General features: G+C 36.9%; 1 protein-coding gene across 1 annotated transcript; it reads right to left on the reverse strand.

Moving 5' to 3' along the window:
• Positions 1 to 9,199: 9,199 nt before the first annotated feature.
• On the reverse strand, positions 9,200 to 12,294 carry LOC149837590 (cytochrome P450 724B1-like). Its single transcript, XM_090008070.1, has 9 exons — positions 12,080 to 12,294; positions 11,341 to 11,665; positions 11,067 to 11,219; positions 10,695 to 10,940; positions 10,473 to 10,559; positions 10,290 to 10,368; positions 10,040 to 10,146; positions 9,754 to 9,872; positions 9,200 to 9,296 (listed from the first exon to the last, which is right to left on the reverse strand). The coding sequence occupies exons 1-9, from the start codon at positions 12,292 to 12,294 to the stop codon at positions 9,200 to 9,202; spliced, it is 1,428 nt and encodes a 475-aa protein (XP_089864196.1).
• Positions 12,295 to 72,089: the final 59,795 nt, after the last annotated feature.

The raw sequence follows: 72,089 nt of genomic DNA on the forward strand, positions 1-72,089 counted from the left end.
GGCTTTTGGCCATGTCTGAAGAACTTAACCAATTTACTAGGAATAATGTATGAGATCTAGTTGATAGACCAAAGGATCATCTAGTAATTGGAACAAGATGAGTCTTCCAAAATAAGCTGGATGAAAATAGCGAAGTCATTCGAAACAAAGCAAGGCTAGTAGCACAAGGCTATAATCAAGAAGAAAGCATAGATTTTGATGAAACCTATGCACCAGTGACTCGATTGAAGTCAATTCGAATGATGTTTGCTTTTGCTAGTTACATGAATTTTAAGTTATATCAAATTGATGTTAAGAGTGCATTCTTAAATGGACACATCAATGAAGAAGTTTATGTAGAGCAACCTCCAAGCTTTGAAAATGAGAAATATCCAGAAAAAGTATACAAATTAAAAAGATAGAACTTGCATGAGAAAATATGAGAAATTAAGACAAAAGGATAGATCTTAATTGAGAAAAAGATAAAACTTTGCATGAGACAAAGACACTCTTCTGATCTTTGTTTACTATCCTTACTGAACTTTGATACTTTATGGGTTGTAATATTTTGAACTTGAACTTACATTTTGCTTATGCTATGTCTGCCCCTCTTTTTTATTATGACAAAGGGGGAGAAAAAGATAGAACTTGCATGAGAAAATATGAGAAATTAAGAGAAAAAGATAGATCTTAATTAAGAAAAAGATAGAACTTTGCAAGAGACAAAGACACATGCATGGAAATTGCATATTGCATCATGTGAAAGCATTGAAAATTGCATTTATGAAAAAGTCTTAAAAATGCATGAAGTAATGATGGAAATGCAAACCAATCAATATGTGATATATGTGCTTTGATTGTACTAACTTCTAAAGTTTTGCAGCATATTGATAGGGGGAGTAAAATCTCCATCTATGCATCTAAATGCTTCATCTTTGATTAGTTTGTCATCATCAAAAAGGGGGAGATTGTTACGACAATGAAGTCATACATGATACTTCAAGTATAAGATTTTGATGATAAACAAGTGAATCACCTGCATTTCAGCTAAGGCAATGAAGAAATATGACAAGCATTGAAGAACTCGATGAAGAATCTTTGAAGACTTGTGTGCAAATGTTAAATTTATTTAATGTCTTAGATTCTTTTAAGAGCCTTACTTAGAGTGCATATTTCAGTTGCATTTCACCTAAAAAGTCTTTAGAAAATCTTTTTAGAAAACTCTTTATTTAAATTTTCGTGTTTATTAGTCGACCAATAGACTCACCAGTCGACTAATTCTTTCATGCCAAATTTTCTAAACAAAATGTCATTTTTATCAAATTAGTCGACCGAAGACTTTATCAGTCGACCCGATAGAATGTCTGTTTTCTGGAAATTTAGCAGCAGTCGACTAATGATTTTATCAGTCGACCGGACAAAACATGTATTTTCAGAAAAGTTTAGCAGCAGTCGACTGAAAGGTTTCTCAATCTACTGATGATATTATCAGTCAACTATTTTTTTTTTAGTCAACTAAGTTTCAAATCTTCAGATTTTTAAACGGCTCGATAAACACATCAGTCGACCAACGATAACTGTCAGTCTACTAATGACTAATTATCAATCGACTAACTATTGTTCCAGTCGACTAATTTTGTCATTTTTCTTGAAACTTTTAAAAGGCGTATCTTTTCATTTTTCAAGCGTTTTGATCATTCAAAATAGACTGTTTTGACACCCTTTCATACCCTCAACATATGAAATCTTTCAACTATAAATATGAGTGCATTTCACACTCAAAAGCAATCAATTTGAATGAAATCCAATTGAATTACTTCTTGCTTTTCACTCTTATTCATTCAAGTATTTGTTTTCTCACTCACTTGATATTTTCACTTCAGTTTTTCACTCAAATTCCTTTGAGAGACAGTGAATTCGTGAGTTGAGTATTTCAACAACCTCAAAAGTCAATTGCATCTCATTTGCATTCATAAGAAGGGCTTGTAGGTTGTTTTGTAAGTTGTTACTTATTTCAATTTTTTGTAAAAGGAAGGACTCCTTGGTTTAAAGGAGTTGTTTGCTTTTAGTAGGTGTGTTACTGGAAGTGGGACCGGATTTGGTCTGTGTATGATCTTGTAGTTACACAAGGTTGATAATGAAAATCTCAAACTGGTTTTGCTTGGGGACTGGATGTAGGTCGGGAAAGACCGAACCAGGATAAATTATTGTGTTCTTTGTGTGTTTGCTTTGCGAATTGCAAAATCTGTCAAAATTCCGCAGACAATTTTTAAAAGCACTATTCACCCCCCCTCTAGTGCTCGTTGCCTCGATCCTACTGCACTTTCACTACGTAGGTAGAGAAATGGTGGACAACACCGATAGCACTGAGTGCTCCCACAATCGGGTAGGCATGGGGCTTCTGCATGCAAGGTAGAGATAACCTGAAACAACAGTCGAGCACCTACGTTGGTCAGACCCTTCCAAAAGTGTCTAGGCTAAACTAGACTTTGAATTCAGACTTGGTACAGGTTGAAAAAATTCAGCCACATGACTATAAAGCCATCGAGAATGTCGCCTAGCTCTTTGTTTAAGAAAAATGAATTGGGGGTTGTAGATCAAGCCGAATCCTCAAGATTCAGGTTGGATCAACGTTGGATCTGACTTAATGTTACACAAGAATTTAATTTGACGCTACTAAATTAAATACAACTAGAAATTAAATAATACCATCTATTTGAACCTGAACAAAAACCTAGAAGGGCTTGGGCTCTTGCTGCATCATCCAGTGCAGGGACAGCTGGTTGGCATGGCTCCCAAGAATCCACTTTGATACCACTATCAGGATCCAAACTCTAAGTGGACGGTCCTATAAAATTTGGGTAGTGTGGGACATGAGGCATAGCACAACATAGAGAGACACACAACAAAGAGGAGAGATAGAGTCGTCTTTCATGGCCGATTGCTTGGGGGCATGACATGGAGAGTTCGACGACATGGGGAGGGAGAAATGACATTCCATTTGGGCTGGTGACTTGCAGGAAAGAGAAAGAGGTGAGGGTGAAATACATTCCCTCAGGAGTCAAAATTTGGAACCAGAACAAAGATTAGAGAAAGCTCTTAATAAGCTTCATTGAAAATTATCTAAGCTTTGCACACATATTTATAGATTTACAAAAGGAAAATCATGTAAAAATACAAGGGGGACATCCAAGCCTAGACAAAACTATAGGTTGGATGTTTCTTACAGTCCAGCCCAGTCAGACATCTCCCATAACTCCAACCTAGATGGAACTATAGGCTAGGCATCCTCCATAGTCCTAACCTAGGTAGGATTCTAGGTTGGGCGGTTCCTCTAGATCGGATCTTGGGGTGATATTTCTGGATCGGATCTAGGGTGATCCGTAATACTAGCCGAAGTGTTGCCGAAGTTTTTTACGCTCATCACTAACATAGGAAAGAGATACCTGAGCCCGAGGTAAGATTTGACTTTTTTTTTTATCAAAATATAACTCCCTAACCTTCACATATTTTTTGTGTTTTCTACATTTGACTGCAGTAAAATAAATATTGTGATATATTATTGATAACAAATTATAATCTTTTATATATGGGACCATATATCTCTCTTCCGGGATATATAGATATAGATTGGCTAAGTTATCTAGACAAGTTTTTTCACTTAAAGTTACATTTTCATATATGGTGGTGGTGCTATCTCTTGGTGCTTAAAGAAGCAATCCGGTATTGCAATATTACTATGGAGACAAAATTTCATGTAGTTGTGAAAGCAGTTAAAGAAGCCATATAGATAAAAAATCTCATGATTAGCATGGGAATATATAGTGACATACATATGATTGTCATCATCTTTTGTGATAATCAGTCTCCTATTGCATTGTTGAAAGATCCCAAATTCCATGGCAAATCTAATCACATAGTTGGTCGATATTCATTAACCGAAGATGAAGTTAAAAAGGGATAGTTTGTCATATGATATTTACCTACTTAAGAAAACAAAACATTAAACTCAGGAACTTTTGTAAAGGATGTTTTTGATATAAGTGTAACTTTTACTCTCCCAAAAAAATATTTAGGTGAAGTGGGAGATGTTGGACTTTCCTATGGCCTTGCATAAATTTTCAATGAAATCAATGGATATTTAAATGAATAAATTGAGTTTTTTTTCATGAACAATTTTATATTATTGCATGAAATTATGACTTGTACAAGATTTTATTATGGTACTAATTGGTTGCTTACTGGATGAATTCATTTAAAAATTAAATGAGAATTATATTAATTTAACATAAAAAATCCTAGCCTCAAGATTTTAGATACATTGTCTTTGATGTCTCACATATGAAGTTAGGTGTAAATCTTGAGTGAGTTGGGGTGATGCAATGAGTTTTCTGAAGACGAGGCTTTTAGAAGACGCACCTAATCACAATGCTAGTATGGGAAAATTACTTGAGGATCCTGCAGAATACCATGGAGAATGCTGGACATATGCTTGCAGGAGACCCTCATTATCTCTCTATATCGGTTAGACATTTCAGTGTGTGAAATGCAGATAACCCTTTGGAGAGATGATGATTAGTAACTACACTCATTGGTGGCCTTCGAGTTTGAATTGGCTAAGCAGACTTTGGTCTTGGACAATTAACATACCAATTATTGGTCTATATGTTCATGTACTAGGTAAGCTCGTCATGGTACCCAACATGAGAACACCATACAAGTCTGATCACTAGTACATTTTTCAATGTGATTTATGTTAATATATAATAATAATTACACATGTTGAGTCAAAATTGTTTTTTACCAAACTGGTTTTTTATAAATTATGTTTTTAGGTTATGTTTGTAAAAAATATGATTGTTGGACTTTATTTTTGGTATCTTTAAAATCTTTGTAATTTGTAGAAAAATTTATTTTAATTAATTATTATTTTTAATAGTCTGTCTTAGATTAGAAAGTTTGGTTGAAGATAAGGCCAACTAGGACTCTCTGTCTTAATGTTAGAAGAGATCTCAACACTATAAATAGGGGTATCACCCATGTGGGTAAGCATTAACATTCTTCTAGGTAGCCTAGTATAATTGAGCCAAGAAGTAAGCCCAAGGTCCGGCCTATTCAGTTTGCTATCAAACCAAGGATGCTCACAAAAACCTAGAAATCGGTTCAATCAATAATTCTTGATGATTGCTTTAGAAAAAAAGTAGGTTGATCACTCCTTTTCTTGTTTGTTTTTTTCCCTTGAATGCGAAGAGGTCTCGGTCTTATCTCTTGTTTTAACATATTAGAATAGAGGCTGATGTATATCTTGAGCACTAAATCATTTTAGGTACGACAATAGTCTCATACGTAGTCATGGTGGGACGATATATTAAGTTCATGACATGTATTAGCATGCATTGTTTTCTTAAGTGACTGATCCCATTATTGTTATATGTTCAAGTCATAGCTTCATGATTGTTAAAATAATTTTTTACTTAATGATGAATATGAGTTTTGTTTGTTTCTTCTACAGGTAACTTACACCGAGGTGGTATCCCATGTGCTAAGCGAGGTCAGCTGAAGGCCCAGGATCGAATCCCTCTGCCACATGAGGCGGCTGTTGTTTTCGGTAGGAGTCCGCCTAACCCCAGCTAGACTTTAGAAAAAAAAAACTTACATAAAGCACTTAGGGTTTGATGATAGTGCATGTTAACTGTGTCATGTGCATATGTGAATCAACCATATGATTGTCCCTATGGTAAATCGGCTGGCTCGTTAAAATTTCAACGTCTTCTTATATGTTTTGTTGATGGGTAGAATAACATTATCAATATGTTAATTATTTATTTAAAGTATAATATGCTCATGACTAATTATTAGATTTGTCTTATTAGCATGTGAATATGAACTATGTTTCATGTGTGCATGTGTTGCCAATTAAAATAATAACAATAATAAGTTTTTCATTGTCAAAATTTTCAGCCTTACGTGGCTGTTTATAGTTTTTTTTAATGTCTAGCATGATCATCCCATGCATGAGATACAATCATCATGTTGTTATTAAGCATTAATATAACATCAAGAGGAGGGTATGTGTTTTATTTGTCTCATATATTGTTTGAAACCGAATAATCGGTTCCATGGAACGATTATTTGACTAAATTTTTTTCCGTTGTCTATATTAAGAATAATCATGCCCTATGTCAATATGTGGGCTATACATCATCGCATGATAGGAATGTGATATTTAGATGTGTTGTATTTCATTGAGATTAAATCATTGATCTTATGCGTAATAAATCATGATTAAGATTATATTCAATAATAAAATAGCTATTGATTTAGCTATATTACCACATTTAATTAGTAAGATTTATAGGTTATTATAGATTCTGACCTACCACGTTTTCCAACATAAAGATCTCTCAAAAATAGATTTAAGAGGGCTTTTAGATGTATAAACTCATTTTGGTTTTATTAGTTAAAGATAAATATCAGTTTTATCATGAATTTAGATGTTTTATTACCGTGTCAAGTGTAGAGAATTCAAAGGTAATCTTAATATCTACATGAATATGTAGTGGTAGTATGGTCATCATAAAAGTTTAAAGATATAGCTAAATTTGTATGTAGTAGGTATGCATAAACCCAATTTCGATGTAGTAAGAATGGTAGAATCATGCATGCATATAGTGGGAACAAGCAGAATCATATATACATGCATATAGTGAACAAAAGTGTCTTTACGTCTGCAGTATATGAACTTATGAAGTGCCATGCATGTCTTAAATAGGTCATTGACCTTAAAACCAAATCATGCAAATTTGTATTAGTATTAGGTCCAAGAAAAGAAAACCAAAAGACAGTACAATTGCATTACGAGTGGATAGAGAGGTCTGGACATAATAATATATACAGATTGAGAATGTAAGTTGTCCTTATTTGATCTCGGGTTTAGAATTTTTTCTTTTTTTAACTTAAGAGTGTTGTTTCTAATGGTTAGATCCAGTCCACAATTCTTAAGTCAATGCAACAGCAGAAACTGGTTAATTAGCTATAAGTTTGTGACAACTTGAAAGAGTTGACCAAGACGTTTGAAATCTTTAGCTAGTTAAAGTCTACAATAAGCGGGCACAGTAGATTGGTTGTAGTTTTATGAGGAAATCTCAAATAAGTATTTGCTACTGTCTATTGTATGTACTATCTAGTTGGAAAATCATAGGTGCAAGTCGTATCCTCAATATGACCTAATGGATGTATTCAACATGGTTTGCTTGCTAGGGATCACACTTTGAATCTTCTTTTTTTTATGTAAAAGTATGTTTTTATTAGTCATACAATCTTCGTACATTGTGGCCCGTTGATTTTTGTAGATTGGAAAAGCAACTTAGATGTTGCAAAAGTATGACCCAAATTAAGCCTGTTTTACACTAAAGAAACTAAGTAGATCACATCTATGAGATTAAATCTACCAAAAAAGTAAAAGAAAATGAAAATTTTAGTGTTTTCTGCTGGATTACATGTACAAACGACTGTTGCAAATTTATATCCTTCTCAAACACCTAACAATCTTTTTATCGAGTTCTAGCCGTACCATAGTTTTTATATTCTTCAAATGGATCTCAAACTTTCACTGACTTTAGACAACTCTCCCCACTTCTCTTCTGCCCTTAGCTATAGGGTAAAACCCACCAACGGGAGCTCTGCTTGTGTGGTAGGAGCAGCTAGTGCACGTCACCTTGTATTGGGACGTTACAAGTTCAAAACCCTAGCTTGCCTTTAAAAAGAAAACTATAGGGATAAACTCAGCGCTTTACCCCTGTGGAAAAAGGTATACAATTTCTTCTTACTCTCGATTAGGGATGGCAGTGGGGCGGGGCGGAGCTAGGGACAAGGTCTCCACCCCCGCCCCGCCTCAAGATTTTATCCTCCACCCCCGCCTCCATACCCGGCGGGGAATGGATTTTATCCTCCATCCCCGCCTTCATCCCCGTTTCATGTCCTCCATCCCCGGTTCAAACGGGGATGAGGCGGGGCGGGGATATTGCGGGGAAAAGTGGTCGGGGCAGGGATGAGGCGGGGATCGTGGCGGGGACGGGGCGGGGAAAAGTGCACCTCCATCCCCGCCTCCACCCCCGGATGGGGATGGATTTTAACCTTCGTCCCTGCCTCCATCCCCGTTTCATACTACCCTTCATCCCCGGTCCAAACGGGGCGAGGCGAGGCGGGTCCCCACTTTCCCCCGGTCCACTGCCATCCCTACTCTCGATGTAGATTTTTTCTTTTTAACCATTATGCTCGGTATAGGTTTGTTCTTTTTAAACCTTTACACATGACAGATCACTCAAGCACTAAGACTTTTAGTTGTCAATCAATTTCTTTTTAATCTGATCCTCACTCGAAATTGAAGGCATTAACACCAAAATGGCATGGCTACCCATGTATTTTCATGGAAACCACCCATTTTCCACTTGAGAAAATGCTTTCCTATAGTCTTAGTCTTAGTCAAAGACTTAGGCTTGAGATAGGAAAGGGTGAAAACACAAAGTCAAGCCAAGTTATGCTTGGTCTACCAATTTTCAAGCTTTTAAGTAGTCTTTCAAAAGCATGATCAGTCGAGCAAGTTAAAGAACAAGTGCACCGGACCACTGGGTGTGATCCCATCATTTGACGTAGGATGAGTTTCATCCTGCATTCAATCCTAAGCATTCAATCAGTAGCTAGAATTGATACACATTTTCACCTGGATGTGAACTGATCCTAGCCATCGCGATGCTTCATCTGGCGGCTAGGATCGACATGAGATGAAACCATCCTATGTAAAAGGATGAGATCTTTTTGCTGGGCATAGGCCGGTTAGAGCAGAATCTCGAGTCATTGACCGAGAGTTACTTTTGCCGATGAGAATTGACCGAGGGAGAGTGTCGTTCCCACACCTTTGTACATCCCAAGATCTTGAAAATCTAAGAAAGATCCTGTTCACTTTTTTAAGAAGGCACCAAGTCTTGCTATTTCCTGAAAAAGGGCTAGAACCCACGTGCCGTGCTGACAGGCAAGGGACAACACGTGTCAAATGTCTATTCACACGTACGAACTACACGTGCACGCTGCTGCATGCAGGCACTGCAGCATCTTATCAGCCAGGTACATTCATGAGATATATATCTCCACACATTCTTCTCTCTCTCCCCCCCCCCCCTCTTAATTGTGGGGTAGCCCTTGGACACTTGTGCAAGCAACGCTAGCAACAAGAAATTCTCTCTACTTGTATGGTCAACCCCCGCTGGAACTCCACGTAAGGATACGCTATGGGTCCATCTGCATCATGTGCCCTCCATCTGCAACACATCGCGTAGAAGACTAAAGAGAATGAGACAATATTTGCAAGTCGACCATCAAAACATAAAGCCACCAAACCCTAAACGGCATGAACATGCAACCTTGCACTAAATGCTGTTATCTTAGATGTTCATGGCATTTCATATATATATTGTGTATGGACATGAAGGGAGACAGAACCCTTGCCGAAGCAAAGAAAACCTCAGGTGAGGGCCTCATGACCACCCTGCTTTACATGACCCACATCTGAAAGCTATAGAGGTACCAACAGAATTTGATCCAACATCTTTATCTCAACACCTTTACAACCACCCCGCTGGCCGTGCGGGCGATATGCATATATACAAATTAATCAAGTACTCATGCTTCATGCCTCTATAAATGTATGTTACCAAATGCTTATTCTGTTGAAATAAAATTAGTTGACGAAAATTTGCACACCATATGTTATTTTACCTGAAATTTAGTAGTAGGTGGTGGAGGAAGAAAGCAGTTTCTACTTTTGCAAGATCAGTCCCAGGGCAAAACCTTGGTCCTCCGCCGAAGGGTGTAAACTTCTTGCTTGATGTGTGTCCCTGCGCAGAAATTATTCACAAAATACATAAAAAAGTAATATATATATATATATATATATATATATATATATAGAGAGAGAGAGAGAGAGAGAGAGATGTGAAAGTTACAGATCATTTATATCTCAGACTGCCCCAGATCCTCTTAGAGAGAGAGAGAGAGTATGTACCTTCCATCTCCATGGACGAAATTGATGTGCGTTTTGACGAAGAGATGGATCAAGATGTACAGCACTGAAAACGGGGAGCACCTTCCATCCTGAGGGAATAAAATAATCTGCCAAAATTTCAATAACCCATTATCTTAACATAAGAACATGCCTAACCCCAACTTCATCATTAAAAAAAAAAAAGAGTGCTTTATTTCTTAAAAAAAAAACCTCATGATTATTATTTTTTTTTCACACCAATTAAAGTCACCTTTATATCTGACGTCCTTGAGTGCCTTCCTGTGCAAAAATTTCACTACGTTCCCACATCTTAGAGCTTCATTGATCACCTGAAGTTCCAGAAAAAATAATTTTTTTCAGATAGTACCTCACACCCCCTCTTCCAAAACATCTTAGAGACCACCTAAAAATGGCAAAAGAAAAGAAAGCCTACGTGTTGCGTGCATTCCATGCTCTTGTAGTCCTCCCAGTTTAAATATTCATCCTTTTGCTTTCCTTTACGTATTTTTATATGTTCTTCCTGCCAAACAAACAAAACGTACAAAGGAAAAGAAATAGGCCGGTTGTTTTCTATGATCAATGCAAAATAGATCTAGGAAGTAGCATTGAAAAAATAAACCTGTAAAAAGGAAGAAAACAATATATTTTTTCTTACCTTTAGTTGTTTCAGAGTAGATGATGAGCGACCAACAAAATAGACGACCATAGCCATCAACAAGGAGGTGGTCTCGTGGCCCCCTAATAAAAGGTCTAACACAAGACTAACTTTTTCATCCATACATAGGTCATTGTTTGACAAGAGTATGTCAAGAAAATCTCCCTTGTTGTTACTAAACTTTTGCCTGCTGCTGCTCCTTTCTTCAAGAATAGCCCTCACTATAGTGCATATCCTACCTCTAGCCTGCATAAATAACAAATTAAGAGAAAATCAAAGTGTGGAAAGTTGTGCTGGAAATTCATATTAAACAACTAATAGCAGATGATGATGATCATAAGAGTCTTGTAACTGAAAGAAAGTGAAAAGTACCTGAACAGCTCTTGCATAATGTGTTCCAGGGACATAGAGTGGAAAAGAGACCAACCCCTTCATAAAAGTAAGGAAACTCTCCAATATTCTTCTGGTTCTTGGGTCATATGGCGTCAAGCTAAGGATTTGCTTAACTATCACATCAAATGTGAACTATGGGGCTCAAAAAAAAAAGAGAGAGAGAGAGAGAAAATAATCAAATGTTATTTCAAGTATGGTAAATGTGAAATCCACTATTTATATATGATAAGGTCACTGTATATGTAGTTTATACCTTCTTAGCTTCTGCGGAAAAGACAACTTCATCCATGTCTTTCCATGACTCCATGACCAAGATTGCAGTTCTTTCAATGTCATTGAGATATTCAGGCTTTGATTTAGTTGCATGTACTAAAGTGAGAGCCAGGCTTCTTAGCTTTTTGTGTCTATCTCCAACCACAACAAGCATTGATGAACTCCCTAATATCCCATGGATAGACTTGGGATAGCTGCACTCAAAGAGCCTCTCTTCGTTTTGAAGGATGAAGGCGTTCAGCTCATGATCACAAGAGACTATAGTGGGTGAACCGAACAGATGAGACTTGAAAACTTTTCCATACCTGCAAAGAGATGAAATCGATCAACTCTTTAGGATTTCTTTTACAATTTTCTCATATAAACCACATAAGGCACTTGTAAATGACAGACTCAAAAGACTGTGCAAACCATATATAAAGATGAACTAGCTAGTTGATTCTGCCAATTTAGAACCTAAATCTGTAGATATGGTTTACAAGAAGGTTTTTTTAAAAATTAAGTTGGAATCTCTTTTTCTCTAGACAATAATGGTATTGCCCACAGAAGGAAAAAGAAAAATGAAACCCATGATGCAGAGTTGCACTCAAATATGCACACACTATTTTCTATACAGAAATTTCTACTCTTCAAGTGTTGAAAAGCATGAAGGCGGGTTTTTAACTAAAGAAGCAGTAGCTGAATATGACATTAGTTTCTATCAGGTGAAGATGTGTCACCTAGAGCAGTGGCCATCTAGGAATTCCCCAAGTGCGTTTGATGAATGAGGTTTCAGAAAACTGAGAGTTTCACCAAGTAAAGGCCACCCGAAGCTCCCTGCAGGAGGTGCAAGCCTGTGCGTTGGGATCAATAGTGGCAAGAAATGATGCAAGGTCAAGCTCAAAGCCAGTGTAAACAAGCCGGCTAGAATCAATGGAACGATGAGTTCAACCATGTTCCTTCAACAACCTTGGCATCAACTTCCCTCACATCTCCATGGCTCTCAAATCAGAACCCTCTCTTTATAAATGAGGTGGAGGGTGAGGAAGGAACAGGCTTTTTGCAGTTTATACGGTGGATAAATTAACTTTATCAGAAGCCTACGAAATCTACCTAGGGCCTAAAGGCTGAGATGAGAAGTAGACCCTACAAACCCATGTATAACCCTAGTGGCGTGCCATTACTTGGCTAGCACCATGACACCTCAAATTCCAGGAGGCATCACCACTACCTTTAAAAAACATGACAACTCAACAAAAATACCTAAATTGCTAAATCAACATCTGAATTTTGCCATTTATAGCTTAGTCATATATATATATATATATATATATATATATATATATATATATATATAGAGAGAGAGAGAGAGAGAGAGAGGTACCCTAACTTAACGTAAAAGTCTCTCAAGCAACTAAAGTAAACAAGATGGGTGATATCTTCCATAACTTTTGATGGATTTTATTGACAAGAAATTTTTTTCCTAGAATTTTGCTTTCAGTAGGTAATATTGACGGCCAGCATATTGCATTCTCACCGGGAAAAGAAAAGCATTTAATAGTTCAAAGGTTAATTACCAAAGCATGCATAAAGATTGGGCTAAATAACATCTTTACTGAGGGTGAGGGTCCTAGCCCTGGCGTTTTGCACAGCCGACGATGTCTCCAGTTTCGGATGCGATTTGGCCAAGCAAAAATATTAAAAAGAAAAATAACATCCTTAGGTCTTCAACATCTACAAAAATCAACATGATTCCATTGTCAAACAGCTCTACTGTTACCAAAATGCAGTTTTCTTGGTAACAAATTACCCAGATTAATATTACATATATTTTATAAAATACACAAGAAACCTTAAAATATGAAAGAAATGAAAAAAAGAGCTCAGCAAGAGTTAAGGGGAGTACCGGTTCGTACAACTTGTCCACTTAACTTAATTATGCTAGTTATATGCACTCGTGCGCCCATGTTAAATGGCATCCTTTCAGAGTTAAGGACTTCAGGGGTAAGGCTGGTAAATTAAGGAACCTAGCAACTCGTGACTTAGATCGGTTCCGTTCGACTCGTCACGAACTTGTTTGTGATAGTTCAGCATAAGTGAGTCGAGCCTGAACATAAGGTGTTCAGCTCGGCTTGGCTCGAGATAGCTTATATAGATAAAATATATATTTTTATGTATAATATATATTTTAAGTATAATAAATAAAAAGAAGAATACATAATATATATATAAAACAAGGAAGAATGAAAAATATATATAAAATCTGAACTATTAATTATAATATATAAATAACATGTTTTTTTAAAGTATATATATATATATATATATATATTTCAGGTATAAATAACCCGAAATGTTTTTACAAGAGCCGCTCTTATTCAGTTCATCTCATACAAAGACGAGCCGAGCAGCTCGGCTCGGCTGAACACGAACTGAGCCACGAGCTCAATCTATTGGTAGACCAGCCTAGCCCGAACATGCCCTGTTCGGTTGGTTAGGCTGGTTAGCCCGAACATATTAACGATTCACTTTTTCGTGAGTGAGAGTAGTCCACGCTTCTTGAGAGAAGGTTTCTCTTTTGCTTCATCGATTCAGATGCTTCTGACGTCATAAGACGGCAGAATCAGTTTTCTATTTGTATGTTCTTCCCAAAGATCTTGTTCACGTGAGCCCATCGTGCGGGCATGACAGACTCAACTTCAAAACACAATAAATTATTAATCACAACAATATATTTTTTCATTGATTGTATATATTATAATTAACAAAATATATGATTGGTCCTTATTTATCCTTGATCATTTTGATTATGGTCAACCTCATCCAAAGTTTCAGTATCACTAAGAACTTCGGCGCCTTTTAGGGAAAACTTGTGAACGTGACCAAGCTGACCGAATGTCATAAGTTCAAAATCCACGAGTAGCGTCCCTTGTCACAAGGTCAAAGCTAGGTGTAAGTCTCATTAGGCATAAAGGACCTCAAAAGTTTTACCAATAAGTAGGATGGCAGTGGTCCAGAAGGAAATGGGCTCCCGCCCTGCCTCGTCCAGACGGGACGAAGAACATGAAACCGGGATGGAGGCGGGGATGAAGGTTAAAATGGACGGTGGTTGGTCTATGTTCAATGATCTAATATGGACGGTGGAAAAAAAATGAGAGTGATTGGGCTTTTATGCATTGAGGCCTTTAACTACTTTCCAAATGGATGATAGAGGCGTGTCAAATTTGTCTTTCCTCTTAAGGACTACTGTGTCAATCCGAACCAAAAGTCCACCTTTAATGATTTGGGATGACATAATGTTAAAGATCAAGACTGAAAAAGTTATGGTTGAAGTGTGATTGAACATCACATCAAATTCGGCAGAACACCAACGTGAGTAGCGTTTCACATTATCGCTACAAATGCCCCTTGACTAGCAAGCGTTCTCAATTCCAAGAACTCTCAAAATGTAGCAGAAAATGTTGAGATTCATGAACTCAGGTCAATTCAGTTGCATTCATCTCCAGTACTTTAGTGTATCACAGGAAACAAATTAAGTTGAATTTATCACTAGAGATAATTATCAAAGGCACCCTAATGATAAAAAGTCTACACCATCCAACCATCTCCATTTTCCCCATACTAGGCGGTTTTCATGTATCTTTATTGCATAGGATGGAGCACTTTGATCAACAGTTAAAGGTAGCTAAGCTAACTAGGATATAAGGATAACATGACCAACCTAGACCTAACAAGGTAACTGCCTTCATAAGTAGGGATGTAAACAGTTCAGATTGGGATCGGATGCGTCCAACACCCAATCCGCTTAATCCCATGTTGCCTAAACAAATTCAGACTCAGATAGTCAGATGGTGAAAAGCTCATACACGTTTACATGTAATCTGTTCATATATATATCCATCAAATCTTGATTCCTATATATCGGGTTTAGTAGTCAACAACCAAAACCATATTTGCATCCGATTATAGTTAGATATCGTTTAGGCTTACCAAATCTGACTAAATGAAGTTGGATTTGATCGGATATCAGATAAAATCTGATTCATTGACATCCAACTTCTAAGTCTAATACTTGGCATTCTACCGGGTACATTTCTTCTCTTAGGCATCTGGTGAATAGGACTTTGTATTATACGAAACTCGCATACAAGCATAAACATGACCAAAGGACTAGGCCTAACAAGGTTAGTGATTTCTTTCGAGTCCAAAAACTTACAGTTGGGATATTTCTGTCTTTACTAAAAAATCAAAAGTGTTTTTGGGTCTTCTGGTAAGAGTCCAGGCAGATTGGTGCAATCAGATCGATCCAAAACTGCAATGGGAAGCCCACTGAGGGGCAACACGCGCTTGGGGCCGCACGTGCGACTTATCCCATGGGAATCAACAAAAGTCACAAACTTCAAAAAGTTCAAAGATAAATTTATATAATTTGTAAATAAGACAAGGAAGAAAGGCCAAGAAGCAAAAGAAAACCAACAAAATTACCAAATGTAGAAATTACTTTTTCACAACCTTTTGGGAATTGGACAAGTTTATAAATATAAATAGAACAGTCTCAACCTGTTCTCCCCTTTGACCATCCTTTCTTAAAATTAGGAACCGAGTTCCATTTCTTTCCCAAAGTCACAAGTTATGATGCTTGTGGGTAGATCAATGGCTACCAGTTCCAATGATGCATGCTTTTCCTAAGACATCATATGAGAAAAAGTTAAAAAATTTGTGACAGTAGCATGGCAACTGGCACATGGAATCTTTTTATGTTGGGATATCATGATTCAATTTATTGAACATCATTGTTATGGTTTTTCTTCTTTTTCATATCAATGATGCTGTTGTTATTAAAAAAAAAATCCTAAGTGAATCATGTTATGATTATTATCTCCATTGGCATTACCATTGTCGTGGGCATGGTCGCCCCCCTCATTCATTTTGGCATTGTCACTTCTAGGGCAGTCAAAGGGGCTGAAAGAGACGAACTTGAAGTGTTCAAGCTTTTGGCTCATTCCTGTGGTGAGTCGAGTTCGAGCTCATAATCAGTCGAGTTAAACTAGCTGAATTCGAGCTAGTTTGTTTATAGAAAAAATGCATTGTTTTAGATATAAAAAAATAAGATTATAAATATATATATATATATATATATATATATATATATATATAATATATCTAAAACATATTATTCATTTTCAGTTTGCCGAGCTTATTTTACAAGTTTGAAGCCAAACACGAACTGAGTCACGAGCAGATCAGCATGTTTCCCAGCACCGTAGTGATTTCCACACAATGTAAGGTTGTATGGGATATAGTTCATCAATGTCAGGTGTTCCATGAAATCATGTTTCTCCAATTTCTCCATACACAGCTCAATCGTTCAGTGTGTGTTAGGCATCATCATATAAGACAAGATCAAGTTCTCGAACTCCAATAAGTTGGTCATTGTTTGTATAATGCCAAAACTCTTCTAATCTAAAGTTTAATGCTCATGTCTTATTAGACAAGAGGTAAAAAAAAAATTATTTAAGGGCCTTCATGTCCCACGAGGAAATCAAAACCTAAGTTGTGCGACTTTATTTAATGGTACCCTTCATTTTCTTCGACTATGAAAAGCACGAATACCTAGCCTAGGTGCCTATAAATGGCCTGTGCAGGTCCTACACCAAAAAAGTAGAAAACATTTTTGTGTCAACCAAATTATCTACGAAGGCTCCGTTTGGTAGCGTTAGTCGAGAGCGGTGATTGAGGATTCATGAAATCCTCATAATCTCCTTGATTGGGAACACGGTTTTGGAAGGAGAGATGTTGAGAACTGCGTTGGAAAGGGAGACCGCATTCTAAATCAGCTGATTTCAACATCTTTGCAAAGATGTTGCTAAATCCACAGATTTGGTGTCATCACCCCTCCCAACAACGGTTCCCAAATAGAGCATAATCCTTCACAGGACTACTGCTACTCGTACTAGTACTGCTTACTACTATAATAATAATAATAATAATAATAATAATAATAATAATAATATATAACAGCAACAAAAACAAAGGTGGTTGTAACTCGTTAGATCCCAAGTGCTTACTCTTGCAACCATTTATTGCAAAAGTCCATTAACACTTTAGTGCAAAACTAGGAAAAATTTAGGCAGCATGGAAAGGATAAGTCGAATGAACTCTTAGATGGTTACATACAGAACTGGCTTTTAGACAATATTACCTTAATTAGCTTCCTTTAACCCTAGTCCTTAGAAGCTATTCTTTGTAGGGATATTTGCCACCCTGATGGGTAAGGAACCCAAGTTGTTGTTTGGACCAAATCTGACCTCATGCTTGTAGTCAAAATAGTAGGAATGGACCTTTGGATAATATTGGGGCTTGCCTACCCGTCCCCTTTAACCTGTACCATTGACGTGAAAAATTATTTTTTTGATGTTTGAAAATTTGATACATGGTAGTTTGTTGAATGCCAGAAAAACATCATCCAATGGTCAGTTTCTACTAAACTTAGTCGGGAAGGTTAGACATGAAAAAAAACTGAAAAAAATAAAAATATTACAAATTTTCACTAGAGAATTCCTTACCCACCAGTGTATCAAACATTATCCCAATTCTTTGTTTGTCTTAAAACTTAAAACCCTTATTAAATATGAACAATTTTGATCGGACCATTAAATTGAATTAGATAGTTTTTCTTTTCTCTTTTCTACGTTTCATTGTCAACGACGGTTGTTGACATAATATCGACTATATATATCAGCCATAAATTTTTTTATGTTAGATATGCTTTTGACAAATCAGACCCTATATATGTGATCTCCATAGTTGAAAACATATGATTAGACTCTTAAATAAAAAAAAAATTGATGTGGAGAAAAGTTTTTATAATATATAAAATTTCATAAATTTTAGAACCGTTGATTAGTGGATCCTCGTAAAATCCTATATACACAAAAAAAGTTTGATCCAAGAGTCTATTAATATGTTTTCAACTATGAAGACCATATTTATATATTTATATGGTTAGATTTGCCAAAAAACATAGCTAACATACACATTTTTTAAAGATTTGCCAAACCCGGGTGGACTATCCCCTTTAATATATATATATATATATATATATATATATATATATATATATATATATATATATATATATATATATATATATATATATATATATATATATAGTAATGCGTTCCTTCAGCCCACCTTCTCGTTCTGCCCTGTTCTACCCCCTCAAAAATCATCTTTTTTGACATTTTTTTCACATCTAACTCCATAGATGTGATCTATAGGTTTTGTTTAGTGGGAATCGGTTTTTGGATCATCATAATTTGACTTGTATATAGTTTTTTCCGGTGATCCAAAATCAATGGCTATGAAGGTACCAATTTTTTCCGACTCATAAAAATATGTTTTTCATAAAAAAAATGATCCAAGAGTTGATTCCCACTAACAGTTAATATCTATCATAAAATACTTCAAACTATGGGGCAGAACAAGAAATGAGACCTAACATGTTCAGTTCTCATATATATGCCTTTAGTGGTGATCTTTTCCACACTAAAGGCCCTACAATTATATATGTTACCTTTAGCGGCCAAAAAGATCACTACTAAAGGCCGTTTGAGTGGATGTATGGCGCACAACTACGAGTGTCCGACAATATTTTGTGCCCTTATATATACATACATACACGTGTGTGTATGTTATAGTTATGTCAAAAATTGACCATACCATTTTTGTAAAATGGTGCAATCTCTAAAATGCATCAATTTGCTGAAATCCTCCCCATGTTCAAAATTTTGATTCCCAACTTTTTAAGGATATTTTTAACCTTTGCGCAAGCAAACCTACTAATGTTTGTGCTATAGATACGTATGCTAACCAAAGGTCGCAACATCTCAATAAAAAGAAGATTTGCATGAACATTTAATTGACCAGATGAAATTCATATAAAAAATTTGTGAACCAAGCTAAGTTGAATGCTAATAAAGGAGTTGTGTATATCAAATGCATGCATCTTCTAAGGTTCACAAACCCTATGTGAACATTCTAGAATTGAAAAGTTCTAACTTGATAGGTTTGCTCCATACATTTGCTGCAGTTTTGGCATTGACGCATACGTCATGCAAACCACCTTTAAATAAAAACTCACTTAAATTCGGGACAATATATTAAAAAATATATGACCCACTATTGTGTTCTGGGTGGGCCTAGGTTAGGTTTGGGGCTTAGGTTGCCTCGATTAAGTCTAGATTTAGTAAAAGTCAAAATCAGGTAAGTAGGGTAGGTTGGTTTTCACAGGTTTCAGTAGAAAAATTGGTATGCCCAAATGGTATAGAGGAAAAACACCAAAATTGGAGAAAATATTTTAGATACCATAGTGAAAGTACAAACCGATTTTTAGGGTTAAACGATACAAGCATAGGTCAGTGCAATTTCTGGAATGGGACAAATAGGCATGACATAACATGGTTAGACTGAGTTTGGGGACAAAATACCTTGTTTGTAAATTCGATATCTCAGAACTAAGATATGATAAAATCATAATTTTTGAAGGGTTCAAACTAGATATCCTAAGTAAGCTTGGGTCTAAATTTTAGACCCAAGGGGTTCACGGTTTGGGTTGGGTGATTTTTTTATGCTAATTTCATAGTTTATTAGTTTTTCAGGTCTAGACAGGATTGGGTCATGTGGATTCTGAGAAAGATTACGCTCCAAATATGAAAGTCTTGGTCTAGGGGTTGTTGGGTTACATAAGGACATGTGTCAGACTTTGATATAGGTTATAGGTCCTGGGGTTATGAGTCTGGGACATGAAAAAGGCCGGAGAGTGGAATGAGCCAAAATACATTTTTTACCAAATTGGTAGGGTGTAGTTTTAGTGTTTTGGGTCTCAGATGGTTTAGGCGGCTTTAGAAAAGGTTAGAAACTAGTTCTTAAGTATAATAGAGGTTCAGAGTATGGTATAAATACTTGAGACACATTTGTAAAGAAGCTGATCAGCAGAACCATGACTGACAAGTCTCCTATGATGAATTTCAAGGTAGGGATTACTCTACAACGAATATATGAATACATGAAAGACTTAAGCCCTTGGAATGGATGAAGGATCAGCCTAGGGAGACCTAGTATCATGTGTATCACAGAGAGGAGAGGAAGAAATGTGTGTAAGAGAGAAGAGGTAGAGAGCTTGAGAAACTTCAATATATTTTCATGTATAAAAGAGAAACTACAACCATCTATTTATAAAGTGGAGGACTGAAGTTTAGTCATAATGGCTTCATAAAGAATCCTACCAAGGATAAGAAACTTAGTAAGAGAGAGGCTCCTAGATGCTAATCTCTATCACAACTTTTACATTAATTAAAACTCCTAAATAATTAAGAAAAAAAATAATTAAGAATCTAGCTAATTAATAACTAATTAATTTCAAGAAGGGCCCAGGATACTTCTAGAAGTAGGGAAAGTCCCATGTTGGTCTCCTAGTTCACGCCACCTATATGGGCCCCACCAAGTGGCCTCCTTGGTTCTAATGCATGCATGTGTAAGACTTATAAATTTTTTATAATTATTTAAATCAATAAAGGAGAATTTTATTATAATTTTTAGATTTTAAATTTTATTAAATTTAATCAGAAACAAATGAGAATTTGAAATGAAAATTCAAACAAATTTAAAGGTTTTGAGGAATTTTACTTGAAATTGAATTCTACGAGAAATTAGAATTTGAAGATAATTTTAAAATTAATTCAATGTGGATTTGGAACCAAATAAATTAAGTTAGATATGGTATTTGGATCTAGATCTCAGATAGAATCTGAAATCCATTCTGGGATTGGATATGGATTTATATTTAATTCTAACAGAATTGGATTCAATATGGATTCAGGATGAAAAAGAAAATCTAGATTAGCATTTTTATTAGAATTTTGAATAACTAAATTAATTATAGTAGATAGGGTGGCTCACCCTCCTTTTTGGGTCCACCTACCATGATAAAACTTATCCAAAAATTAAATAAAATAACTATTGAATATATTTCCTAAAATAAAAAATAGGTTTAATAACTTACCTAAAGACAAACCTAAGATACAAGGGAAACTAAATCGAAGGAATAAGGCAAGTGAGGGGCAACCCCTGGTGGGCACCTCTTAGCAAAAGAAAAATGGGTTTCTCCTTTTTGGGATTCTCAAACAAATGAGGAAGGGAGGATCAACCCCCCTTTCTCTCTATGGAAGTAAAACTAAAACAAACAAAAAAAGGTAAGACAAAAAATATATATAAAAAGAATCAAGGTTTTACAATACTTACCTTAAGAGGAGCACCAGAAAGGAAAGGGGGTGCACACCTCTCTCCATATTTCTTGTGAGGCACTACATAATAGGGAGCCTCACACATTCTCCTCTTTCTATATATCTCTCTCAATCTCTCTCATACCTCCATACTACTGACATGTAGGGACTCCATTAACAGAGTTTGGTTTGTTTGTAGAAGGGTGCACACATCCGAGGCTCGACCAAAACCACATTCGATCTTTGCCAATTCAACCAACTTGAGAGGTACAGTCATTGGCCATCATGTGTGAGTAATAGGCCAACATGTAGGATCATGCTGAGACACATTTTGATATGTGCATCGATCCACCTTATTCAGTGATATCAATGGCATATCATATGTGATCGAACCACACTAATATGCGTGTGGATAGGTTGTATAAAAGAAAGAAACCCAAAATTATAATATATATATATATATATTTGAAACTCATTTAAATCATCATCAAATCATGAAATATGAGCAGAGCATGTACCTTATATGCTAACTCATATATATATATATATATATATATATAATATGATAGATGTTAGATCTACGTACCTTATGTCATGGATTAGTATATCATGTTTAAACAATGAGTTTATGTTTAGATATCCGTGCATGATGATGTCATTCCATAGTTGAATAAAAAAGAAAAAGACATATCTATGCATGATTTTCGATCCACGTAGTGCATGCATTGTTTCGATCATTAGTACATATCATGCATGCTTCAGAAAGGTTCTTGTATTAGTTGTTCAAAAATATATAGTTATGCATGGATTGAGAATGCTTAGTTAATTTCTATCATGATAAAAAAAAAGTGTGCATGTGAGGTGTGGGGTATTTGGGGATGGGCAGGGGTTTGTTCGACCCCAACCCATCTTCTTTGTGTCCTTGGGGTACTTCCAGTTAGACCAGACCTGTCTGGTCGGTCTGACCCGGCATGACCAGGGCCTATCAACCTTGATTAGGGCATGGCGGGGGGCAGCAGGGCGTGCCGCAACCAACTGTGCACTGCACCCCGAACAAGGCACAATCAGCTGGGGTCAATCGACTCTCAACCTGACTGCCTTTACGGTGTACAACACAATGATGCTCCCTGCTAAACGTAGCAGGTCAGGGTCTGAACGACCCCCAGCCTATTGTGTTTAGTAGTGCACAACAGCTGCTGCACCCATATGGGTGTAGCAGGCTGGGGTCAGCCCGACCCCAACTCACCTTCCTAACCAGGTGACCAGCAGGGTAAGCCACCCTATTGGTGTGCCATAGCCATGACAATGGTGGGCTGGCCTACCAAAGGTCTGCCACAGCCTGGCTACAGTACAAAAAAAAAAGGAATCAGTAACGTGCATAACTCCATTACAAGTTAGATGGGTGCACGATAGGACAAGTAGTGGTCCACCGCAGCCCAGTCAATGTTTATATATATATATATATACATATATATATATATATATATATATGATACTTATTTCAATCACAAGATGTTTGTAGAAAAATATATAAAATAATATATTTGATTGCAAATATGGTTTGGTTGCATGATTGTATTCTCAAATGTTTTGTCGTGCAGTCAACCACGTGGTTGTTCCACTTGAAAATCCGGTAAAATGATAAATGAATGGTTACTTTATTATTCTAGTCATTATGGTATTTAAATGAGAGTGCATGTAAAGGTTTTCTCAAAAATGCAAATTTTATCACATGAAAAGAATGTTATATTTTTATTGAGATTTGTGCAAAACATTAAATATCAACCATGCTATTTGTTTCACATGTAAATATGGTATATGATTCGCTATAAATGTCATGACTATGTGATGCAGAGCATCCAGAGACAAGCGGATTTGGATCCCAATCCAAATATTCAAACCTGTTCCGGACATCGCTACCCAAGGCAATCCACACGCTTGCAGGACATCCCTGATTCTAGTGGATCTCCCAGTTAGTCGATGCTCGTCGTGCTCTTTTTATTGTATTGATTCTATTGTAGAATCATATTTTTGGATATTGTTTCAACAATAGTTATTTCATGTAATCTTGTTTTTTTTTTTTAGGAGTCGGATTCTACGGATCCGAATAGTTCTGGTACCCTGTAGGATTTTTTTGTGGTATTAGAGGGTGTATGGGGTCCAAGGGTAGTTTTTATTTTTTTGCAAATTCGCTTCTCTTTTGTGTTGATACAGGATCCAGTTCGCAGCCTATTTGGATTTGGATCATGATCCTTCTCCATATGAGGGGGTCCTAGGTGGCGCCACCTTGGTTTGGTCCATCTTGGACCTCATTCAAGATTTGTTGACTAGTCCAGAGTTAAAAGTGGGTTGTTGGAGGTTTAATAGCCCTTGGCAAAAATGAGGCCCATGCAAGCTCGTTTTTGGCGCAAAGCATGAGAAAGCCCATTGCCTCTTTAATGTGGCCCTTCCCATGCACCAAGGCCTTTAATTAGGAGAAGTCGACCAAGGCAATGGAGGTTGCTTCCTCTTTGAAAAAATTGTGAATCTCTTTGGTGGCTGGTTGGTGCTTTGTGAGAATTTTTTGAGAGTGGTTGCTTGAAGAAAGACTTCCTTGTGTGAAAGAAGAATCATGTATCAACTTGTGAAAGGTTTCATTCGTGGTGGTTGTTAGTCCATCCCTATTGTTCATGGTTCATCTTGTGGCGTCGGTTGCTTCCCAACGACGACCATTATCGATTTCAGCCCGGATATCACCATTGGTTCTTCGTTCTAGTCCTTTGTTACTCTTATTTGCATTTGTGTTGCGATTGTTTTTTATTTATCATTGCTAAACTGTATGAATCATTAGAGAGTTGCAAATACATGCTTAGAAGAGTTTTATGTTAAAAGTTATCTCATTTGACCTTAAGTTATTTCGGGTTATTGATGTGTGTGAATGAACTCGGATTCTTTCAAAAAGACCAAAACACTATTACGTGATAACAGAGACATCCCTGATAAAACATCTGTGTCAGACTCATTTCTGAACGGATTTTTGCATTCTTTAGCATTTCGAAAAGCTAAGACGATTGTCTCTAACTTTGTAGTGGAGACATTTTTGAGATTCGTCTGTTTGAACCTATGAAATTCACTGTCAAGACGTCGGACTGACAAAAGTCCATTGTCTCTTTTTTGTTACAGAACTGTCATAGTTATGTTCAGTATTTTTTCGTTATCAGAAGATTCCCTCATGAAATTTAGATTTTTTTCATTCTGTGAAAATCTAAGATATAAACCTACATCTTTTATGTTTGAAGATTTCATTGAATCATTGTCTTTGTTCTCTAAAAATATCATTTTTTGCTACTATTGTTTCACTTGGAGATTTTGTTTCATGCTCATTAGATATTATCATTCTATAACTTCAAAAAATTATAGCAGGTTGTAGGAATATCAGAAAATTGCGATCTTTAGTGCTCTGGAAAGGTCTAAATCTGACCTTCATTTTGTTAGTTGTGACTTTTCATAAACTCCAACGTTTGAGAGGTTAAAAATTCCATTGAACCGTCTGTCCATGAAATTCAATAGTCTGTGTTGGACTTATTTAATAGTCCTAGTTCTGAGTCCGTGGAACAGACATTCTTGCTCTGAATCTGGTGTTTTTGGATTCTTTAGAAAGTTGTGCAAGTTGTGCACAACTTTGATTTGGATTATTTCTGTCAAAGTTCAGTGCTCGGGTCCCGAAAACCCGTTTCTTAGAGTTCTATTAAGAATCTCTATCATTTAAGCTTATGTGTGCGTTTGGATCCGTTTGGATCCTGGATCATGGATTGGTGTGTACTGAGACCACATCGTACCATTGCATCATTTTGGTATCAGAGCCAGGTTGTTGGATTTTTCAATCCAGCATAATTCCTGGTGTTGTGGGGAGTCCAAATATTTTTTTTAGGTATCATTCAGCATGGCGGGTTGAATGGGCGGTCGAGGTCAAAATAATTTTAATAGAGGAAACGATGATCGTGACCACTGATATGAGGTGCGAGATCTGCAAAGACAACTCACTGAGGCTAATGGCCGAAAATGTTAGATTTAACTGTAATGCCCCTAGAATCCCAGCTTGGAAAATCCTTTAGATTTTTAGAGATTTTTTTTTTTTGAAAACATTGCACAAAGCAAAAAAATATAAGGGAAAATCAGTTGAAAGTTCTAAGCAGATTACAGAGTGAACAACAAGAAGAAACATTTTATTATCACTGTTTTACAAAATGATATGGGAGAAATAAACATCATTGCCCTTTTACAAGACAACTGCCAAGATCTCAGGTTCTAGAGTGTGGATTCAGTCCTTCGCCGCACATCGAGCTTCATCGCACCACGAGAAGCAAAATACCTGTATCCCCATAAAATGGGGTCAGTACTCTTGCGAGCTGGTAAGATGAACCATCACAATCTACCAATTTAAAAGGAAGAGAGAGAATGAAAACAAAGCTATCATGAAACCCATATCATTATCATTCAGTCACAATGATTGCACAGGTATAACTATAAGCCAGTAAGAAGCAGAAAGCAGAGTGAATGTTGAGCGATAAGTGATAACAACAAGTAATAGCATGCTTTTGGGACCATAAATCAATGCAATTAAGTGAATTATGCAAGTGAACAATAGAAAGCTACGTGCATCGTAGAGAGACAGTTAAAAACACTCAACCAAATAAGTCACGTCCTAAAACTTATAACCTGATCTGTGCTAAGAGGGAAAGTACGTGTAACTATGCATCTCCAACATAAGTGAGCTCAACTCACAAGGTGGTTTCATCGCCCACAACATGACTCGTCACGGAATTCCAACATTCAAGAAGTCTCAAAAGACTATTATAACCTCACCACGTGCCTTAAGTCCCCTTTGTACTCATGCGACGCATCAAGTGTCAAAGTGGTTTGTGTGTCCATAGTAAACAAATATGAAAATATGCTAGCATTCATTCGTATACTTGCTTTCGTGCTTGAATGTGCGACAGTGCACATGCCTTGAGTTAATTCATCGTAACACTATGACACTTAAACCCATGATGGTATGCTTTAATAAGTAATTTAAGACGTGCCAAGGTGCGATAAAAATAACGCTACATTTGCATCAATTCGCACAAGATGTTACAATTCAACAACGCGATAAGCTTCTTATTCATGCAATAATCTTTTATCATTCTTCTACACACTTGCTAAGGTGTCATTCGCAAAAACTATGTATAGTGCATACATTCTATCTCGCAAAGATGGAAATGTGCGCAAGAGTGTGAAACCACACTACGTGAATATACATGTTACCCTCCATTTATATATATTTTACTTTGATATCCGTGCACCTCATTCCATAATGCTACAAGTCAACATTAATAGGATTCGATGGGGCAACAAAAATCCGTTGCCTAAGCTCACATGAAGCCTTTTGGCCAGCTGACATGGCAAGAAACCATGCACAAAATGGTTCCCACGAGTGGGGAAACCTAGCGGAGTGAGTGCAGGTCTGGTCCAAACCCTACCCACCTGCTCATGAGCCACGGCGCCATGGGGCACCACACAAAGCAGGGCCCGGTTAGGCGACCCTGCTGAACCAAAGATGGTGCAGCAGGTCTAGTTGTCGGGCGACTGCAACCGACTGTTGTAGGGACCTGAACCACCTGGACCGAGTGGCCTTGGTCTAGGGGAAAACCATTGGAGCGGGTCACAACAACAAAGATAGCCTAGGTCTGGACCGACTGGTCCAAACCTATGTTGGACTTGCTTAGACCTTGAGCAAGGTCTGGATCGAGTGTCCAGACCCGGGTGTGACCCAGCCACAACGAAAAGAGATGCAGGCCTGCGACCTGCACTGGGACACAACCCACTAGCCGCAACCCAGTTGCAGCAGGCTACCAGACACCAGCCTCCACACGGCTGAAGGGCAGGATGCCTCTGCCCGAACCCAGCTCGACCCAAGAGACCCCTTTGACAGGTTTGGACCAGATATGGTCCAGACCGTGTCAGACCAAAGAACCAAGGCCCACAGCCACCCGAGTTGGGGGCGCTGTTGTGGGATGCGCAAGACAAAAAGGGAGAGAGAGTTATTATCATCGCAAAATTTTCCCCTCTCTTGCGAGAGAGAAACGAATTTCGCGAGTCAAACTCAACCAAAGTTTTGAAAAATGGTTTTTGAAAATTACTCGCCTCCGTTTTGAAAATTTGCGGGAAAATTCCGTGGAATGAGATCCGCCTGTCGGTACGAGGTTCAACCGTTCCTGGTGCCTTTACCAGGGGTAATTGAACCAATGATCAATTATGTGCTTTAACTTGACTCAAATATCTAAACTATGCTCTATTTTTCCTAGAATGCACAAAGAATCAGGCTTGTGCTATGAAATTCTGAAAAGATGCAAGTTTTGAAAGGATGAAGTTTGCTTGGAAAGTTGAAATATGCTTGGAAAATGATTGGAAAAGTGCTTAAAATGGAATTCTTGGGAAAATCATTGAATTTCATTGGAAATCAGAAAATGGATTGGAAAATGAATTCTCAGAAAACCTGAATCTTGGGAAAATCAATTTTTGAGATTTGGAATTTGCTTTTCTAAGAAAATGGATTTCAGAATTCTGAGAAAATCAAGAAAATTCATTGGAAAATAATTTTGTGAAATGGAAAATGGATTCTCAGGAAATTGGATCTTTGAGAAAATCGATTTCTGAAAACTTGGGACTTTGAAATTTGAGAATTTTAAAACATTGGAAAATCTTGATTTGAACTTAGGAAATGCTTTGAAATGTCATTTGAAAACTTAGGATTTTGAGAAAATCCAATCCTCAGAAAGACTTGGTAAATCCTTGAGAAAATTGATTTTTCTGAAATTGAAATTGGAAAATGAATTTGAAAATAATGCAATTTGAATGATATGAATGAATGAATATGAATTTGAAAGGGAATTTCAATTGAGAAATTGGGAAATCCTTTTGAAACTTTGAGAAATACAGTGCATTTTTGAAGTTAGCCTAAGAGTGTAGGCTGAATGTGGCTAATATGAAGATCATAAATCTTGGTTTTCTTCGTATTCTGACTATGGCCATAAATACGAATCCCACCGAGTTTATAAACTCCATAAGAGCTTGTGCATGTGTCATTCGTGTCAACCATTGTGAATTTGGAAAAATATGCATGAATGATACATCAAATATTGAAATTTGCAGAAATTAAACTATATGCAATGCAGTCATATTCTAAGCAGAAAATGTAACTCTTATTCCAAATTATTAAATTTGATATTACATTGAATTTGAAATGAAATAAGAAAATAAAATCTTTTTCTTGAATGTTCCTTGGATTAGCTCGGGTTGGTTGGAGGTATTGTGCTTGCTTGAGGTGGCTGGAAGATGGAAGTGGCTGGGGTAGCTGAGGTAACCCGATCTCGCTGTGGAGATGCCGGAAGAGCCCTTGGAGGTTGAAGCTAGGTGTTGATGATGAAGCAAGGTGCTGCCGGCTGGACTCTTGATGAAGGTGGAGATGGCTGCAAAGAGGTGGTTGAAACCACTGCTAAGGAGGAAGGTAAGGCTTGCTACAGGGGTGAAAGAGAGAGAGAGGAGGCTGAAAAAGGGGCAGCCATGAGAGCCCTTTTCTTTTTTTTAACTTAGGTTTTAATTGCCCTCTACCTAAGGTTTAATGAGACAACGAAAGAGGGAGAGAACTTTTTACGTGAATGGCTGGGCAAGAGGGAAAGGAAGAAAGGGAAGAAAAGAAAGGAAAGAAAGAAGAAAAAGAAAAGGAAAGAAAGGAAGAAGAAAGGGAAAGAGAAAGGGAAAAAGAAAAAGGGAAGAAAGGAAGGGAGAGGGGGCTGTAGGTTTGGGCAGCCACCTTGTGGGTCCCACCTCCTCTCAAAGAAAATAAAATAATAAAAAAAATAACAAACAAATTAAAAAAAATAAAACGAAAGAAAAGGAAAAAATTAAACATTTTTTTTAAATAGAAATGAAGGAGCCATCTCAGAGCGGGCTCTCTTTCCAAATTTGAAATTTATTTTGATAATCATAGGGGTAAAATGGTCTTTTTAGAAAATTTCTGAACGAAACGAGCTATTTTTGACAGTTTTTGAAACGAGCTCGGATTTTGAAGTTCAATACCCCGTTGCGAAGCAAATCTAGTGTAGAATTTAAAATTTTGAGTTTGAAATAAATCCAAATTATTTTTCTCGAGAAAATATTTCTAAATTTAGACTCTCGGGAGTAAAAATGTCAATTTTGGAAATCTAGGGTTTGAAATTGATTTCTGAAAACTTTAAAAACTCAATCTGGATTGAAATTTATAAAACTAGAGTTCTGGACTTCGAAAATGAAATGAAATGCTGAGAAATGATATGAAATGATGAGAAATGACATGCAAAATGCAGACCCTAAATGAAGAAATTTAGAGATTAGACCCCGATTGGTAGTTGTACCAGTTCAAAAGTGTTAAAATTGATAAAATTTGTAAAATGGTTTAAGAAATGGTTTTTGGACTCTACTAGGTTAGAGTGACACTGAAAATTAGGGTCTAATCTGAATTGAACTGAAATGAGTTGGATTGAGCTGGGTTTTAGAGTTTCAAAACTCAAATGAACTGATCAGACACTGACTCAACTGACCTTTCTGACTAAATTTTCAAGAAAAGCTGCCATTTTTAGAGAAATAGTACGGAATGGTCACTGGAGTAAAGTGAATTACAAATTTGAGCTGAGTTTGAGTTAGAACAAAGGTCAGTAATACTGACATGAACTAAAATCAAAGCTCGAACACTAGCTCAATTGACTGAACTCAACTCAATTTCAGTTGAAAGAGCTGAAACAGGCTAAAATAGGCTCCTGGACACTTGGAAATGGTTTTGAACTGAAACTGGAGCACTTGAACTCCTGGTGAGTTCAGACTAGACTCAGGGAAACATGATTGACTGTAAATGACTGACTCAAAGACAATTGGCTTAGATTTGAGTGAGAAATGAGCTTATTTCTGAAGAAATGGTCCCATTTTGGCAAGAATGGTCAGAAATGAAAATGATTTGTTCATTGTGAGCTCAGATGAGCTTGAAATGACTGATATTCTGACTGTTCTGAACTGACCAATAAGCTTGGTTGACTCCGACTGACTGGGGTCCAGGATGACCTAGGGGTAAAATGGTAATTTTCTTAATGAAAATGGGTAAAGTGGTGATTTTCTGAAACAGACTCGGGGTTTGACTCCTACACTGACCTAACAGGGTTGGCACTGCACGAGAAGGGTTGTCTGAAATGAGTGTGGAAAATTTGGGGTGTTTACAGATGCCCCTCTTTGCTACTAAGCCGGCTTGAAGACGAGCTTAGTGGCAAAGAAAAACATATCAAATTTGGGCTATAAAAATGCCCCAGTTAGAAGGATCTGACTGGGTATGAAAAAAAAATTAGCCCTGATGAAAATGGCAGATATGAAATAGAGAATAAAGAAGAAAAAATTACTTCAAAAGAAGTAAGATTCAGGTTTTGCCCTTAACCTGGATGGGATGGGAAATACCTCGTGTAGAAACGAAGCTCAGGTTTGACCCTTAACCTAACCAAAAAATGAAATACCTCATCAAAATGAGGCTCAGATTTAACCCTTAGCCTGACCGGGAAATGAATTACCTCATCAGAATAAGGCTTACGTTTAATCCCTAAACCTGACTGGGAATGAAATACCTCATCAAAATGAGGCTCAGGTTTAATCCCTTAACCTGACTGGGAATGAAATACCTCATCAAAATGAGGCTCAGGTTTAATCCCTTAACCTGACCGGGAAGATAGAAAATGGTAAGTTGGACGGTGAATAAGACATTTTTTTTTAAAGAAGAATAAGGCAACTCTTTCGACAACGCGAAAGATGAATTCTTTCGACAACGCGAAAGACAAATTCTTTCGACAACGCGAAAGATGACAAAGGCGATCCAAAGGAGCAAGGTGATTCTTTTGGCAACACAAAAGATGAATTCTTTCGACAACGCGAAAGATGGCAAAGGCGATCCAAAGGAACAAGGCGATTCTTTTGACAACGCAAAAGATGAATTCTTTCGACAACGTGAAAGATGAATTCTTTCGACAACGTGAAAGATGAATTCTTTCGACAACGCGAAAGATGACAAAAGTGATCCAAAGGAACAAGGTGATTCTTTCAACAACGTGAAAGATGACAAGGTGATCCAAAGGAGCAAGGCGATTCTTTTGACAACGCAAAAGATGAATTCTTTCGACAACACGAAAGATAACAAAGGCGATCTAAAGGAACAAGGCGATTCTTTCAACAACGCGAAAGATGACAAGGCGATCTAAAGGAGCAAGGGGATTCTTTTGACAATGCAAAAGATGAATTCTTTCGACAACGCAAAAGATGAATTCTTTCGACAACGCGAAAGATGACAAAGGCAATCCAAAGGAACAAGGCAATTCTTTCAACAACACGAAAGATGACAAGGCGATCCAAAGGAGCAAGGCGATTCTTTTGTCAATGCAAAAGATGGATTCTTTCGACAATGTGAAAGATAGCAAAAGCGATCCAAAGGAACAAGGCAATTCTTTCAACAACGTGAAAGATGATAAAGGCTATTCCTTCAAAGAAAAGGCTAATCCTTTAACAACGCAAAAGACGATAAAGGTTACTCTCTCAAGGAGGTAAAAGATGATGCCAGGATGTGTCAAGATGGACATCGAGCTCTTCACTTCATGCCAAGATAGTAAGAAAGTATTGTCAAGATGTTAAAAATTGTTTGTTGATTCAAAATGCTTGAAATTGATGTATATTGGTATGAAAATCTTTCCTCTTTTCTACCCAGAGTATTACCCCCAATTGGGCTAACTCTGTAGAATCAAGATTCAAATTCAAATTGCTTGCGATTGACTTTCTTTCAATGAAGCTATCAATTTCCTTGATATGAGCAGAAAAGAAGATATTCTTGATATTGTGAAAGCAATTGGTGAAAGAATATTGATAATAGAATTTCACAAAATTTAAAGAAGATTCTTGGTAGATTTGGCAGTCTGATATTCTAGGATTCTTTTCTTATGATGATCTTTCTGCACTTTTTTTTTGACAGAATTGGAGCTCTCTTGGGTTTTGGGGAAATTTATTACATCATCCTTCATTTTGGAGATATCCTCACTTTTCTCTCTCTTTTTTTTGGAAGGGTACATCACAAACTCCTTCATCTTGGAGATGCTTCGATCATTCTTTTCTCTCAGGGATTATATTGACGGTTATTGGCTCTTTGGTTGGAAATCTCTTGATGATAGCAAAAATTAAATATCCTTTAGGGTTTGTCGGGAGGCTCATCGCAGTCGCCTTCATCTTGACGGTGTTCTGAACTTTTCCTGGAAGGATCCGTCACAAACTCCTTCAACTCGGAGACGATCCAAATCTTCTTTGGCCCCGTGGATCTAACTCACATAATTCGTCTTCATCTTGACGACAATTGAGAGATCCCTTTTGCAGATATTTAATTGCAGCTTAAACGATTGAGGAGATATGAAAATTGAATGGATTTTTCTGTATCACCCAAGATATTTCGACTGACTTATTTTCCAAGAAAGATCTTTAAAAATGTGCCATTGACTACGATCAATATCAATCACTTATGGCTTTGCGACAATATTGAATTTCCTTTGCTGGCCATATCGAGGATTTATTCTTTATCCTTTTGGTTGGCCAATTGAAATATTCTGAATTTTGAATCCTTTTTCACGAAAGCTTTGTCCTTTCGAAAGTAATACTGAAGGTCTTCTGAGGTAATGCTTTGTGCAATAAAGATTTTGAAATCAACAAATATTTAATGACAAATTGGCAAAATGTTCTTGAAATCCTTGATGAAAGAAATTGTTTGAGGTTTAATTGACACATCCCTGACTAAATTGAGTCCTGAAAAGACTCAGTAAAAGATTAACTCAAAAGTTGGGTTTTGTTTTGACTAACCAGCTCGAAAGCAGGATTTGTTGACCGACCAGCTCGAAAGCAGGATTTGTTGACCGACCAGCACGAAAGCATAATTTGTTGATCGACTAGCTCGAAAGCAGGATTTGATTGAAAGATTGAATTTGATGATTTGAAATTGATTGACATTGATGAAGTTGTAACCCGAAGGCTTGGAAAGTGATAGATATTGATAGAGTTGAAACCCGAAGGCAGGAAATTGACTGATGTTGGTAAGATTGTAACCTGAAGGCTTGAATTTGGAAATTGATTGACCAGAAGGTTGAAATTTGAAATTAGTTTACTGAGAACGACATGGGTTCAATAGGAATTCAGCCTAAGAACAACATTGGTTCAGTTGAGAATGACATTGGTTCACTGGGAACGACATGAGTTCAATAGGGATTCAGCCTATGAACTATCAATTCCATATGAATTTAACCTAGGGACCACATCGGTTCAATAGAGATTCAACCTACAAACGATTAATTCCATAGAAATTTAACCTAAGGACCATAGTTTAAGAAGGAAGGATTCAACTTGTGAGCTTTGAATGGACCAGATGCTAAACTGGGTTTTGATAGAAGATTTGAATCAGAATTCAAATCTTTAAGGACAAACTAAATGAATTGGGTTTTGAAAGAAAATTCGAGTCAGAACTTGGATCTTCTAGACCAATTACTAAATTGCAGAAAAGTTTGAGTAGGAGTTCAAACCTTTAAAGGGAAGCTAAACAAATCGGATCTGGGAGAAAATTCAAGTTGGAACTCTAATTTTCTAGACCGATTATAGACATTTGAATTGGATTTAGAAGAAAATTCGAGTCGAAACTCTAATTTTCTAGACCAATTTAGAAGAAAAAGAAAACTCGAGTCGGAACTCAAATCTTCGAAGGAAAACTAGATCCATTGTGAAAGAAAAAGAAATTCAAGTCGGAACTCGAATCCTGAAGGAAAAGTAGATCAATGAGGAAGGAAAAGAAATTCGAGTCAGAACTCGAATCCTGAAGAAAAAGTAGATCAATGAGGAAGGAAAAGAAATTCGAGTCGGAACTCGAATCCTGAAGGAAAAATAGATCAATTTGGAAGGAAAAGAAATTCGAGTCGAAACTCGAATCTTGAAGGAAAAATAGATCAATTTTGAAGGAAAAGAAATTCGAGTTGGAACTCAAATTCTGAAGAAAAAATAGATCAATTTGAAAGGAAAAGAAATTTGAGCCGAAACTCGAATCCTGAAGGAAAACTAGATCAATTGGAATGAAAGAAAATTCGAATCGGAACTCAAATTCCGAAGGAAAACTAGACCAATGTGAACACTGAATTTTAAAGTGTACCAGTGTGAACACCTGATTTTGAAAATGTACCAGTACACACATTATGTTTTAAAAAATTACCAACACGAACACTGGGTTTTGGAGAATTACCAGCACGAACACTGGGTTTTTGACAAATTACCAGCACGAATACTAGGTTTTGGAAAACTACCAGCACGAACACTAGGTTTTGAAGAATTACCACCACGAACACTGTGTTTTTTTTTTAAAAAATTACCAGCACGAACACTGGGTTTTTGAAAAATTACCAGCACAAACACTGGTTTTTAGAAATTTTACCAGCACGAACACTGGATTTTTGAAAAATTACCAGCACGAACATTGGGTTTTTTGAAAAATTACCAGCATGAACACTGGGTTTTGGAAATTTACCAGCATGAATACTGGGTTTTTTTGAAAAATTACCAGCACGAACACTGGGTTTTTGAAAAATTACCAGCACGAACACTGGAGTTTTTAAAAAATTACCAGCACGAACACTAGGTTTTGAAAATTTACCAGCACGAACATTGGATTTTTGAAAAATTACCAATTGATTCTGATAGAAGATTTTCAGTCTTCACCCTCACGACGACTTGGAAAACTATCGAGGTCTCAGGATTTATCCCTTATCCTGAATGGGCAATCTTAGGTTTATCCCTTAACCTGAAGGGGAAATGAATTTGATGCAAATGAATGCAAATGAGTGCATGTAAATGCAAATGAATGCAAATGTATGTAAAATGATGTAAATGAATGCACACTCATGCAAAATGAGAGATTTGTTTGATCCTGCCTGCATACAGGATGTTTTGAAGACAATTTTTTAAAATAATGCCCCAGTGTAATAGGGGAAAGAAATTTTAGATAAAAGAAAGATAATTGATGTTCGAAGAATGCTCTCTGAAGGTAACAAAATAACTGAATTTTGATTGATTCAGGAGAGACTCTAAAGAATATCACTCCTTGCGGAAGAACATGGTGCAGAGAAGGAGAATAAGAGGTGACATCAAGTTTATGAGGAAAATTGATAATTTTATTAATGTATTGAAGGAAAGATGACAAATCAAGGAAAGACAAATGAGATTGCATTATTCCTTCGAAATAATAAAAGCAAAATGAGAAATGGGAAAATGGTAGCATTGTCAGTTTTTTGAGTAATCGAGGAAAAATGGCTAGTCCTCTTTTTCATCTTCAACGAGGAGATTTTTATCAATGCAGTCTTGAACGATATTCTTGAAGATGAAACAATGCTCGGTATCCTGACCCATTGTTCGATGAAACTTGCAGAATTGATCTTTAAACCTTCCCATGGTCACAAGAGGATCCGCTATCTTGAGGAATCTAACCATCTCTTTGGCTATCATGTATTCTAGAAATTGCTCGAGCGACTGTTCTAAGGGAGTAAAATTACGGTCGTATCCCCAACCATCATGCTTTGGTCTCCCTTGGGGTTTTAATTCTAGTTGGATGCTCGAGAGAGGGTTGTCATTCTGCTTGTTGATTATGTCCTCTTGTCCTGCATGATCATCTTTGCTGGAATTTAGACTCTCTGATCTTCCGGTGTGGTTCTTTCTGCCACCCCTTTTGCTTTTGCCATTGCTGTTGCCGGGGGGCATTCACGGAGAATGTGAAGTTTGACTTCTTTTTGGTATCTGAATTGCTCTTTGAGAGTGTGAGGCTCTTATATACTCCATTCTCTATTCCCATGTCGAGCCATTCAGCTCGCTCTATCAATTTGATGAAAGATCGTGCTGGGGAAGTAGAGATCAGACCTCTCAAAGGTTGGGAGAAATTATTCAGAATGACCGACAACACATGTTCTTTTGATATCGGATCCTTCATTTGATTGCAGGTGGATCGCCATCTGTGGATAAAATCTCTTGTCTTTTCATCCTCTTTCTGCTTCAGATTCTGGAGATGATTGAGGGTGAGCAGCACCTCGGTATTGAACAAGAAACACTCAATGAAAAGATTAACCACCTTGTCGAATTCCTTCAACTCAATGGGATTGATGTGCTCTGAATACCATTTGGCAGCAGTGCTCTCTAAACTGCGAGAAAAACATCTAAGCAAAGCACGATTGTCTTTCTTGAATCTATTGCATTTTGCAAAGAACATAGCCAGTGAGCCTTGGGATTGCCAGTCCCATCAAATTTGACAAATTTGCGAGGGAGATCTTCTAGGCTATCATCTCCTTCCAGACCATCATAGAAATCTTCGCTTGTGAAAATCCTTTTGCCCTTGTCGCGGGCCTGCAGATCTCGAACTATCCTGACCATATCTCTGGATTGTGGTTGGTCAGAATCACTGATAGACTGATCTTTGAATTTATGGGCTGACCCCTGCCCCTTAGTAGACTTGTGGAGTATCTGCTGAGTCTCAATTTCTTCATTTGTGTCTCCCACTGATTCCTCTTCATCAGATGTATCTTCATGTTGGACATGCTTTTTAGATATCTTTACCTGCTTCTTGACTGTGTGACCCTCAGCCTTTTGCTTGACCTGGGTTTGCTCTATACTGACTTCAGCTTGCTATGCTAGCACCTTGTTCATCATCTTTTTGAACATGGCATACATCTAAGGATTGATGCCATCATCTGCTTGTTGTCCCTAACTTCTGACTAATCGGGGTGAGTCCATTTCTTCTTCTGAAGCTGTTGAATATGTGATGCCTTCAATTGGTGCATTTTTCTTTCCAGACCTTATCTGAACCATTGAATGTAACGAATGCTCTCTGCAAGGCAAAATTGATGGTTAGGCTTTTGAAAGAGATTTTGATTGGAAGAAAATAGTTGCTGAGAATTTTGGTAGACAATTGAAAGAGTATCTCATTACTAGGGATTGAGTCGTCACTGGGATTACGACAATTGCGTTATCAATCCTTTGCAAAGAAAATAAACAACTGAAAATTATGCCTTGTTACCTAGGCGAGGTCGTCAAACGAAGAATTGAAGAATTTACAAGATTTTTATTTATTAAAAGGAAAATAGGATTGCATCAATAATAAACTTGGGAAAGAGGGGGCAGACAGACAATTTGCCACCACTCTTTATAATCAGTAGAGACACGAGGACCGGGGAAAAGAGTGAGAATGATGAATGAATCTCAGCCATATCTGGCAGAATGGTATGTTTCAGACCACTGCGCTGATGCAAGGTTGAGCTCTGGCATAACCCCTGATAGTAGCCGAGCTTCTACCCGCTTCTGTCTTTGAAAAAATTGTCTGACGCATCGCTCTGGATAGTAGTAGGTACATAAAAATGGGCCAAGTAGCTTGAACTGCTTGCCATACACATATGTATATCTGGAAAGAAAGCGAGCCCTTCAGTGCATACGACTATCACATACTGAATTCTTTCTCGAGCTGTTATGGATAATGAGTTGACTTCTGTAAATGCCCCATACTGTTGATAGATATCGATCAGTTTCACATATTCATTTCCATTTTCCTCAATTAGTGGCCAAGACTTACGCTCTGTCATGCGAGCTAAAGCATCTTTGGGGTCCAGACCCTTGACATTGATAAAAAATTGTTGCTTCAATGGATCTCCAGGCTGACCAGCTGGCTTGGGAAATTCCATGATCTCTGCAAACTCATCCATCAGCATGGTCATCTCGCCCCACGGGAACCAGAATGTGCAAGTGCACGGATTCCACCGCTCTGTCAGTGCATGGATCAGATTGTCGTTAACTATCAACTTTCCCACTGCGGATGCTAGTTCCAACCCGCAATCGCTCAAGTGGTCCGAAAACATACGAGTGAAGTTCTTGAATCAAGTATAGTACCACCGAAGAAAGAAGGGTCCGGTGCTAAGAGCTCGATGCTTAGAAAGACTTTGTCGCACCTCATAGAAGATGTGACCCTCAGGAAAGACAAAGTCGAGCTGACTGAATGCCATTGGACTAAAAGATATGAAGATTGGAATTAGACTTTGGAAAAATAGAAGAATTTTGAAAATTGCAGGCAGGATAAAGTGAAATGCTGAAAATTCGAAGTCTAGAGGAACGAAAGAATGAAAAATCACCTGGAGTTTTGAAGAAAAGGTGGATAATTTAGAAAAATCGTCTAGGGTTTACAAAGAAATGCTTCATAAATGGGAAAATGAAGTATTTTAAAAAATTATCCAGTATTTTGGAAAAACTGCAAAAAAATATGGGAAAATAAGATGGAAATGAATATCATACATTCAATCATAAACAATTATGCACATACAACAATCCCTAAGAAGCTGACTCTAAATATATTGATTTTGAAAGAGCTTTAGGACCCTAATCCTGACTCTAGGCTTAGATCAATTGTGTTCAATCATGCTATGCTGATATACTCGAGCCGAGGCTCGATGTACGTGGCATAAAAATTTATCTCTGGTTCTAGGCTTGTGTTTTCTCAACATCCTTGAGCACCTGCCGATATACGTTGAACTATGACCCTTGGTACATGGCAAGGGGGCATTAGCCCAAATAAGTGGCTCAGTTGTGAGGCTCTGTCCCAAACTATGATTCTGGAAGAGAGCACAACAACGTGAAGACCAGGTAGACATAGGTGGGGTGGTTTTTGAAAAAATGAGCACATGCAAGCAAACAGAGGGCTCTAAAACCTAAAGAGATAGAGATTTTGAAATTTTTTGAAGAAGCAAACATTGTTTTCATACAAGTCCTAGATTGAGGAGTGTTGTATTTCAGACCTAATGTCTAAGTGAGCATGCATAATTCTCCTCAATATGATCCTACCAAACCATGCCTAGTCTACATGCAATCCATGTCAGCTGGGTTCAAGACTAGGCTCCTAGGTTCACATGATATCAGAAAATAAAAGCTGACATTCCATAGAACACGATTTTGATAATTGAGCTAAGTCAAAGTACAAAATTGATCAGACGAAGACTGGTCCCATCACGGTCGTTGTAAACACCCTAAATTTTCCTTATCCATTCTCAAACAATCTTCCTCGTGCAGTGCCAACCCTGTTAAGTTAGTGTAGGAGTCAAACCCTGAGTTTGTGTCAGAAAATCACCATTTTAGCAACTTTTATTAGGAAAATTACCATTTTACCCCTAGGTCAAACCGGACCTCAGTCAATCGGAGTCAAACAAGCTCATTGGTCAGTTTAGGACAGTCAGAATATCAATCATTTCAAGTTCATTTGAAATCACAGTGAGAAAGCCATTTTCATTTCTGACCATTCATGCCAAAATAGGCTCATTTCTTCAGAAATGAGCTCATTCCTCACTCAAATCTAAGCCAATTGTCTCCGAGTCAGTCATTAACAGTCAGTCGTATTCTCCAGAGTCTAGCCTGAACTCACCAGGAGTTTAAGTGCTCCAGTTTCAGTTCAAAATCATTTTAGTGTCCAGGAGCCTATTTTAGCATGTTTCAGCTCTTTCAACTGAAATTGAGCTGAGTTCAGTCAATTGAGCTAGTGTTCGAGCTTCGATTTTATTTCATGTCAGTATTACTGACCTTTGTTATAGCTCAAACCCAACTCAAATTCGTAATTCACTTCACTCTAGTGACCATTCCGTACCATTTCTTTAAAAATGACAACTTTTCTTGAAAATTTAGTCGAAAAGGTCAGTTGAGTCAGTGTCTGGTCAGTTCATTTCAGTTTTGAAACTCTAAAACCCAGCTCAATTTAGCTCAGACCCTAATTTTCAGTGTCACTCTAGCTCAGTAGGGCCTGAAAACCATTTCTTCAACCATTTTGCAAATTTTATCAATTTTAATGCTTTTTAAAGTAGTACAACTGCCAATCAGCGTTTAAAATCCAAAATTCTTCATTCAGGGTCTGCATTTTGCATGTCATTTCTCATCATTTCATATCATTTCTGAACATTTCATAACATTTTCTCAAATTTCATTTCATTTTCGAAGTTCAGAACTCCAGTTTTATAAATTTCAATCCAGATCGAATTTTCAAAGCTTTCAGAAATCAATTTCAAACCCTGGGTTTTCAAAACTAACATTTTTACCCCTGAGATTCTAAATTTGGAAATATTTTCTCAAGAAAAAACAATCTGGATTTCTTTCAAAATTAAATTTTCAAATTCTATACTGGATTTGCTTCGCAACGGGGTATTGAACTTCAAAATCCGAGCTCGTTTAAAAAACTGCCAAAAATAGTTCATTTCGTCTGGAAATTTTCTGAAAAGACTATTTTACCCCTCTAATCGTCAAAATGAATTTCAAAAATGAAATTTGGACCCGCTTTGAGATGGCCCATTCATTTACGTTTCTATTTTATTAAAAAAAAGGATGTTTCTTTTTATTTGTTTGTTTTTGTTTTTTATTTATTTATTTATTTATTTTATTTTAGGGAGGTGGGACCCACAAGGTGGTCTCCCAAACCACCAGCCCCTCTATTTCTTCTTTCCTTTTCTTCCTTCCTCTCCTATTTTCTTCTTTCTTCTCCTTCCTTCTTTTCCTTCTTTTTCTTTCTTTTCTTCCTTCTTTCTTTCCTTTTCTTTTTTCCTTTATCTTCCCTTTCTTTCCTTCCCTTTCTTTCCATCTTCCCTTCCTTCCTTCCTTCCTTCCTTCCTCTCCCTCTTGTCCAGCCCATTTCACGTAAATCCTCCTTTCCATTTTTATTAAATCCAATCCCATTAAGAAACTTAAGAGAAAAAGATTATTAGGCCCTAAGTCTAACACCAAAAAAAAAAAAAGGAGAAGGGGACGGCTGAAGGCATTCACGTATGCCATAGCCCTCTCTCTCTCTCTCTCCCCCTTCTCATCAAGGTTATCTCTCCATGAAAACTTAGGAAAATCATTATTTTTCCTAAGTTTTCAACCAAAAAGAAACTCACGGCTGGGCTATTTTTTATTCTTCACGTCTCTCTTTCTCTCTCCAACTCCCATACTCTCTCTTCTCTCCAGCTCTCTTTCTCTCCACTTTCCCTAGCAGCCTATTCCAGCCATTGAGGCCACCAAGCTTCCACCTTCAGCCTTCTACTGCAGCACAGCAGCAGCCCTTGCTGCAACTTCCAGCAGCAAGCAACCCCCAGCCTCTTCACCAACCTTCAGCCGACGTCACCTCTTCCAATGCTTTTCCAGCCACTTTGTAGCATCCCAACTCTCTCCTTGGTCCAGCCAGCAGGTACCAGCCACGCTGTGGTAGCAGCTGGTGCTACCTCAACTTCCAACCACCGGTCCAGCTCCCCTTGCAGCCATAGCTGCCACAAGCATATCCAGCTTCGGTCCAGCCACCACCAACCGTGATGACAACCACTACGGTACCTACTTCCAGCCATCATCTTCAATCTTCTTCAACTCCCAGCAAGCTGCAGCTACGTCTCCAAACGTGCACCACGATCCCAAGGTAAGGCCCCTATTATCATCATTTTATGCTAAATCTATAGTTTAATGTTTTGATTGTCTCATGTTATGGGGCTATATCGAGGAAAAGGATCCGTCCGGTCTATGGACCGGATCCTTTCTCATCAATAACCTACATCAAATCAATTTCATACCTCCCTCTTTTCTTTTCTTTTCTTTTTTCATTTTATTTTAAAAATCATTTTCGTGAAAATCACATGTCTTAGGTATTTTATTTAAATAGTTTTATCATTTTGATAGTTTCATTAGCACTTGCCTAGGAATCTACAGGTTCTGATATTACTTGTCAAGTCCAGTCATCATTTATTGTTTAACATTTTGTTAATAAATTCTTGAAATTTTAATACTGTTAGGTTTATATGTTCTATATTTCCTGTAAAAAAATTGGTTTCATTTGAGTTTTGTAACCCCATGAAAAAAATCAAACCCTAAATCGGGTTTTCTGTTTCTCTAAACTTCCAATTTCTGCTTTAGCAGACAAAAACCTCCGGCACCACCCTTGTGGGAGATCTGGATTGTCCTTCAAAAATCACAGTGGATTCATAATTGAATTTACTAATGATCTGGAAATTTTGAGGTTTTTCCAATTAATTTTGACCTCTGTAAAAAATCAGATTTTCCACCACCTGGGAAAATCTCGATTTTCCTTTGTCAGGGTATAGACAGACCTCAATGCATCGAGTCCGCCCAATCCGTAGCCCTCCTACAAAAATTTTAAACACAAAAGTTATTCCTAACATTTTTTCCTATCATTTTCCAAAATTTGAGAATTTTTAGAACTGGATCAGTATTTTTCGCGAAAATTTATTTTCTGTCTGACAGATTCCAATATCCAAAAAAACTAGAGATTTGGGTCTCTGATAATAGTGTGCGTATTTCCAAACCGTAACCCAAATCCCAGTTCTGTAAAAATATCAAATTTTCCCCTGTATGACAGGGACATTTTCTTACAGTTTCAGCCTTTTCCCCTTTTGTCTGATATTTTTCCTACATTTTCTACCGAAACCTGTCTGTTTCCTTCAAATCCTAGAGTCGCTGGATTCCGATCCAACTTGCCGGAGTGGTACAGCTCCGACCATAGGTCAAAACCAGAAGGTATAAAAGAAAAAAATCTTTGTCTTACAGTCCTCTGTCACCCCATATAATTTGGGAAACTTTTATGGAAGTTTGATATCCGAAATCTTCTTTACAATCAACATTTTAGGCAAAATTTTGATTTTCTTAGGATTTTAGTTATTTTTCATATTAAGAAAATACAAAAAAAATAGATTTTCGAGCTCCATTCTGTTTCTAGGATTATTTTAGGTGTTCATGCCAAATTTGGCTTAATTCCAAGTTTATTTGCTCCATGTGTTAGTTTATCTTTAAATTCAGAAGCGAAAATCAGGCGAAAATCAAGTTAAAATTGATATTTTATGATATTTTTGCCATTTTAAGGTTTTTATCATGTACATGAGCATGTATAATCATATTAGGGTTAATTTCAATGTCATTTTCATTTCACATTTTCCATTTTTGCAAAATTTATTTCAGAAAACCCAGATTTCAAGGCCATAGTCTTGTTATCGGGGGTATTTTTGTCATTTTGACCATAATTTCGAAATTTCAATTTCTCAATTCATAAATTTTCATGCATATCATCATATTTCATCATATTGTATTTGATTTATTTTATTTGATTTTCAAAATTTCCAAAATTTCTTTTAGAAAATCTTGATTTCAAGGTCATCATGGTCATTTTGGTCATTTTGACCCCAATTTCGAATTTCCAAGTTTATTTTCGAAATTTATTCATTATTTATCATGTTTATATCAAAGGGGGTATGAATTTGGGTTTATATCTGAATAATATTCGATAATTTCCCATATTTTCGGATAAATTCAGAAAAACCTATATTTTTGTGATAACGTTGTTTTCCAGTTTTGCAGGAACATTCAAGAAGAAGGCTTAGTTATTTTATTTCTTTATTTTATTCAATTCAATGCAAAAAGCAATGTAATATTTGGAATAAGAATTTACATTTCCTGCATAGAATAGGACTGCATTGCATATAGTTTAATTTCTGCAAATTCTGATATTTGATGTATCATTCATGCACATTATTTCAAATTCACTATGGTTGACACAAATGGCACGTGCACAAGCTTTTATGGAGTTTATAAACTCTGTGGGATTCGTATTTATGGCCATAGTCAGAATACGAAGAAAACCAAGATTTATGATCTTCGTATTAGCCACATTCAGCCTACACTCTTAGGCTAACTTAAAAAATGCACTGCATTTCTCAAAGTTTCAAAAGGATTTCTCAATTCCTCAATTGAAATTCTCTTTCAAATTCATATTCATTCATTCATATTATTCAAATTGCATTGTTTTTAAATTCATTCTTCAACTTCAATTTTAAAAAAATCAATTTTCTCAAGGATTTACCAAGTTTCTTAGGATTGGATTTTCTCAAAATTCTAAATTTTCAAATGAGATTTCAAGGCATTTTCCAAGTTCAAATCAAGATTTTCTAATGTTAACATTCTCAAATTTCAAAATCCCAAGTTTTCAGAAATCGATTTTCTCAGATTTTCGACTTTTTCTGAGAATCCATTTTCCATCTAAAAAAATCATTTTCCTATGAATTTCCTGATTTTCGTAGAATTTCTCAAATCCATTTCCTCAGAAAAGTAACCCAAAACTCAAAATCAATTTTCCAAAGTTCAAGTTTTCCTGAGAAATCACTTTCCAATGCAAATTTCTGATTTCTAATGAAATTCAATAATTTTCCCAGGAATTCCATTTTCAATCATTTTCCAGTCATTTTCCAATTGCATTTCAATTTTCCAAAGCAAACATCATGTTTTTCAAAACTTGCATTATTTTCAAAATTCCATAGCACAAGCCTGATTCTTTGTGCATTCTAAGAAAAACAGAGCATATTTTAGATATTTGAGTCAAGTTAGAGCGCATAAATGATCCTTGGTTCAATTATCCCTGGTAAAGGTGCCAGGAACGGTTGAACCTCATACCGACAGGCGGATCTCATTCCACGGAATTTTCCCACAAATTTTTAAAACGGAGGCGAGTAATTTTCAAAACCAATTTTCAAAACTTTGGTCGAGTTTGACTCACGAAATTCGTTTCACTCTCGCAAGGGAGGGAGAAAAAAATTTGCGATGATAACAGGTTTGGCGACCGTGATGGGACACGTCTTCGTCTGATCAATTATGTGTTTTGACTTAGCTCAATTATCAAAATCGTGCTCTACAAAATGTCAGCTTTATTTTCTGATTTCATGTGAACCTAGAAGCCTAGATTTGAACCCAGCTGACATGAACTGCATGTAGACTAGGCATGGTTTGGTAGGACCATATTGAGGAGAATTATTCATGCTCACTTAGACTTAGGTCTGAAATACAACACTCCTCAATCTAGAAATTGTATGAAAACAATGCTTGCTTCTTCAAAAAAAATTAAAATCTCTAGCTCTTTATGTTTTAGAGCCCTCTGTTTGCCTGCATGTGCTCATATTTCAAAAACCACCCCACCTATGTCTACCCGGTCTTCATGTTGCTAGGTTATCTTCCAGAACCATAGTTCGGGACAAAGCCTCACAACTGGGCCACTTATTTGGGCTAACGCCCCCCTGCCACGTACCAAGAGCATAATTCAACGTATGTCAGCAGGCGCTCAAGGATGTTGGGAAAACACAAGCCTAGAATCGGAGATAAATTTTATGCCACGTACATCGAGCCTCAGCTCGAGTATATCAGCATAGCATGATTGGACACAGTTGATTTGAGCCTAGAGTCAGGATTAGGGTCCTAAAGCTCTTTCAAAATTGATGCATTTAGAGTCAGCTTCTTAGGGATTGCTGTATGTGCATAATTGTTTGTGATTGAATGTATGATTTTTCGTCTTATTTTCTCATATTTCTCCAAATTTTTCCAAAATATCAGACAATTTTTCAAAATACCTCATTTTTCATTTTTTGTGAAACATCTCCTTTTTCTCAAAAACCCTGGACAATTTTTCCAAATTATCCACCTTTTCTTCAAAACTCCAGGTGATTTTTCATTCTTTCGTTCCTCTGGACTTCGAATTTCCAGCTTTTATCCTGTCTGCAATTTTCAAAATTCTTGTATTTTTTCAAAGTCTAATTCCAATTTTCCTATCCTTCAGTCCAATGGCATACAGTCAGCTTGATTATGTTTTTCCTGAGGGTCACATCTCCTACGAGATGCGACAAAGTCTTTCCAAGCATTGAGCTCTCAGCACCGGACCTTTCTTTCCCCGGTGGTACTATACTTGGTTCAAAAACTTCTCTCGTATGTTTTCGGACCACTTGAGCGACTGTGGGTTTGAACTGGCATCTGTAGTGGGAATGTTGACAGTCAACGACAATCTGATCCATGCACTGGCAGAGCAGTGGAATCCGCGCACCTGCATGTTCTGGTTCCCGTGGGGCGAGATGATCCCGTTGATGGACGAGTTTTCAGAGATTATAGGACTGCCTGAGCCAGCCGGTCAGCCGGGAGATCCATTAAAGCAGCAATTTCTGATCAATATCAAGGGTCTGGACCCTAAAGATGTTGTGGCTTGCATGACAGGGCGCAAGTCTTGGCCACTGATTGAAGAAAATGGGAATGAGTACGTGAGCCTGATCGAGATCTACCGACAATATGGAGAATTCACAGAAGTCAGCACGCTATCCAGAAGAGCTCGCGAAAGAATACATCATGCGATGGTTCTGTGCACTAAAGGGCTCGCCTTCTTCCCAAATATACATATGTGTATGGCAAACAGTTCAAGCTACTTGGCCCATTTTTTTGTACCTACTACTATTCAGAGTGATGCGTCAGGCAATTTTCTCAGAGATAGAAGCGCGTAGAAGCTTGGCTACTATCAGAGGTTATGCTAGAGTTTAACCTTGCATCAGCGCAGTGGTCCAGAACATACCATTCTGCCAAATATGGCTGAGATTCTTTCATCATTCTCACTCTTTTCTCCAGTCCTCGTGTCTCTGCTGATCATAAAGAGTGGTGGCAAATTGTCTGTCCGCCCCCTCTTTCTCAAGTTTATTATTAATGCAATTATGTTTTCCCTTCAATGAATAAAAATCTTTCAAATTCTTCATTCTTGGTTTGACGACCTCGCCTAGGTAATGAGGCATAATTTTCGGTTATTTATTTTCTTTGCGAAGGAATGACAATGCAATTATCATAATCCTAGCGGTGACCCAATCCCTAGTAATGGGATGTCTTTCAATTATCTACCAAATTCTCATCAAATATTTTTCCTATATTCATCTCTATCCTGAATCTTCATCATCGAAATTTAATCATCCATCTCATTCTGTAGAGAGCATTAGTATTCTCAAGTGATTCAGATCAGGTCAAGCAAGAAGACACCACTGTGTCAGTGCATCAATGATTTTAGAAGCAGACAAGAAGAAATGAATTCTCCAAGAACTGTTAGAAGACAGAGTCTGAATGATAGGGATGACCTTGATCCTACTGCATATCAGATGTTCAAGAAAATGATAATTAGGATGATGTCTGAGCAAGCTGAAGACAGTCTCAGAAAGGCTCCTCATCAAGGAGAAGACATCTATCTCTTTCCCTCAGAATATCACTGGCAAGGGCAACAAGTGATTCGGCGCGTGTCTGCCCAATATTTTATTCTCGCCGATGTCCTCTATCATCGTGGATTCAGTTCTGAATATGCCAGATGCCTAGATGAAGATGAAGCCAAAGAAGTCGTGCGGGAGGTACACGAAGGCATTTGCGGTGATCACGTCGGCTACCAAAGTCTTATCAAGCAAATCATCCAGGCAAGATATTATCGGAAGACTATGCAGCAAAATTGCTACCATTTTGTGAAGAAGTGAGCTTTATGCCAGATACATGCACCTTCTATTCATTTGCCAGCAACTTATTTGCAAACCGCCATCTCTCCATGGCTATCTTCTATGTGGGGCCTTTGATGTTGTGGGCCCCATCACTCCTGCTTCAAATGGCTACAAATATTTTATTGCCGCAACAGAATATTTCACTAAATGGGTTGAAACTATCAATTTGCGTACAATAGAAGGTCGACACATGGTCTCATTCATCCACAAGAATATCCTTTGTTGTTTCGGCATACCGCACAATATTGTGTCGGACAATGACAATCATTTCAAGAATAAGAGAATGAGGACATTTGGCTCAAAGTTCAGAATTCAGCATCGTTTCTCCGCTCCCTATTATCCTCAAAGGAATGGTCAGGCAGAGGCCACCAATAAAATTCTGATTAGAATCCTGGAGCGAACTTTGGAAACAGACTGTGACTGGCATGAGAAGATCCATGATGCATTGTGAGCATACAAAACCACCACTCGGACTCCAACTAATGCTACTCCGTTAGAACTTGTCTATGAAACTGAAGTAGTACTGCCTCTACATATTCATAAACCTGCCTTGAAGTTCGCATCACTGCTGGAGTTATCGCTTGATCAGTATCAACAGCAGCGACTGGTACAACTTGATTTTCTCAATGAAAAAAGGCTCTAAGCAGCAAAGCACGCTCAATCATATCGGCAGAGGGTAGTCAGACAATATGCAAAATTTGTCATTGAAAGAAAATTCTGAGTCAATGATTTAGTGCTCAGATCAACGGCCTATCTCAAGCACCGCCCAGGTGGCAAATGGTCGCTGAATTGAGAAGGCCTCTATGTTGTCGAGGAAGCATTACCCCACAATTCATATCTGCTCATCAATGCTGATGGTGTGGAATTATCAGACCCTATCAATGCTCAACATTGGAAAAAATTCTATACTTAAATCCTCTATTCCATCCTTTGTAATTCCTTAATATATTTTCTTCAATAATGGTCAAATTATTCTTTCCCAGTTACACTAGGGCATTATTTTGAAAATTATCTTCAAAATGTCCTGTATGCAGGCAGGATCACACAAATCTCTCATTTTACATGCATGTGCACCCATTTACATCATTTGCATTTACATGCATTCATTCACATTCATCTGCATTCATATGCATCAATTTGCATTTGCATCAAACTTCCCCTTCAAGTTAAGGGATAAACCTGAACTGCCCATTCAGGATAAGGGACAAATCCTGAGGCCCCGACAGTTGTCCAACTAGTCATGAGGGTGAAGACTAAAAATCTTCTATCAAAATCAATTGATAATTTTTCAAAAAATCCAGTGTTCGTGCTGGTAAATTTCAAAAAATCAGTGTTCGTGTTGGTAAATTTTCAAAACCCAGTGTTCGTGCTGGTAATTTTTCAAAAATCCAGTGTTCGTGCTGGTTTAATTTCAAAACCCAGTGGTCGTGCTGGTAATTTTCCAAAACCCAGTATTCGTACTAGTAATTTTTCAAAACATAATGGTTATACTAGTTCATTTTCAAAATCTGGTATTCATAGTGGTACACTTTAAAATTCAGTGTCCACATTGGTGTAGTTTTCCTTCAGGATTCGAGTTCCGACTCGAATCTCCTTTCCTTCTTTTGTCTAGTTTTCCTTCGAGATTCGAGTTCTGACTCGAATCTTCTTTCCTTCTTTTTGTCTAGTTTTCCTCCGGGATTCGAGTTCCGACTCGAATCTCCTTTCCTTCTTTTGTCTAGTTTTTTTTCGGGATTCGAGTTCCAACTCGAATCTTCTTTCCTTCTTTTTGTCTAGTTTTCCTTCGAGATTCGAGTTTCGACTCGAATCTCCTTTCCTTCTTTTGTCTAGTTTTCCTTCGGGATTCGAGTTCCAACTCGAATCTTCTTTCCTTCTTTTTGTCTAGTTTTCCTTCAAAATTCGAGTTCCGACTCGAATCTCCTTTCCTTCTTTTGTCTAGTTTTCCTTTGGGATTTGAGTTCCGACTCGAATCTTCTTTCCTTCTTTTTGTCTAGTTTTCCTTCGGGATTCGAGTTCCGACTCGAATTACTTTCTTTCTAACCGGTCTAGTTTTCCTTCAAGATTCGAGTTCCGACTTAAATTTTCTTTCTTTCTAATTAGTCTAGTTTTCCTTTGGAATTCGAGTTCCGACTCGAATTTCCTTTTCTTCTAACCGGTCTAGTTTTCCTTCGAGATTCGAGTTCCGACTTGAACTTTCTTTCCTTCTAATTAGTCTAGTTTTCCTTCAGGATTCGAGTTCTCACTCGAATTTCCTTTCCTTCTAACCGGTCTAATTTTCCTTCGGGATTCGAGTTCCGAATCAAATTTTATTTCCTTCTAATTAGTCTAGTTTTCCTTCGAGATTCAAGTTCCAACTCAAATTTTCTTTCCTTCTAACCGGTCTAGTTTTTCTTCGAGATTCGAGTTCCGACTCGAATTTTCTTTTCTTCTAATTAGTCTAGTTTTCCTTCGGGATTTGAGTTTCGACTCGAAGTTCCTTTCCGTCTAACCGATCTAGTTTTCCTTCGGGATTCGAGTTCCGACTCAAATTTCTTTTCCTTCCAAATTGATTTACTTCTCCTTTAGGATTCGAGTTCCGACTCGAATTTCTTTTTCTTTCACAATGGATCTAGTTTTTCTTCGAATATTCAAGTTCCGCCCCGAGTTTTCTTTTCCTTCTGAATTGGTCTAGAAAATTAGAGTTCCGACTCGAATTTTCTTCCAAATCCAATTCAAGTGTTTAGAATCGGTCTAGAAAATTAGAGTTATGACTCAAATTTTCTCCCAAATCCGATTTGCTTAGCTTTCCTTTAAAGGTTTGAACTCCTACTCAAACTTTTATGCAATTTAGTAATTGGTCTAGAAGATCCAAGTTCCGACTCGAATTTTCTTTCAAAACCCAATTCATTTAGTTTTCCTTGAAGATTTAAATTTTGAATTGAATCTTCTCTCAAAACCCAGTTTAGCACCTGGTCTATTCAAATCTCACAAGTTGAATCCTTCCTTCTTAAACTGTAGTCCTTAGATTAAATCCCTATGGAATGGATAGTTCGTGGGTCGAACTTTTGCAGAACCAATGCGGTCCTTAGGTTAAATCCCTATGGAATTGATAGTTCGTAGGTCGAACTCCTGCAGAACCAATGTGGTGCTTAGGTTAAATCCCTATGGAATTGATAGTTCGTAGGTCGAACTCCTGCGGAACCGATGTGATCCTTAGGTTAAATCCCTATGGAATCGATAGTTTGTAGGTCGAACTCCTGCGGAACCGATGTGGTCCTTAGGTTAAATCCCTATGAAATTGATAGTTCGTAGGCCGAACTTCTGCGGAACCAATGTGATCCTTAAGTTAAATCCCTATGGAATTGATAGTTCGTAGGTCGAACCCCTGCGGAACTGATATGATCCTTAGGTTAAATCCCTATAGAACTAATAGTTTATAGGTTGAACCCCTGCTGAACCAGATCTTTAGGTTGAACCCCTACTGATCTGCAATCTTAGGTTGAACTCCTACGGATCCGCAGTCCTTAGGTTGAACCCCTTTAGGACCCTTTCCTTCAGTCGGTCTTTGGGTTAAACCCCTACTGATCCGTGATCTTTAGGTTGAATTTCTACTGATCTCCAATTCTTAGGTTGAACCCCTTCGAAACTAATCCCACTACCAAAAATTTGATCTGTAGGTTGAAGTCCTCCTGATCCAATATTCTTTACAGTCCTTAGGTCGAACTCCTTTTGGATTGGTATTTTTCAGAAATGTGATTTGTAGGTTGAAGTCCTCCTGATCCACGTTCTTAGGCTGAATTCCTATTGAACCCATGTTGTTCTCAGTGAACCAATGTCGTTCTCAATTGAACCAGTGTCATTCTTAGGCTGAATTCCTATTGAACCCATGTTGTTCCCAGTAAACTAATTTTCAATTTCGGCCTTCGGGTCAATCAATTTCAAAATTTCTAATTTTTAATTTCTAAATTCAAAATTCCAATTTTCAATTTCAATTTCAGCCCTTGGGCCACCCAATTACCAATTTCAGACCTCCGGGTCAATCAATTTCTAAATTTCTAATTTTGACCTCCGGGTCAACCAATTGTCAAATTTTCAAATTCGACCTTTGGGTCAATCAATTCCAATTTCGGCCTTCGGGTCAATCAATTTCCAATTTCCAATTTCCAATTTCCAATTTCCAATTTCCAATTTCCAATTTCCAATTTCCAATTTCCAATTTCAAATATCAAATTTCAAGATTTCAAAATTTCAATTTCCATATTCGACCCTTTTGGTCACCCAATACCAATTTCAGTCATTTCCTCTTGCGAGAGACCCTTTTTACACGGAGAGTTCAAGGGAGCTCGTTCTTTTTGCATGCTATCCTTTGTTCACCTAGCCTCTTTTCAGGGAGAGTTTGAAGGGACTCGTGTCTTTGTGAACCGTTTGCAAAACAAATTTCTAATTTCATACAAGGAACCTTTAGTTCAGGGAGAGCTTCGACGGAAGTTCGCTTTCCTTGTGACCACAAGTTCATACTAGGCCATTTCATCATGAAGGACCCTCTTTTCGGGGAGAGTGTGATGGACTCGCTCCTTTATGACCAATTCACCGACCTCACCATTACCGGTCCTCTTTCCATAAGAGAGCCTAATGTTAGGAAGTTTTGACGAAAGCTTAATTTATCTTCGAAAGTTCGTTTTGCAAACACCTCCTTTTCAGGGAAGAGAGGAGTAATTTATATTTCCAGTTTCTGAATCTTCTCCTTTGGGGAAAGGAGAAGAAAATTTCTGTCATGGATGCGTTGCGTTGTGCTTCAAATGCTCGTTGTCACAAAGAATTTCAAGAAAATTTTGCCAATTTGTCATTAAATACTTATTGATTTCAAAAATCTTTATTGCACAAAAACATTACCTCAGAATACCTTCAGTATTACTTCCGAAAAGACAAAGCTTTCGCGAAAAAGGATTCAAAATTTAAAATCTTTCAATTGGCCAACCAAAAGGATGAAGAATAAATTCTCGATATGGCCAACAAAGAAAATTCAATGTTGTCGCAAAGCCATAAGTGATCGGTATTGATCGCAGTCAATGGCACATTTTTAAAGATCATTATTGAAAAATAAAGCAGTCGAAATATCCTGGGTGATACAGAAAAATCCATTCAATTTTCATACCTCCTCAATCACCTAAGCTGCAATTAAATATTTGCAAAAGGGATCTCTCGATTGTCGTCAAGATGAAGATGAATTATGCGAGTTAGATCCTCGGGGCCAAAGAAGATCTGGATCATCTTTGAGATGAAAGAGTTTGTGACAGATCCTTCCAGAGAAAGTTCAGAGCACCGTCAAGATGAAGGCGACTGCGATGAGCCTCCTGACAAACCCTAAAGGATATTTAATTTCTGCTATCACCAAGAAATTTCCAACCAAAGAGCCAATAACTGTCAATATAATCCCTGAGAGAAAAAAAGGATCTGAGCATCTCTGAGATGAAGGAGTTTGTGACGTACCCTTTAAAAAAAAAGAGAGAGAGAAAAGTCAGGACATCTCCAAAATGAGGGATGATGTAATCCTCAAAAACCCAAGAGAGCTATAATTCTGCCAAAAAGAAAAAAAAAGGAGTGCAGAAAGATCATCATGAGAAAAGAATCCCAAGATATTAGACTGTCGAATCTGCCAAGAATCTTCTTTAACTTTGTGAAATTCTATTATCAATATTCTTTCACCAATTGCTTTCACAATATCAAGAATACTCTCTTTTCTGTTCATATCAAGGGAATTGATAGCTTCCTTGAAAGAAAATCAACTGCAAGCAATTTGAATTCGAATCTTGATTCTACGGTGTTAAGCCCAGTCAGAGGTAATACTTCAGGTAGAAAAGAGGGAATATTTTTAAAATGATGTGCATCATTTCAATTATTTTGAATCAACAATAATTTTCAACATTTTGACAACATTTTCTAGTTATCCTGGCATGAATCGAGAGCTTGAGGTTCATCTTTGGCGCATCCTGACATCAGTTGTTATCCCTTTTAAGGACTTGATAACGGGAGTTTTCAAGGTTCCTTCCCTTCTGTTGGTATAATCTGAGCGCCCGGGCTCTCAGATTCGCACACTTCTATGTGTCCCCACTGTCCCACCATAGAGAGTCCAATTTCGGCTTGAGGTTAAGCCACCAATCATTTCCTCTCAAAAGGTCACCAATTTCAAAAGTTATTTAGTCTCAGCAATGAGGCGTCCAAAATCAAACCCCTTTTCAAGCTTTAGGGACCCCAATTTCATCCTTTTGCAAAAACCCTATCGGATTCATTGTGCGGAAGTTCGAAGGTTCCATCATGGGTTCTTCTTTCGAGAATCCCATCATTTTCATTCCTGGTCAGGTTAAGGGTTAAACCTGAGCCTCATTCTGATGAGGTATTTTATTTCCCGATCAGGTTAAGGGTTAAACCTGAGCCTCATTCTGATGAGGTATTTCATTTCCCGGTCAGGTTAAGGGTTAAAACCTGAGCTTCATTTTGATGAGGTATTTCATCTCCCAGTCAGGTTAAGGGTCAAACCTGAGCCTCATTTTTACACGAGGTATTCTCCGCCCCATCCAGGTTAAGGGCAAAAACCTGAATCTCACTTCTCTGAAGTAAATTCTTTCTTCTTTATTCTCCATTTCATATCTACAATTTTTATCAGGGTTAATATTTTCATATCCAATCAGATCCTTCTAACTGGGGCATTTTTATAGCCCAAATTTGGTGTGTTTTTCTTTGCCACTAAGCTCGCCTTCAAACCGGCTTAGTAACAAAGAGGGGCATCTGTAAACACCCCAAATTTTCCTCATCCATTCTCAAACAATCTTCTTCGTGCAGTGCCAACCCTATTAGGTCAGTGTAGGAGTCAAACCTCGAGTTTGTGTCAGAAAATCACCATTTTACCAACTTTCATTAGGAAAATTATCATTTTACCCCTAGGTCATCCTGGACCTCAGTCAATCGGAGTCAACCAAGCTCATTGGTCAGTTCAGGACAGTCAGAATATCAATCATTTCAAGTTCATTTGAAATCACATTGAGAAAGCCATTTTCATTTCTGACCATTCCTACCAAAATAGGCTCATTTCTTCAGAAATGAGCTCATTCCTCACTCAAATCCAAGTCAATTGTCTCTGAGTCAGTCATTCACAGTCAGACGTATTCTCTAGAGTCTAACTTGAGCTCACCAAGAGTTCAAGCGCTCCAGTTTCAGTTCAAAACCATTTCCAAGTGTCTAGGAGCCCATTTTAGTCTATTTCAGCTCTTTCAGCTGAAACTGAGCTGAGTTCAGTCAGTTGAGTTAGTGTTTGAGCTTTGATTTTAGTTTATGTCAGTATTACTGACTTTGTTTTAGCTTAAAGCCAGCTCAGGTTCGTAATTCACTTCACTCCAGTGACTATTTCGGACCATTTCTTTAAAAATGACAACTTTTCTTGAAAATTTAGTCGAAAAGGTCAGTTGAGTCAGTGTCTGGTCAGTTCATTTGAGTTCTGAAACTCTAAAACCTAGTTCAATTCAGTTCAATTCAGCTCAGACCCTAATTTTCAGTGTCACTCTAGCTCGGTAGGGCCTGAAAACCATTTCTTCAACCATTTTGCAAATTTTATCAATTTTAATGCTTTTTAAATTGGTACAACTGTCAATCAGGGTTTAAAATCCAAAATTCTTCATTCAGGGTCTGCATTTCGCATGTTATTTCTCATCATTTCATATCATTTCTCAGCATTTCATAACATTTCATCACATTTCATTTCAAATTCGAAGTCCAGAACTCCAGTTTTATAAATTTCAATCCAGATCGAGTTTTAAAAGCTTTCAGAAATCAATTTCAAACCCCGGGTTTTCAAAATTGACATTTTTACCTCCGAGATTCTAAATTTGAAAATATTTTCTCGAGAAAAACAATCTGAATTTCTTTCAAAATTAAATTTTTAAATTCTATACTGGATTTGCTTCGCAACGGGGTATTGAACTTCGAAATCCGAGCTCGTTTAAAAAACTGGCAAAAATAGCTCATTTTTTCTAGAATTTTTTTGAAAAGCCTATTTTACCCCTCTAATCGTCAAAATAAATTTCAAAAGTGGAATTTGGACCCGCTCTGAGATGACCCATTCATTTACATTTCTATTGTTTTAAAAAAAAAGATGTTTTTTTTTCTTTGTTTTTTTTATTATTTATTTATTTTATTTTAGAGAGGTGGGACTCGCAAGGTGGTCGCCCAAACCACCAGCCCCTCTATTTCTTCTTTCCTTTTCTTCCTTCCTGTCCTTTCTTCTCCTTCCTTCTTTTTCTTTCTTTTCTTCCTTCTTTCTTTCATTTTCTCTTTTCCTTTTCTTCCATTTCTTTCCTTCCCTTTCTTTCTTCCCTTCCTTGCTTCCTTCCTCTCCCTCTTGTCCAGCCCATTTCACGTAAATCCTCCTTTCCATTTTTATTAAATCCAATCCCATTAAGAAACTTAGGAGAAAAAGATTATTAGGCCCTAAGTCTAACACCAAAAAAAAAAAAAAGGAGAAGGGGACGGCTGAAGGCCTTCACGTATGCCACAGCCCTCTCTCTCCCCCTTCTCATCAAGGTTATCTCTCCATGAAAACTTAGGAAAATCATTATTTTTCCTAAGTTTTCAACCAAAAAGAAACTCACGGCCGGCTATTTTTGCTTTTTCACGTCTCTCTCTCTCTCTCTCCAACTCCCATACTCTCTCTTCTCTCCAGCTCTCTTTCTCTCCACTTTCCCTAGCAGCCTATTCCAGCCATTGAGGCCACCAAGCTTCCACCTTCCGCCTTCTACTGCAGCACAGCAGCAGCCCTTGCTGCAACTTCCAGCAGCAAGCAACCCCCAGCCTCTTCACCAACCTTCAGCCGACATCACCTCTTTCAATGCTTTTCCAGCCACTTTGTAGCATCCCAACTCTCTCCTTGGTCCAGCCAGCAGGTACCAGCCACGCTGTGGTAGCAGCTGGTACTACCACAACTTCCAACCACCGGTCTAGCTCCCCTTGCAGCCATAGCTGCCACAAGCATATCCAGCTTCGGTCCAGCCACCTCCAACCGTGATGACAACCACTACGGTACCTACTTCCAGCCATCATCTTCAATCTTCTTCAACTCCCAGCAAGCTGCAGCTACGTCTCCAAACGTGCACCACGATCCCAAGGTAAGGCCCCTATTATCATCATTTTATGCTAAATCTATAGTTTAATGTTTTGATTGTCTCATGTTATAGGGCTATATCGAGGAAAAGGATCCGTCCGGTCTATGGACCGGATCCTTTCTCATCAATAACCTACATCAAATCAATTTCATACCTCCCTGTTTTCTTTTTTTTTATTTTATTTTAAGCATCATTTTCGTGAAAATCACATGTCTTAGGTATTTTATTTAAGTAGTTTTATCATTTTTATAGTTTCATTAGCACTTGCCTAGGAATCTACAGGTTCTGATATTACTTGCCTAGGAATCTACAGGTTCTGATATTAATAAATTCTTGAAATTTTAATACTGTTAGGTTTATATGTTCTATATTTTCTGTAAAAAAATTGGTTTCATTTGAGTTTTGTAACCCCATAAAAAAAATCAAACCCTAAATCGGGTTTTCTGTTTCTCTAAACTTTCAATTTCTGCTTTAGCAGACAAGAACCTCCGGCACCACCCTTGTGGGAGATTCGGATTGTTTTTCAAAAATCACAGTGGATTCATAATTGAATCTACTAATGATCTGAAAATTTTGAAAAATTTTCAATTAGTTATGACCTCTGTAAAAAATCAGATTTTCCACACCCTTAGGAAAATCTCGATTTTCCTTTGTCAGGGTATAGACAGACCTTAATGCATCAAGTCCACCCAATCCGTAGCCCGCCTGAAAATACTTTCAACACAAAAGTTATTCCTAACATTTTTTTCTGTCATTTCCCAAAATTTGGGGATTTTTGGAACTGTCTTAATATTTTTTCCGAAAATTTATTTTCTGTCTGACAGATTCCAATATCCAGAAAAACTAGAGATTTGGGTCTCTGATAACAGTGTGAGTATCTCCAAACCGTAACCCAAATCCCAGTTTTGTAAAAATATAAAATTTTCTCATGTATGTCAAGGACATTTTCTTACAGTTTCAGTCTTTTCCCCATCTGTCTAATATTTTTCCCGCATTTTCTACTGAAACCTGTCTGTTTCCCCCAAATCCTAGAATCGCCGGATTCTGATCCGACTTTTCAGAGTGATACATCTCCGACCATAGGTCAAAACTAAAAAGTATAAAGAGAAAAAATATTTGCCTTACTGTCCTCTATCACCCCATAAAATTTGGAAAACTTTTATGGAAGTTTGATATCCGAAATCTTCTTTACAATCAGCACTTTAGGCAAAATTTTGATTTTCTTAGGATTTTAGCTATTTTCGATAGTAAAAAATACAAAAAAAATATATTTTCGAGCTCCATTCTGTTTATAAGATTATTTTAGGTGTCCATGCCAAATTTGGCTTAATTCCAAGTTCATTTGCTCCATGTGTTAGTTTATCTTTCAATTCAGAAGCGAAAATCAGGCGAAAATCAAGTTAAAATTGATATTTTATGATATTTTTGTCATTTTAGGGTTTTTATCATGTACATGAGCATGTAGAATCATATTAGGGTTAATTTCAATGTCATTTGCATTTCACATTTTCCATTTTTGCAAAATTTATTTCAGAAAACCCTGGTTTCAAGGCCATAGTCTTGTTATCGGGGGTATTTTTGTCATTTTGACCATAATTTCGAAAATTCAATTTCTCATTTCATAAATTTTCATGCATATCATCATATTTCATCATATTATATTTGATTTATTTTATTTGATTTTCAAAATTTACAAAATTTCTTTCAGAAAACCTTGATTTCAAGGTCATCAGGGGTATTTTGGTCATTTTGACCTCAATTTCGAATTTCCAAGTTTATTTTTGAAATTTATTCATTATTTATCATGTTTATATCAAAGGGGGTATGAATTTGGGTTTATATCTGAAGAACATATTTTCAGATAAATTCAGAAAAACCTACATTTTTGTGTTCCAGTTTTGCAGGAACATTCAAGAAGAAGGCTTAGTTATTTTATTTTTTTATTTTATTCAATTCAATGTAAAAAGCAATGTAATATTTGGAATAAGAATTTACATTTCCTGCATAGAATAGGACTGCATTGCATATAGTTTAATTTCTGCAAATTCTGATATTTGATATATCATTCATGCACATTATTTCAAATTCACTATGGTTGACACGAATGGCACGTGCACAAGTTTTTATGGAGTTTATAAACTCGGTGGGATTCGTATTTATGGCCATAGTCAGAATACGAAGAAAACCAAGATTTATAATCTTCGTATTAGCCACATTCAGCCTACACTCTTAGGCTAACTTCAAAAATGCACTCCATTTCTCAAAGTTTCAAAAGGATTTCCCAATTCCTCAATTGAAATTCTCTTTCAAATTCATATTCATTCATTCATATTATTCAAATTGCATTGTTTTCAAATTCATTCTTCAACTTCAATTTCAAAAAAATCAATTTTCTCAAGGATTTACCAAGTTTCTTAGGATTGAATTTTCTCAAAATTCTAAATTTTCAAATGAGATTTCATGGCATTTCCCAAGTTCAAATCAAGATTTTCCAATGTTAACATTCTCAAATTTCAAAATCCCAAGTTTTCATAAATTGATTTTCTTAGATTTTCCAGTTTTCTTGAGAATCCATTTTCCATCTAAAACAATCATTTTCCAATGAATTTCCTGATTTTCCCAGAATTTCTCAAATCCATTTCCTCAAAAAAGTAAACCAAAACTCAAAATCAATTTTCCAAAGTTCAAGTTTTCCTGAGAAATCACTTTCCAATGCAAATTTCTGATTTCCAATGAAATTCAATAATTTTCCTAGGAATTCCATTTTCAAGCATTTTCCAGTCATTTTCAAATTGCATTTCAATTTTCCAAAGCAAACATCATGTTTTTCAAAACTTGCATTATTTTCAAAATTCCATAGCACAAGCTTGATTGTTTGTGCATTCTAGGAAAAACAGAGCATAATTTAGATATTTGAGTCAAGTTAGAGTGCATAAATGATCCTTGGTTCAATTACCCCCTGGTAAAGGCGCCAGGAACGGTTGAACCTCGTACCGACAGGCGGATCTCATTCCACGAAATTTTCCCGCAAATTTTCAATACGGAGGCAAGTAATATTCAAAACTTTGGTCGAGTTTGACTTGCGAACTTCGTTTCACTCTCGCAAGGGAGGGAGGAAAAATTTTGTGATGATAACAATCGCCAAACCTGTTATCATCACAAAAATTTTCCCCTCTCTTTCGAGAGAGAAACTAATTTCGCGAATCAAACTCGACCAAAGTTTTGAAAAATGGTTTTTGAAAATTACTCGCCTCTGTTTTGAAAATTTGTGGGAAATTCAGTGGAATGAGATCCGCCTGTCGGTACGAGGTTCAACCCTTCCTGGCGCCTTTACCAGGGGTAATTGAACCAAGGATCAATTGTGTGCTTTAACTTGACTCAAATATCTAAATTGTGCTCTATTTTTTCTAGAATGCACAAAGAATCAGGCTTGTGCTATGAAATTTTGAAAAGATGCAAGTTTTGAAAGGATGATGTTTGCTTGGAAAGTTGAAATATGCTTGGAAAATGATTGGAAAAGTGCTTGAAATGGAATTCCTGGGAAAATCATTGAATTTCATTAGAAATAAGAAAATGAATTGGAAAATGAATTCTCAGAAAAACCTAAATATTGGGAGAATCGATTTTTGAGATTTGGAATTTGTTTTTCTAAGAAAATGGATTTGAGAATTATGAGAAAATCAAGAAAATTCATTGGAAAATAATTTTGTGAAAATGAAAAGGGATTCTCAGGAAATTGGATCTTTGAGAAAATCGATTTCTGAAAACTTGGGACTTTGAAATTTGAGAATTTTAAAACATTCGAAAATCTTGATTTGAACTTGGGAAATGCTTTGAAATGTCATTTGAAAACTTAGGATTTTGAGAAAATCCAATCCTGAGAAAGACTTGGTAAATCCTTGAGAAAATTGATTTTTCTGAAATTGAAATTAGAAAATGAATTTGAAAATAATGCAATTTGAATGATATGAATGAATGAATATGAATTTGAAAGGGAATTTCAATTGAGGAATTGGGAAATCCTTTTGAAACTTTGAGAAATACAGTGCATTTTTGAAGTTAGGCTAAGAGTGTAGGCAGAATGTGGCTAATATGAAGATCATAAATCTTGGTTTTCTTCGTATTCTGACTATGACCATAAATATGAATCTCACCGAGTTTATAAACTCCATAAGAGCTTGCGCACGTGTCATTTGTGTCAACCATTGTGAATTTAGAAAAATATGCATGAATGATACATCAAATATTGAAATTTACAGAAATTAAACTATATGCAATGCAGTCCTATTTTAAGCAGAAAATATAACTCTTATTCCAAATTATTACATTTGATATTACATTGAATTTGAAATGAAATAAGAAGATAAAACCTTCTACTTGAATGTTCCTTGGATTAGCTCAGGTTGGCTGGAGGTACTGTGCTTGCTTGAGGTGGCTGGAAGATGGAAGTGGCTGGGGTAGCTAAGGTTACCCGATCTCGCCGTGGAGATGCCGGAAGAGCCCTTTGAGGTTAAAGCTAGGTGTTGATGATGAAGCAAGGTGCTGTCGGCTGGACTCTTGATGAAGGTGGAGATGGCTGCAAAGAGGTGGTTGAAACCACTGCTAAGGAGGAAGGTAAGGCTTGCTACAGGGGTGAGAGAGAGAGAGAGAGAAAAGAGGCTGAAAAAGGGGCAACCGTGAGAGCCCTTTTCTTTTGTTTTTCTTTTGGTTTTTTTTAACTTAGGTTTTAATTGCTATCTACCTAGGGTGTAATGAGACAATGCAAGAGGGAGAGAACCCTTTACGTGAATGGTTGGGCAAGAGGGAAAGGAAGAAAGGAAGAAAGGGAAGAAGGAAAGAAATGGAAGAAAAGAAAGGAAAGAAAGAAGAAAAAGAAAAGGAAAGAAAGGAAGAAGAAATGGAAAGAGAAAGGAAAACAGAAAAAGGAAAGAAAGGAAGAGAGAGGGGGATGGAGGTTTGGGCAACCACCTTGTGGGTCCCACCTCCTCTCAAAGAAAATAAAATAATAATAAAAAAATAACAAACAAATTAAAAAAAATAAAAGGAAAGAAAAGGAAAAGATAAAACTTTTTTTTAAATAGAAATGAAGGTGCCATCTCAGAGCAAGCTCTCTTTCCAAATTTGAAATTCATTTTGATAACCATAGGGGTAAAATGGTCTTTTTAGAAAATTTCCAAACGAAACAAGCTGTTTTTGGCAGTTTTTGAAACGAGCTCGAATTTTGAAGTTCAATACCCCGTTGCGAAGCAAATCCATTGTAGAATTTGAAAATTTGAGTTTGAAATAAATCTAAATTGTTTTTCTTGGGAAAATATTTCCAAATTTAGACTCTTGGTGGTAAAAATGTCAATTTTGGAAATCCAGGGTTTGAAATTGATTTCTGAAAACTTTAGAAACTCAATCTGGATTGAAATTTATAAAACTGGAGCTCTAGACTTCAAAACTAAAAAGAAATGTGATGAAATGTTATGAAATGCTGAGAAATGATATGAAATGATGAGAAATGACATGCGAAATGTAGACCCTAAATAAAGAAATTTGGAGATTAGACCCCGATTGGCAGTTGTACCAGTTCAAAAAGTGTTAAAATTGATAAAATTTGCAAAATGGTTTAAGAAATGGATTTTGGACTCTACTCGGTTAGAGTGACACTAAAAATTAGGGTCCGATCTGAATTAAACTGAAATGAGTTGGATTGAGCTGGATTTTAGAGTTTCAAAACTCAAATGAACTGATCAGACACTGACTCAACTGTCCTTTCTGACTAAATTTTCAAGAAAAGCTGTCATTTTTAGAGAAATGGTACAGAATGGTCATTGGAGTGAAGTGAATTATGAATTTGAGCTGAGTTTGAGCTAGAACAAAGGTCAGTAATACTAACATGAATTAAAATCGAAGTTCGAACACTAGCTCAATTGACTGAACTCAACTCAATTTTAGCTGAAAGAGATGAAACAAGCTAAAATAGGCTCCTGGATACATGGAAATGGTTTTGAACTGAAACTGGAGCACTTGAACTCCTGGTGAGTTCAGGCTAGACTCAGAGAAACATGATTGATTGTGAATGACTGACTCAGAGACAACTGGCTTAGATTTGAGTGAGAAATGAGCTCATTTCTGAAGAAAGGATCCCATTTTGGCAGGAATGGTCAGAAATGAAAATGATTTGTTCATTGTGAGCTCAGATGAGATTGAAATGACTGATATTTTTTCTGTTTTGAACTGACCAATGAGCTTGGTTGACTCCAACTGACTGGGGTCCGGGATGACCTAGGGGTAAAGTGGTGATTTTCTGAAACTTAAATTTGAATTTGGATTTCTTTCAAAATTAAATTTTCAAATTCTATACTGGATTTGCTTCGCAACGGGGTATTGAACTTCAAAATCCGAGCTCGTTTAAAAAACCGCCAAAAATAGCTCATTTTGTCTAGAAATTTTCTTAAAAGACTATTTTACCCCTCTAATCGTCAAAATGAATTTCAAAAGTGGAATTTGGACCCGCTCTGAGCTGGCCCATTCATTTATATTTCTATTTTATTAAAAAAAAAGATGTTTCTTTTTATTTGTTTTTTTTTTTTTTTACAAAGGTGGGACCCGCAAGGTGGTCGCCCAAACCACCAGCCCCTCTATTTCTTCTTTCCTTTTCTTCCTTCCTGTCCTTTCTTCTTCTTTCTTCTCCTTCTTTTTCTTTCTTTTCTTCCTTCTTTCTTTCATTTTCTCTTTTCCTTTTCTTCCATTTCTTTCCTTCCCTTTCTTTCTTTCTTCCCTTCCTTGCTTCCTTCCTCTCCCTCTTGTCCAGCCCATTTCACGTAAATCCTCCTTTCCCTTTTTGCTTTTTCACGTCTCTCTCTCTCTCTCTCTCCAACTCCCATACTCTCTCTTCTCTCCAGCTCTCTTTCTCTCCACTTTCCCTAGCAGCCTATTCCAGCCATTGAGGCCACCAAGCTTCCACCTTCAGCCTTCTACTGCAGCACAGCAGCAAACCTTGCTGCAACTTCCAGCAGCAAGCAACCCCCAGCCTCTTCAACAACCTTCAGCCGACGTCACCTCTTCCAATGCTTTTCCAGCCACTTTGTAGCATCCCTACTCTCTCCTTGGTCCAGCCAGCAGGTACCAGCCACGCTGTGGTAGCAGATGGTGCTACCTCAACTTCCAACCACCGGTCCAGCTCCCCTTGCAGCCATAGCTGCCACAAGCATATCCAGCTTCGGTCCAGCCACCTCCAACCGTGATGACAACCACTACGGTACCTACTTCCAGCCATCATCTTCAATATTCTTCAACTCCCAGCAAGCTGCAGCTAGTCTCCAAACGTGCACCACGATCCCAAGGTAAGGCCCCTATTATCATCATTTTATGCTAAATCTATAGTTTAATGTTTTGATTGTCTCATGTTATAGGGCTATATCGAGGAAAAGGATTTGTCCGGTCTATAGACCGGATCCTTTCTCATCAATAACCTACATCAAATCAATTTCATACCTCCCTGTTTTCTTTTTTTTTTCATTTTATTTTAAGCATCATTTTCGTGAAAATCACATGTCTTAGGTATTTTATTTAAGTAGTTTTATCATTTTTATAGTTTCATTAGCACTTGCCTAGGAATCTACAGGTTCTGATATTACTTGCCAAGTCCAATCATCATTTATTGTTTAACATTCCGTTAATAATATCTTGAAATTTTAATACTGTTAGGTTTATAAGTTCTATATTTTCTATAAAAAAATTGGTTTCATTTGAACAAAATCAAACCCCAAAGCGGGTTTTTTGTTTCTCTTAACTTCCACTTTCTGCTTTAGCAGACAAGAACCTCCGGCACCACCCTTGTGGGAGATCCGGATTGTTTTTCAAAAATCATAGTGGATTTATAATTGAATCTACTATTGATCTGGAAATTTTGAAATTTTTTCAATTAGTTTTGACCTCTGTAAAAAATAGGATTTTCCACACCCCTGGGAAAATCTCGATTTTCCTTTGTCAGGGTATAGACAGACCCTAATGCGTCAAGTCCACCCAATCCGTAGCTCGCCTGAAAAAACTTTCAACATGAAAGTTATTCCTAACATTGTTTTAAGTCATTTCCCAAAATTTGGGGATTTTTGGAACTGTCTCAATATTTTTTCCGAAAATTTATTTTTTGTCTGATAGATTCTAATATCCAGAAAAACTAGATATTTGGGTCTCTGATAACAATGTGCGTATTTCCAAACCGTAACCCAAATCCCAGTTCTGTAAAAATATCAAATTTTCCCTTGTATGTCAAGGACATTTTCTTACAGTTTCAGTCTTTTCCCTATCTGTCTGATATTTTCTCCACATTTTCTACCGAAACTTGTCTGTTTCCCCCAAATCCTAGAATCGCCGGATTCCGATCCGACTTGCCAGAGTGATACATCTCCGACCATAGGTCAAAACCAGAAAGTATAAAAAAAAAAATCTTTGCCTTAATGTCCTATATCACCCCATAAAATTTGGGAAACTTTTATGGAAATTTGATATCCGAAATCTTCTTTACAATCAGCATTTTAGGCAAAATTTTGATTTTCTTAGGATTTTAGCTATTTTCTAAAATAAAAAAATACAAAAAAATAGATTTTCGAGCTCCATTTTGTTTCTAGGATTATTTTAGGTATCCATGCCAATTTTTGATTAATTCCGAGTTCATTTGCTCCATGTGATAGTTTATCTTTAAATTCAGAAGCGAAAATCAAGTTAAAATTGATATTTTATGATATTTTTGCCATTTTAGGGTTTTTATCATGTACATGAGCATGTAGAATCATATTAGGGTTAATTTCAATGTCATTTGTATTTCACATTTTCCATTTTTGCAAAATTTATTTCAGAAAACCCTGGTTTCAAGGCCATAGTCTTGTTATCGGGGGTATTTTTGTCATTTTGACCATAATTTCGAAATTTCAATTTCTCAATTCATAAATTTTCATGCATATCATCATATTTCATCATATTGTATTTGATTTATTTTATTTGATTTTCAAAATTTCCAAAATTTACAAAATTTCTTTTAGAAAACCTTGATTTCAAGGTCATCAAGGGTATTTTGGTCATTTTGACCCCAATTTCGAATTTCCAAGTTTATTTTCGAAATTTATTCATTATTTATCATGTTTATATCAAAGGGGGTATGAATTTGGGTTTATATTTGAATAATAACTGATAATTTCCCATAATTTCGGATAAATTCAGAAAAACCTACATTTTTGTGCTAACCTTGTTTTTCAGTTTTGCGGGAACATTCAAGAAGAAGGCTTAGTTATTTTATTTTTTTATTTTATTCAATTCAATGTAAAAAGCAATGTAATATTTGGAATAAGAATTTACATTTCCTGCATAGAATAGGACTGCATTGCATATAGTTTAATTTCTGCAAATTCTGATATTTGATGTATCATTCATGCACATTATTTCAAATTCACTATGGTTGACATGAATGGCACGTGCACAAGTTTTTATGGAGTTTATAAACTCGGTGGGATTCGTATTTATGGCCATAGTCAGAATACGAAGAAAACCAAGATTTATGACCTTCGTATTAGCCACATTCAGCCTACACTCTTAGGCTAACTTTAAAAATGCACTGCATTTCTCAAAGTTTCAAAAGGATTTCCCAATTCCTCAATTGAAATTCTCTTTCAAATTCATATTCATTCATTCACATTATTCAAATTGCATTGTTTTCAAATAAATTCTTCAACTTCAATTCCAAAAAAATCAATTTTCTCAAGGATTTACCAAGTTTCTTAGGATTGGATTTTCTCAAAATTCTAAATTTTCAAATGAGATTTCAAGGCATTTCCCAAGTTCAAATCAAGATTTTCCAATGTTAACATTCTCAAATTTCAAAATCCCAAGTTTTTAGAAATTGATTTTCTTAGATTTTCCAGTTTTTTTGAGAATCCATTTTCCATCTAAAAAAATCATTTTCCAATGAATTTCCTGATTTTTTCAGAATTTCTCAAATCCGTTTCCTCAAAAAAGTAACCCAAAACTCAAAATCAATTTTCCAAAGTTCAAGTTTTCCTGAGAAATCACTTTCCAATGCAAATTTCTGATTTCCAATGAAATTCAAGAATTTTCCTAGGAATTCCATTTTCAAGCATTTTCCAGTCATTTTCAAATTGCATTTCAATTTTTCAATGCAAACATCATGTTTTTCAAAACTTGCATTATTTTCAAAATTCCATAGCACAAGCCTGATTCTTTGTGCATTCTAGGAAAAACAGAGCATAATTTAGATATTTGAGTCAAGTTAAAGCGCATAAATGATCCTTGGTTCAATTACTCCCTGGTAAAGGCGCCAGGAACGGTTGAACCTCGTACTGACAGGCGGATCTCATTCCACGGAATTTTCCCACAAATTTTCAAAACGGAGGCGAGTAATTTTCAAAACCAATTTTCAAAACTTTGATCGAGTTTAACTCACGAAATTCGTTTCACTCTCGCAAGGGAGGGAGGAAAAATTTTGCGATGATAACAATCGCCAAACCTGTTATCATCATAAAAATTTTCCCCTCTTTCGAGAGAGAAACAAATTTCGTGAATCAAACTCGACCAAAGTTTTAAAAAATGGTTTTTGAAAATTACTCGCCTCCGTTTTGAAAATTTGTGGGAAAATTCAGTGGAATGAGATCTGCCTGTCGGTACAAGGTTCAACCCTTCCTGACGCCTTTACGCGGGGTAATTGAACCAAGGATCAATTGCGTGCTTTAACTTGACTCAAATATCTAAATTATGCTTTATTTTTAAAGAATGCACAAAGAATCAGGCTTGTGCAATGAAATTCTGAAAAGATGCAAGTTTTGAAAGGATGATTGTGAACACCCCAAATTTTTCAAAGATTTGCAAAATGCCCCTTTTGCCCCTAACTCCATCTTCTGAGAAATCAAAGCAAAATTCTTCAGACTTTCTGGATTAAAAACCATATTGATCCATTCAAAATCGTTTTCAGGTTCAAATCCGGTACTTTAAATCCACATCTCCTCAAAACCCGGATCCTAACTCATTTCTGAAGAAATTTTCTCAAAATGGCTTTAAAATTCTCAGAAAAATTCTCTTTTGTAAATATTTTTACAAAAACAAAAAAAAATAGTTTTAAAATCTTTAACTTCTCGTAAAGCTTTAGGATTATTCTAAAAATACAAAAAATTGAAAAATAACATAAAAAAAAAACAAAAAATTGGAAAAATTACAAGAAAAGCAAATGATTCTCAAGGTTTTAGAAGCTTCTTGCTGAAAACCTCAACTCTGAACTATTTTACAAAAATTTCTTTTTAAAGGGAGCCTCTTTTAGGAAATATCACAAAAATTCCAACAACCCGCTCCCGCGCTTCTTCCTTCTCCTCTCCACCGTCCGATTGGTAACAGTCGGCCTGTTCTTCCATCCTCCATCCCCAACGATTTTTCGTTCACGAACCTTCTCTCCCCTCTATAAAAAAAGAGGAACAAGGGAAAGAAAGGGATCCATTTTTTTACTGGTGCCGATCACCCCCCCCCCTACATTCCATTCTCTGATAATCCCTTGTTTCTCTGGAGATTTTTCTTTTATTTTGAGGCATCCATTGTCTTCCTTGAGATCGATTTTCCTTAGCCTTCAGACCCATCTCTTACCATCCATCAATTTTATCTGTTGTAATCGATCAATTTCATCTACGCACCACCATTCATCTTTTTGCAAACAAACCACTGATTCCCTTTTGGAGGCATCAAATTTTCCATCATCGCTTCCTTCTTGGGGTTCCTTTTGAGCCAAGCACTGCAGAACAATTCACCTCTGAGAGCTTTTTCCTCTGCAAGAAATCAAAGGAGTCCCGAGCCATTCTTCCAAAATAGGGTGCCGAGAACATCAGAGGACCAGTTTCGATCTTCTGCAAAACCAGATCCTCCATTAATTCACGGTAAGCCTCTCTTCTTTTGATTCTCTCACTAGATCTAGGTGCTCTTATTCGTCTACCCCTTTAAGCACCCTGGGTAGTATCTGATTTGCCTATAGCAAACCAGTCTATCTACGTGCAATATGAACTGGAACGATCATGTTCCAACATATTGATTTCAGGTTTATATTATTGTTTCCCATTTCCATCTGGATCATCATGGATTTTCGATTCTTTGTTCTTATTTCGATCATCTGTTCAGATCCTAATCTCATATTTCTTTTAGTTTTAATTTACATTCTTATTCTTTATTATTTTCTTTTCATGGCGTTCCCCATCATAAATACATCTATATTTCATTTTCTCGAGAGTTTATGTGCAGTACCATCTTCCTGGGTAAGTTTTGTTTGGCATCCACGCATGAATCAATTGAAAGATCGTTGGATATTAGCATTTCATGGTTCTTCATACCTATTGTAAAATGCTGTGTTCAGGTAGCCCCAAAACCAAGTTCTCATTTGATTTACCGTAGAAATTCCATGTTTGGGTTTTTCAATGCTTGATAGTTATGATATAACTTCATTGTAAAATGTTTGTCTATACTGATCTGTAATTAAAATCTGCATTTGTGTTTATCATAACTCGCCTCGTTCCAACTTGGAGTCCAACTTGTGTCGAATGTGCCATGAGTTCTCTGTTTGAGCTCGTGGAATACATGCTCATCTAACAAAAGCCCATGAGGGCCCATTCAATCGCATTTCCTTATGCTTGGAACTCACTGAAGGCGACCCACATGGCATTAGCATCAGTGATCTAGTATGTTGCAGGACATTGCTCACAATATGACTCATAACAGTGCCGATTTCTGTAAGGAACGGTTGTTAAAACTAACCTGGCAGCTGGAACTATCTTGTGAAAATCAAGGAAATTATGAGATCAAGACATTGCCAGAGGTAAAAGCAGAAGAAGCATGCCAGGCACATTCCAATTGTCAGAACAAATTGATCCGGAAAAGATCAAACTCATCTGAGCAAACTCCTGTTGCATTGGGTTAGTTAATTGAAGGGATATTAACAAGGCATTATCAGGACCGTTATTCATCATCTATATAATTTGTCTGCAATTAATCATTCAAGATCTATATTGTTATGTTACACTATTCATTTTTTTTGAATCATTTGTTGGGCCTCACTGTAATAAGGTTATCGTCATCTTCCAGCTATGTTTAATTAACTTCTGCCCTGGTTCAAATTCTAAGAATGCTAAGGTCACCTCTTGGCGATCTCATCTCCTTTGCTGAACATCTCACATTTAATTAAATTTGTATCATGGCTACATTTACATCCAAACCTTAGTTCAGGAAATGTATGTATCTGCCTATCAGGAGTTGTCGTGGCTTTTCCATTCCACTTTCTGTCCAAGCCTCATTCCAATATTGGATTTTTAGTCAATGAAAGTTAAAAGCCTCCCTTTTACTTGTTATTCTTTCATCGGGTCAAGTATCATCTATCAAGAATATAATTGAGAAGGTTATAGAGCCCCTGTTTGGATCTCCTTCAGCTTTCTTGCCATCCTCTAGTTCTGAGAAGATAGCAAAGGTCGTTGTAGCTGAGTGTGTAGAAGGACTTTATAAGTCATGGTGTCATGAATCTGTTTTATCTAAGTAAAAGGAAAATACAAGCATGATGGATGATCAGTTTTTCTTTTTTTTTTCTCTGCAGTCATATGGGGAATTCCTTGAGTCGACAGTGCTATAAAAGAAGAAGATATCTCTGAATCCAATTTTTCTTTTTTTTTTTTTGCTAACTTCTAAGGCAGACCTCCTTGTACCATAAAATCCTGATAAAAGACTAAATCAAGATGGTTAGGCAGAGATCATACACTTTTTATCTTGAGTACTGCTTCAAGAGCTCTATGGAGAGTTTGTAGTAGGTAATAGTTCATTAGTCATCTGATTTTTCATAAGCATGAGCTGTCAGGAATTGAAACCAAGGTTCTGTGGATGGAGCGATACCAAGAAACATGCTTTCTACATATATTCCTATTTTCAAGTCATTACTTTAGTATTTATAAATGCCTCACAATGCACAACATTTTTGAGATTTGCTGTAGTTTTGGGCACACTTACAGTAGGCCACTTGATTTCATAAATGTCTCAGATTTCTGCATTTTTTTTTCTTTTCTCTTTTATCATCTGATATTCAGTTAGCATTCGTACTTCGAACCCTTCCTAGCTATCACCTTAGCATAACTCTTTGATTACTTCCTCTGTACATGTGTCGGCCCAAGGGTAGGTACTGTCCACCACCAGTATTATCTCTACCATCCGTCTACAGCAACTCCCTGAGTTGTTGTAGCCTCGCATCTACTATAGTAGTTCCATCGATGGCTGTGCGCCATCATCAACCCCATAGCAAGCATGATTGGTTGTATTTATTAAGTACAATTCCATTTCAACACCCACAGCCACTACATGTAACTCCTACTGCTACCTTTGCCAATATGATTTGCAGCCTCCCCTGCCACACAGAATTTCTGTGCATCCACATTTATTCTTGATCCATCATCAACATTCTTTCATCGGCTGTTGTCACCAGCTGAAATGAACACCTCCACTGCTGTACCTAGAAATTCACATTTCCCAAACACCATGTACCTCACTTTTTTTTATTTATCACAAATTGCCTTCATTACTGAAAGGGGTTGCTTGCAGCAACCTGGACATAATCTGTCCCTCAGCACATTTCTCCATTAAATATACCCCTACATGTATATATATGTATATATGCCTATACATAGATATATACATTTATGTGAATACACCAATACATGTATGTATATATATGTATGTAAGTATATAGATATCTTTTCCATCCTTCTTATCATTGTCATCATTTGATTTCCATATATATATATGATTTTCCCTTTTACTAACCTGATTGTTTTACAGGAAATATGGAAAAGATATCATTACTTAAGGTTG

Source organism: Nuphar pumila, chromosome 5 (genome assembly GCF_984573655.1).
Source record: "Nuphar pumila chromosome 5, dmNupPumi1.hap1.1, whole genome shotgun sequence".
In the NCBI taxonomy this organism is placed as follows: Eukaryota; Viridiplantae; Streptophyta; class Magnoliopsida; order Nymphaeales; family Nymphaeaceae; genus Nuphar; species Nuphar pumila.

What these genes read in the sequence shown, in the direction of transcription:
- LOC149837590 (XM_090008070.1), bottom strand. Translation starts at nt 12,294, where the DNA reads ATGGTTGAACTCATCGTTCCATTGATTCTAGCCGGCTTGTTTACACTG. An exon ending in ATTATGCAAGAGCTGTTCAG is followed by an intron (nt 10,941 to 11,066) that starts GTACTTTTCACT and finishes TTATTTATGCAG; the next exon opens with GCTAGAGGTAGGATATGCAC. An exon ending in CACCTACTACTAAATTTCAG is followed by an intron (nt 9,297 to 9,753) that starts GTAAAATAACAT and finishes GATGTGTTGCAG; the next exon opens with ATGGAGGGCACATGATGCAG.